This window comes from Lepidochelys kempii, chromosome 2, assembly GCF_965140285.1.
Source record: "Lepidochelys kempii isolate rLepKem1 chromosome 2, rLepKem1.hap1, whole genome shotgun sequence".
Classification (NCBI taxonomy): domain Eukaryota; kingdom Metazoa; phylum Chordata; order Testudines; family Cheloniidae; genus Lepidochelys; species Lepidochelys kempii.
Genome location: NC_136381.1, coordinates 77711024 through 77783112, shown reverse-complemented (window position 1 = coordinate 77783112; position 72089 = coordinate 77711024).

Below are 72089 nucleotides of genomic sequence, written 5' to 3'. Positions count from 1 at the left end.
CACCCCCAAACTAGGCCCCATCCTGTAGTTCCCAGCGTTCTGCTCTGACTGGCCTGCCCGCTGCAGGGACTCAGGGTGGCTGGTGCTGCACTGCCCGGGTAGTGATCAATGGCTTCATGTCTAGTTGGCAGCCGGTATCAAGCGGAGTTCCCCAAGGGTCAGTCCTGGGGCCGGTTTTGTTCAATATCTTCATTAATTATCTGGAATATGGCGTGGATTTCACCCTCAGCAAGTTTGCAGATGACACTAAACTGGAAGGAGTGGTAGATATGCTGGAGGGTAGGGATAGGATACAGAGGGCCCTAGACAAATCAGAAGATTGGGCCAAAAGAAATCTGATGAGGTTCAACAAGGACAAGTGCAGAATCCTGCACTTAGGACGGAAGAATCCCATGTACCGCTACAGACTAGGGACCGAATGGCTAGGCAGAAGTTCTGCAGAAAAGGACCTAGGCTTTACAGTGAACGAGAAGCTGAATATGAGTCAACAGTGTGCCCTTGTTGCCAAGAAGGCTAACGGCATTTTGGGCTGTATAGGTAGGAGCACTGCCAGCAAATCGAGGGACGGGATCGTTCCCTTCTATTCGGCATTGGTGAGTTCTCATCTGGAGTACTGTGTCCAGTTTTGGGCCTCACACTACAAGAAGGATGTGGAAAAATTGGAAAAAGTCCAGCGCAGGGCAACAAAAATTATTAGGGGGCTGGAGCACATGATTTATGAGGAGAGGCTGAGGGATCTGGGATTATTTAGTCTGCAGAAGAGAAGAATGAGGGGGGATTTGATAGCTGCTTTCAACTACCTGAAAGGGGGTTCCAAAGAGGATGGATGTAGACTGTTCTTAGTGGTAGCTGATGACAGAACAAGGAATAATGGTCTCAAGTTGCAGTGGGGGAGGTTTAGGTTGGATATTAGGAAAAACATTTTTACTAGGAGGGTGGTGAAGTCCTGGAATGGGTTACCTAGGGAGGTGGTGGAATCTCCTTCTTTAGAAGTTTTTAAGGTCAGGCTTGACAAAGCCTTGGCTGGGATGATTTAGTTGGGGATTGGTCCTGCTTTGAGCAGGGGGTTGGACTAGATGACCTCCTGAGGTCCCTTCCAACCCTGATATTCTATGATTGTATGAGAAGAGGAGGGTACAAGGCGAGGAGCCGGGGGCTAGCTTCCCACAAGGGCCAGGGCACCAGCCACCCATGATGTCTTCTGTCTAGTTTATCCTGCAAACTAGCTAGTGGGAGATGAGAATTCCATTGCAACATTGTTTCATAGACAACTGCTCTATAGGTTTATGTTGCTTAGTAAGCCAAAAAGTCCCTAAAACATTGTCTGATGGTTTCTGACAGGTGAACTTGAATTTTCTTCATATGGTTACATTTAGCCTGATGTATAAAATTGAATCTGTGAAATGGTTGTTACTTAGCCATCTAGCAACCTGCAGCTAGGCTGAAATGATCCAATGTAGAGTGAACTCAGTCAGATGGGAATGAAACAAAATATGCTATATAAGAAGGCAGCATTTGTATCTGTTAATTGATGAGCTGTTTGTATGGCTTTAAACTACTCTGCAGCTAAATGGCAAACTGTAGTGTTTGGATGAGTGCATGTAATATAGTGATATTTAAAGGGTCATCATTCATTTAAAGTTTTACTTTTATCTGATATTTTTTTACCAGCTTTTGCTACAATTAACACTTAAGATTACTACAGCTAAAAGAGATTAGAAAAAAATAGTTGTCTGAAATTTTGGTGCTTGCGTACTTTGCTCTTTAACAGCAGAGTGAGTTTTGCCTTTTTCCCTGTAAAATCAATTAGGGGCTGAGCCAGCTGCCATAGAAGTCAATGGAAAAAGTCTAATTAATTTCAATAAGAGTTGAAAATTCCCTTTTCTAGCTTCACTGTATATTTGTGTCGGTCTTTCACACAAGCAACAGGGGAGAGAAAAAAATAAAATAGGAAAATGTAATCTGAATACTTAAAAACCCAGCCCAGTGATCTAGGGATAGGTGCTGGGAATTACTTTTAACTTTTTGTTTTTAAATGACTATATTTCAAGTCAGTAGTGTCCCTTTAATTCTCTATTTTGTGTCATCTATCTAAGGTATGTACTTATATGGTCTCCCTTACTATAGTATGTGAACAGTCTTTAATGTATTTATATTCACAACAGCCTGTGAGGTAGTGAAGTGCTATCATCCATATTTTACAGATGGGGAAGTGTGACACAGAGAGGCTAAGTGACTTGCCCAAGGTTACACAGGAGGTCTGTGACAGAGCAGTGACTGAACCTGGGTCTCCAGAATCAGAGGCTACAGCTATAACCACTGGGGCTGCCTTCCTTTGTACAATACTGTGTGTGCTTCACCACATGGATACATTATGATCATCATCCTGCTTCACATATTTGTTTTATGACATTGAGAAACTGAATGAACAATTACCTGTATTACCTATTCCAAAGGCTGGGGGGAAAATGCAATCCCACAGATAATACTTTTTAAACAGTCTTCATTGGATATGTATTTAGGATACACCTATGATAATTATAATGAAATCTTGTATTGTGAGTGAGACTGACAGGAACCTACTTGCTGTGGGATAATGCTTGAATGAAGGACGATCGACAAAACAGGAATTCTGATCCTTCTCCCATTGGAGTCAGTGGGACTTTTGTCACTGAGTGTAGTGACAGCATGAATGGACTCAAAAAGTCGTAATGTACTGTATACCTAGTGGAAGTCCCAAGTTTGGGGATGTCAGAATTTCTCCTGAGCCATTCAGTATATTTCCAGTCCCACCAGCATGGATTAACTGGTGGCAAAGAAACTAAAACATATAATTAATTCAAGATGATTCATTTCTTCAATTTGCAGTTTTTTGATAGAATGTCTCACCCAAATGGAAGTTTCATTCTTTGAAGTGAAATGTTTAAAGATGTCTTCACAACTGCAATAAAAATATTCAAGGTGATGAAAGCCCAGAAATATGATGAGGTTATTGTAATTATTGCAGAGCTTGCAGGGACAAACCATCTGGCAGAACTGTTAATTTCATAGCAGCATATTCTCTGACTGTGCTAACTTTGTGAAAAGCTTTGAAAGTCAGTACCCATTTATATTCTGAGCCACTGTTCGCAAAGGTCACTCTCTAAAGTGTGCACACAATGGGACAAAGAATTGACAAAATCTGGATGCTGATTCATATTAGTCATACATGAAAGGCAATTCAGAATATCATGGGGGGAAATGTAGCCTCTACTCAGTAATCCATTAAGAGACACTGAGCTCTAGCTCTTGAGGATTCCTTTAAATGAGAATCAAGTAACATTTCATCTTGGAATTATTGACATCTTTCATTATTCAGTACAGAACATTATTTTTCAGTTACAAATATTGGGTCTGATTCGCCAGTGCCTAGCACCTTACATAGTCATTTATTCCAGTGCAAAATGGATGTAAAACACTACCAGATCAAATCAATACTATTTTATACAAATTTTACATTGCTGTGACTACACAACCAGAACTAGTGCAAAGTTGATTTTTTGCCCTTCACAATTCATCAAAACCAAAAGACATGGTATCTTCACAAATCCTTTTCTTTTCTCATAAGTACCTCTCTCTTCAGTTTCAGTTGAAATATTGTCATTCATTTTCATAGGCAAACACTTTCTTCTGTGACACAAATTAAACAAATTTCAAATGTGCATAAAATTTGATAAAAACTCTTGATCTGCAGGCATACATTCATGTGTGAAATTCCTAATTTTCACCTCAGCTACATTCATAGGGTGGTTGTTATTTCTGCTAACAGATGGAGGCAGAGAAGTAAAATCTTTGTAGTGTTTCTGTAGATTTTATATCTATGGCCCTTATACTTCATGTCCACTTGTGATGATCCATTTACAGGACTGAGGCCTCGGTATATACAGGGAATAGGTTTTACAAAAGTAGATGGAAAAGGTCATGGAGAAGTTTGCGCACATATAGTATTCAACAGCACTTTTCTTCAAATTCGCATGAAAATAGGCATACTTAATCAAAAGGGATAAATTTCTATTTATAGGAGTCAGAGTAGCAGTTGTGTTAGTCTGTATTCACAAAAAGAAAAGGAGGACTTGTGGCACCTTAGAGACTAACAAATTTATTTGAGCATAAGCTTTCGTGAGCTACAGCTCACTTCATCGCGTGCATTCAGTGGAAAATACAGTGGGGAGATTTATATACATAGAGAACATGAAACAATGGGTGTTACTATATACACTGTAATGAGAGTGATCACTTAAGATGAGCTATTACCGGGGAGGGGAGGAACTTTTGTATAATAAAACTTATATAAAACTAATATAACTTTTGTATAATAGTCATAATCAAGGTGGGGCATTTCCAGCAGTTGACAAGAATGTGTGAGGAACAGTGCGGGGTGGGGAGGCAATAAACATGGGGAAATAGTTTTACTTTGTGTAATGATTCACACAAAGATGGACTACAAGCCATCAGGAACAGTATCCCCAATAATGTGATGGCAAACCAGGTGGCTGAACTTTGTGACCTTGTCCTCACCCATAACTATTTTACATTTGGGGACAATGTATACCTTCAAACCAGCGGCACTGCTATGGGTACCCGCATGGCCCCACAGTATGCCAACAGTTTTATGGCTGACTTAGAACAACGCTTCCTCAGCTCTCATCCCCTAACACCCCTACTCTACTTGCACTACACTGATGACATCTTCATCATCTGGACCCATGGAAAAGAAGCCCTTGAGGAATTCCACCATGATTACAACAATTTCCATCCCACCATCAACTTCAGCCTGACCAGTCCACACAAGAGATCCACTTCCTGGACACTACGGTGCTAATAAGCGATGGTCACATAAACACCACCCTATACCGGAAACCTACTGACCGCTATTCCTACCTACATGCCTACAGCTTTCACCCAGACCACACCACACGATCCATTTTCTACAGCCAAGCTCTACGATACAACCGCATTTGCTCCAACCCCTCAGGCAGAGACAAACACCTACAAGATCTCTATCAAGCATTCTTACAACTACATTACCCACCTGCTGAAGTGAAGAAACAGATTGACAGAGCCACAAGAGTACCCAGAAGTCACCTACTACAGGACAGGTCCAACAAAGAAAATAACAGAACGCCACTAGCCATCACCTTCAGCCCCCAACTAAAACCTCTCCAATGCATCATCAAGGATCTACAACCTATCCTGAAGAACGACCCATCACTCTCACAGAACTTGGGAGACAGGCCAGTCCTTGCTTACAGACAGCCCTCCAACCTGAAGCAAATACTCACCAGCAACCACACACCACACAACAGAACCACTAACCCAGGAACCTATCCTTGCAACAAAGCCCGTTGCCAACTGTGTCCACATATCTATTCAGGGGACACCATCACAGGGCCTAATCACATCAGCCACACTATCAGAGGCTCATTCACCTGCACATCTACCAATGTGATATATGCCATCATGTGCCAGCAATGCCCCTCTGCCATGTACATTGGTCAAACTGGACAGTCTCTACGTAAAAGAATAAATGGACACAAATCAGACATCAAGAATTAAAACACTCAAAAACCAGTCGGAGAACACTTCAATCTCTTTGGTCACTCGATTACAGACCTAAAAGTGGCAATTCTTCAACAAAAAGACTTCAAAAACAGGCTCCAATGAGAGACTGCTGAATTGGAATTAATTTGCAAACTGGATACAATTAACTTAGGCTTGAATAAAGACTGGGAGTGGATGGGTCATTACACAAAGTAAAACTATTTCCCCATGTTTATTCCCCCCACCGTTCCTCAGATATTCTTGTCAACTGCTGGAAATAGCCCACCTTGATTATCACTACAAAAGGTTTTCCCCCCCGCACCTCCTTCCGCTCTCCTGCTGGTAATAGCTCACCTTTAGTGATCACTCTGGTTACAGTGTGTATGGTAACACCCATTGTTTCATGTTCTCTGTATATATATAAATCTCCCCACTGTATTTTCCACTGAATGCATCCGATGAAATGAGCTGTAGCTCACGAAAGCTTATGCTCAAATAAATTTGTTAGTCTCTAAGGTGCCACAAGTACTCCTGTTCTATGTATAGGAGTGTTTCATTTAAAACCTGCAGGGATAAAAGTTTAGAGAAAATACTGACTGAAGTATCATATTTTTACCCTTCGGTTTTATGTATGTGATTCCAGTATGGTGCTTTTGAGTGCACACACAAATACAAAGTGCATAAATATTTTTACTCTATGTTCTATTTCCAGTTGTATGGAGTTTACAGCAATTACTTATAGACAGAGTGATATCTCCAGTTCTTATCTATCACATCAAGTGTTTCTGATATTGATTGAGTAAATGTAATGTTTGTGAGAGATGCTGGATTGACAGCTCTAGAGATTGAAAGGCTCCTTTTAATTCACAAAATAGGTCCAATATGTGCAGTAGCAAAGTCAGCAACATTACACAGACTTACAAATGGGCCTGACCTAACCTGTGTCTGCACTCAGTGAGTCAGAGGGGGAAGTGGGCAGGATAAGGGGGAGTACGCATCATCTCCCCTCTGGCATAATGAGAATTTGCCAAAATGGACAAGGCAGCCTGGGGCTATATTATTGTAGTGGTGGAGTGACCCACCACTGGGCAGTTGGAATCAAGAGGCAGCTCTGGTACCATGGTTCCAATGGAACCCCATTTCCAGGGAGTGAAGAGGATGCTGGAGGGACTGCTGGGGGTCCAAGCTGATGTAGAGACAGAGGTAGGTAATTACACTAATCAGATGACAAATTAAGAGGATTTAGTGTTTAAATATCCCATGTCTTCCATGTTTTTAATAAATAACAGTTTAAGATATTTAGCATTGCCATCATTTCTAATACAGTTAAGTTTCTGCATGGATTTATCCATAATTTATCAAAGCACTTATTAATAGGGCTATTTCTACTCACTAGCTAATAATAAATGTTATAAGAAGGAGCAAGAGGAACCATTGTGTGAGCCATCTTCACAACCTAAATTTTCTAATCCTAATGTTAAATGAATTCAAGAATGGCGAATACTAGAATAATGACACAATGCTTGTTTTCAATACCCTTTCACTGTGGTACACCACCACCACACCTAGTAAAAACTACTGCTAAAATCGTATCTTCATCCATGTAAGTTTGCGTCAAGCAATTTAAAGTGTAAAAACAATAATTGTTACATATATATTATATGCAATTTAATATTGCATAGGGAAATAGGAGATATATCTATATATGCCATATTTATGTTGTACTTTAATTGCTCAATCAAACAAAATTTGGAACTAAACATTTGTCATTTATTGATATAATTATTCTGTGTCTTTGGAGAATCAGTGATCAATAGAATTTAGAGGTTAATCGGTATTTTACTACTTGACACTAGTCAAATTTAGTTCAGTTAAACAGAAATGATGCTAATTACTGTCTTGATTAAGCAGTGGTTATTTCCATATTACCATTCACTATCAGTAGGCTAAATTGGTTTCCCAGGAGACAGCCGACTAAAGCAGCTGTATTGACACAGCATGCCCCAATTAAATAGTGTATACATATTTACATAAAACCCTCAATGCTGATACAAATGACTTCACCACACCTTTAAACGGGGGGATGTTGTCCGGCTGGCCGAGGGAAAGGGAAGAGTGCTCTACAGGGGAAAACGGGGGCAGAGAGGTTAGAAGCTGCTGCAAAAGGGGGGAACGGGTCAGTGTGGTGACGATGACTCATCCCCTGGGAACAGAAGGGTTGAGAAGGAGCAAGCCTGGGTGGGAGAAACCCCCTTCCATGGAGCTGGTGCGGAAGCTCCCATCCTCTCTCCCCTTTAGATGGCAAAATATCAGGTTTGGTCAGGATCTGCTGTGGGCATTGCACTAGGCAGCCCTTTTAAAAGGGGCTGGTAAGGAATTATTCCCTCACCACCAGATTGGCCGAGGCAGAGTAGTGGCTTTTCCCCTTTGCCACAGCAGGTTCAGGGAGAGCTTTGTTGATGTGAGGCATGAAGGGAGGTAGGCTATATGTGCAACTTATTATGTAAGTGCGGGGCAGATGTCTACTGCAGGTACTCCATAGGGAAGCTATACAGTGACCAGATAAATGGCCTGGTAAAGGACTTAAAGAGGAGGTGTAGATAAAGGAATAGGAGGAGGATTCAGGACTCCTATGAATGATATGGCAAGGCAGACAACCCCCCTTTCTTATAGCCCACCTTAACCCTCCTATCATGGGGGACAGATGGTAAAGTCCCAGCAGTGGGTTACATTGGGGACCTGGATGGAAAAAGAGGGGGACTGGCAGAAGTCCCCTGGGTAGTTATTGAATGAACATGGAGTTACCTGCACTGTCCACTTTATCTGCTGGGTAGTACCAGACATCTAATAATAAAGTTGTGGCCTGATTAAAACCATACCAAGGGTCTCCTGTCTTTCTTTTGGTATTGCCAGACAATTACATACATGTAGCAGTCCCTAGGGTGCACTACTCTTATTAAATATACCCTGGGCTCTCCACATAAGCAAAAGGACTTTCAGTTTTTAAGATCTTGTCTGAATAATCTACAACATAACTCCTGCATGGAACTCAATCTATCTACCTTGAGGAGAAGCAACCATGTGTAAACCTGAACCTATGACTCCAAGGAGACTAAAGATTTAAAAACCCTGATGCTTAGTTCAGTAAGCTAATCCTTCCACTAGAGTCTAAAAGCATCATTGCTCTTGTATATCATGCCTTATCTCTCATTTTTTTTCCTGTTTGTTTCTCTCTTTCTAGAAAATGCCTTTCCTATAATCTCTGAATATTTTTTCTTAAAGAATATAGAGACAGCATATCCCACCCAACTCTGGGGTCTGTAAATCGTACTACTACTTGGATACAGGGATGGATTTTTGTGCTCCAATCTGCTCGTAATAGAGCAGGTTAAAAAAACCAACAACAACACATTTCCACACATTTTAATAATGGGAAGATTTTTTTCGAGTTTTAATTTAAAAGTTTTCCCACAAAATTATATAGCTGGCCAGAAAACAGAAAAATAACCACATCAGATCAGTTTTCTTGAATAATGCATTCAATTTTTCCACAAACAATATTTTAAAAGAAAACATTCAGCTGTAGCACCTCTTGATAATAAAGAGGCAACACCTTACATATTAAAAGCAGGGTCCAAATATGAACTAATTAATCCTCACAACATTTGTCCTCCCCCATTAAATTAAAGGACTATTATAATTCAGTGTGTTTTACATCCTTTAGAGTCTGACAGTCTTATGAATAAAACTTCACCTCACCCAATGTAAGTGGAATAGGGTGAAATTCAGCCCTGTACAGTCAACAAAAATCTTGTGCATAAGCAGATCATACATAAAGGTTTTACTAGGCCAGTCCTGGGACTTTGGATGATGCCTCTGTGTTCTAAGAACTTCATTCTTTGTGTTTTTGTGTTAAAAAAATGCTTTATTTTGTTTGTTTTAAACCTGATGCCTATTAATTTCATTTGGTGAACCCTAGTTCTTGTGTTATGAGAAGGATTAAATAACACTTCCTTATTTACTTTCTCCACACCAGTCATGATTTTATAGACTTCAATCATATCCCCCTTTAGTCGTCTCTTTTTCAAGTTGAAAAGTCCCAGTCTTATTAATCTCTCCTCATATGGAAGCCATTCCATATCTCTAAGCCATTTTGTTGCCCTTCTGTTTTCAGAGAACTATCCACAATGACTCCAAATCTCTTTCTTGAGTGGTAACACCTCATTTAGACCCCATCATTTTATATGTATAGTTGCAATTATGTTTTCCAATGCTCATTACTTTGCATTTATCAACATTGAATTTCATCTGCCATTTTGTTGCCCAGTCACCCAGTTTTGAGAGATCCTTTTGTAGCTCTTTGCAGTCTGCATGGGACTTAACTATCTTGGAACACTCACACCTTCTCCAGTCTAACAAGGTTGTTACAAAGCTATTTTTTAATTTTGAAAATACAGCACTACGGAAGTATCCCTTAAGCCCTATTCTGAGAGTTTAAGTGAGGCATAAGGCCGCTGGTGCTATCCCTCTGCACAGGTTGGCGATGTCACCCTAATTGTGTAAACAGAGGTAGAAATGCAAAGAAAGCAAATGGTTGGGTTTTATTCAGATACATATAAGTTTCTCTCTCTCTCTCTCTCTCTCTGTATTCACCCAGCTCTATTCACCACACATGAATAATTTTTGCACATTACTGATGTTGCTTTAAAAGTTTCTTGTTGGTTTGGAATTTGCTACTGTGTCAGAATATAGAGACCTCCTTTATGGTAATATTGGGGTACCTAAAGGAATGAAGCAAGATCACATTGTCAGACAATTCAAAAAATCACAGTTTCAATTCCCCTCTGTGTCAAAGCACACACACTTGCATTACAGCTAATAGAAGAGGGAAAGCTCATTACATTATGAACAGATGACCTGGCCCCATAAAGAATCCAGGATCTTGTGGAAGGCAGAAACCCTCACTCTCATAAACACAAATATATGTGTTTGCGCTTTTTCTTGAAGTCAGCATCACACTAAAAAGTATTGTTTGCAATATTTTCTCTCTACTCCAGGTTGGCTTGTGAGGAGGGGACGATGGGGGACTGGGAAGTGAGAAGCTGACCCATCATTTTGTCCATAAATAAGCAAAAACTGGGAGGGCAAGGATGAGCCAGCCACCCTTCATGAGGCATAGAGTTACAGGGCTCGTGATGGCCACCCTTTGTATGGGTGACGGATGCTGGAGGTCATTCAAAGGGAAATAGCACCAGAGAGTAGGTCCTCAAGAATGCCTCCAGACTAGTCGTGGAGATGCCAACCCCTCAGTTGATTTTGCTGTGGTTCGATGCAGGTCTAGGCCTCCTTCTGAACATATTGGATTGACTACGAGTTTCTGTGACACTTTCTTGGGGTGCCCAGGAAAGGGAGTCACCTTATTAACCTCCTGCCTCCAGCCAAAGGAAGAATTGCTTGTGCTTTACTAGGTATCAGCTCCCTGACACCAACTGCCTGTTAGCCACCCAATCAATCTCCTCAGGGCAATGCTAGCCCACACTCTGATTTGCAGGTTAATAATAGGTGCACCCCATTCCCCAAACCCCTTTGAGGCGTTCCCTTGTGATATCCAGCCCCTGCCACAGGCTACTCTCAGAAATACTAGGTTTGCTATCCCCAAGGGGACAGTGTTCACACTAGTGTTTTTGATTCAGCTGGGGATCAGCTCCTATATAACAGCAGGGATATATTATAGTGAAAATAATCATAAATTTACTATCAAAGATTAAAATGTAAGAGATACTGAGTACAGCCAGTAAGGGAACTAGAAAGTTTACATATAAAACAAAATCATAACAGACTTTCGGGAGATTAAACTTTTAATTGAACTGGCTAATCTCCTGTCTAAAACAGGCTTAATCTAAGACTAAAGCTCAAAGTCTTCCTGCATCATGGACTGGGGTGCACCTAGTGGTACTTTGCACAGTCTATTGAGGGCTAGCTTTACCCTGAGGAGATTTTTTCGGTGGCTAACAGACTGGTGGCATCATGGAGTTGACACCCAGTTAAGCCCAAGCAATTCTTCCTCTTAGACAAAGTGGGGTTGGGGGAACAAGGTAATTCAAGGCCCTGGACACCTTGAGAAAGTGTCTCGGTGGGTAGGGAAGAAAGAATCATGGTGCCTTCCTCAGAGAAGGAATTTGTGTTGAGGAACCAGCTATTCAAGACTTACTGAGAAGAATGAGGAAGAGTGCATGAACCCTCGAAACATTTTGATAATTCAGATAAGTTCATAATAAGCACTAATACTTTTCTGAACCATAACCAACCTGTGCCCCTTTAGAGTTCAGTGAGCATTAGTTATAGTCATTTTTCTGCTTTGATTTTTAAGTGTTTAAATTAATTTTTATAAAACTGCTGTAGTTTGATAGATTTATAACAAAATTATGGGATTTCTAATGTAGTACTTATCCCCCTGTGGGGTTTTACTTGTAAATATGTGTTTTTCTTGGCAAAATTTACTTACCTTGTGCAAATGGAATGATTTGTTAGCTTCTAAATTAGTTTTCCCTCCTACTGACACTCACTTTGCATGTTTACAGCATGGCTTATCTCTTTACTGAAGCTAAAATACACTGGTGGTCGCTAAAATCAATTGTTAAAATATTACTACTTCGTGTGGGCTCTGTAAAAGGTAGCCACAGACTGTATAGCACAGGTATGGATTGTGATAGATCTTGCAACCATGTGCAGTATCTTTGGGGGAAGATGTTGTATTATATTTATGTATCACTGTGGGCCAGGAGCAGTATGTATGATTGTATTCTACTCCAAAGGGGAGGGTTACCACAGCTCCTTCAGAAACTAAAATGGTAGGGAAAGGAGAGATTAAGGTGTATCTCCTGGGTTTTAAACATCTCCAGAGAGGTACCACCACCTCGAGAGGTTGCATATACTACTTAAACAGGATTTTCCAGAGAACAACAGGCAAAGAAAGGGATTTGGGCTGAAAAAGGCTTGGTTTAAACTGACAGGACCTTCTTTCTGATCCAGCAAATGGACAGGACCTTTTGTTCAAGGGTCTTGATCTTTGCAAAAGGGTTGAAATAATTGACCTACTAAGGCTCCATGAGACTGATGGGTAACCCCTAGAAAGCTTTTAGCATGTATATAGGAACTTCTATTATTTTTACATGTGTTCTCTGTTCTCTGTAATGCTTTCACCTTCAGAATAAATATGACTGCTTACAAAGAGCTGTGTGGCAACTTGTAACTAACTGCTGGCAATACACTGTTCATAGCCATTGTAATGAAAGCAAGGCACAGGCATTGGCCTTTAGGCAGACTGGCTTGCTGCAGAATCACAGTGTAAGGCAGGGAGCTGTGCAGCTTTAAAACCTTGCTCAGGAGGGAGAGATACAGGTCTCTTTCCAAAGCTGGAAACCTTAAGCGGTGCTCTCAAAGAACCATGGAGAAGGAATGTTGGTTCAGTTACCTTGAAACTGTGATGGGATAATTACAAAAAAGTGTCTTGAATCCTTGTGTTATTGTGGAACTACAGTTCCTATACCATTGTGCCTTGTAAGAAATTTTTCTACAGCATCATGAATAAGAGCTAATAAAATATTAGGGGAAATATATACATTTGAACAGACTTGCAAATTATATGGAGTTACTATAAAGGATCTGCAATGACCCATGGAGAAATTCCCCTTATACAGGAGCAAGCTAAGTGGCAGAGTGCTCTGCAATCCTGCAATTTTGAACGGCAGAGCAGCCAATAGGCAGCCATTTGGAGGTTACCATACATTCGACTAACTCTGGGGCCAATGTGGAGCTTGGAGCTGCCCAGAATTCACAAGTCCCAAAGGTGGTGAAGCACAGAACCTAGTCGCTGATTTTTCCTTTAATATCGTACTAGTCCAAGACATCCTGTTAAAAGAATTTTAAATCTTGTGTATAGAAAATGAACATAAGTCATTGATCAATTTTACAGGTCATTGGTATTCCACCGCAATATATGTCCTTGCAAACACTTATGCACATGCTCAGCTTTCCACATGAGTAGTCAAAGAGACTCCTCATGCATAAAGTTAAGTATAGCTGTACGTATTTACAGGATCAGGGCTTTAGTTAATGTCTTCAGGATAATGAGAATCATTACTCTCCCAACTACAGCTCTGGTTCAGGAAAGTGTTCATATTCACGAAGATCATTCATAAAGCACATTCATAAATTCTATTGAAGTCAATAAGACATAAGCCCACATTTAAAATTAAGCTTACCTGAATCAGCCCTAGTTTTTCATGATATTTAGAGGGCTTGATCCAAAGCCCACTGAAGTCAGTAGGAGCCTTTACATTGACTGATCAGGTCCATATTTATCTGCATTAAGAAACAATGTCTCAACGTGAGTATAAAAAAAGCAGATGTTCTGCCTTAATTACTCTTACTCATGCCTACACCATCCAACTATCAGTCACTCATGAGCCAGTCACTCATGAACAACAATGATCTGATCCTTCAGACTGCTCCGAGAAGAGGAGAAATTACTATTCTGAGTCATGTGTGCTTTGGCGAGTCAGCATGCTCACTCTGTCTTTAGCATTAGATCTTTTTGGGTAACAGGTGGAGACAGTGATTTTGAATTTATCACTCTGGCTAATGTTGTCTGACATGGCTTTATAAACTTGAAGACTACTTGGGAAAAAAATGTACTCAAGTGCCAAGTTTGGGGAACAATAAAAAGCAATTCTCCCTTAATAGTTCTGTTCTTCTATTGCAAAGGCAACTTTTTTCATAATAGCTTCAGTGGAAAGAAAAGAAATCTTGTCCTTACTTTCCTGCATTATCCTGAAAACAATTTAGACAATTTTGAACCCACTGTAGAATGCTCTGAAGAATGTCTGTCAACGGAATCACGAGCACAATCAGCTTCACCCCCTCCATCGGTATTAAAGCACAAAACCACCATAAAAATGGCACTTGTTGATTTGTGACTCTCCTGCCTGAAGGTGTAAATATGTGTTCATGCATTTCGAGACTATGCTGGTTCCAGTTATATAGTCAAACTGCTGAAAATATTCTGGCAAGTAAATAGGAGAAAATAATGCAAGTGTTTATAAAGCAGATGCACGTAGAAACAGTTCTTCATGAGGCTGGGCCTGTTCTTTACAGACTTGCACATTTTGTAGTCCTTTTCAGCTGTGCAAAATGAATACAAAGTGAGTCTCTCAGAAAGGTACCTTTTACATCCACTTTGCACAGGTGTAAATGAGTGCACAAGATGCAAACCAGTGAAGAATCAGGCTCTACCTTTCCTGTTTTCCCATATCATTTAAGTTTGTGAAGAAATAGGTGGCAGAGGTTCTGTCTTCCCTGTATATTCATAGTGTGTCACCAGAGAAAATATTTTCTAGACAGGGATGCTGTGCAACATGCAGTGTATAATCAGAACCTTGATATTGTGTTAGGTAGCAAAGTTAGCTAGTTCCTCCCTAATTGCGTGTTTGCTTAAGACATTTTCACCTCCCCTAAAATGGTAGTAAATGACACAGCAACCTTATTTGAGTGAGTGTGAGTGTGAGTGTGAGTGTGAGTGTGAGTGTGAGTGTGAGTGTGAGTGTGAGTGTGAGTGTGAGTGTGAGTGTGAGTGTGAGTGTGAGTGTGAGTGTGAGTGTGAGTGTGAGTGTGAGTGTGAGTGTGAGTGTGAGTGTGAGTGTGAGTGTGAGTGTGAGTGTGAGTGTGAGTGTGAGTGTGAGTGTGAGTGTGAGTGTGAGTGTGAGTGTGAGTGTGAGTGTGAGTTACAGGAGAGCCAGGGAGCAGTGGGAGAGTGCTAGAGGGGAAATATATAAGCTCAAAGCTAATTAAGGTGTGGTTCCCTGTAGACTAGGGAAGGTGGCTGCAGGTTAATTGGAGCACCTGCAGTCAATTAAGGCCCTATTAGGAACCTAATAAAAACCCCCTGCTTCAGGCAGACAAGGCAAAGGCTGGAGTTGGGAGGTGCACTGAGAGACTTGGAAGACCTGAAGTAAGGGAGATGCCTTTCCCCTGGACTCTAAGGACTCAGGGTAACCCCACCTAAGGGGGATGAGGGTAAGAAATTGAGAGGGCCTGGGACTCAGAGCAAGGAGCAAACCCAGACCACTTCCCTTCACTACCACCTTCCTGGGCTAGTGGCAGGGCCCTTGGCACCCAAAAGCAAGGGGAAAGGGTGGTATCTTAGCTCCCTACCAAGAAAAGTGCAGGACCCACCAAACTAAAATTGGCCATCTTGCCACAATATATAAGACTAGCATGATGAATGAACTGGATAAAGGTTCCTGCAGATAGCCTGCCTGGTGAGTAAAGAATAATTAAAGTTGAGAAGAATGTTACAGAACTTTAAATTATCCTTCAGCTACCTCTTATCTTATGTTGTTGGGACTGGTGCTGGACTCACCTTCCTAGCTGTGTTATCAGCTGACAGTGGTCTGCAGGCATTGTGACAGCAGTAAGTTTTAAGGAGAGGTTTGAATTTGAAAGAGGGTAATGTAGTGGATTTACAAGATTTTTGAGAGGTGGTTATGCCACATATAGAAGGTGGTATACAAGAAAGTATGGAAGTGATTGTGGGTGAGCTGGACTAATCAGCAGTGAAGGCTGGAGGCACAAATTGATCACATGATAGGGTAAGATTTGTGCTTGATTACAGTTGCTGGGTTCTGGATACTTTTTCTTCATAGTAATTGAGGCACCTATCTTTATAATCCATACTCTATGCTGAGAAATAATATTGAAGTATTTTACCTGTTACAGGAAGTGTATTGGGTAAATAGATATTCTCATCACAGTGATTAAACAATATGCCTACAAACACAGACAGATGATGTGGGACAGATCTTTGTTGTAATATTAATATCTTACACTTAAATGCTGTGAAGTGGTGTCTTTGATCTAGAAGGATTTCAAGCATTTTTCAGCTTCCAATGGGGTTGATTTATCCACCAAAGAAATGCAGCAATTTCTGAGATGGAAGATAGCTACTGTTAAAACAGCATCAACAGTGAACAATAGGAAATAAAGGAGAATATTGTAAGTAGAGCTAGTCAGGAAAACTTGAATGGAAGCATTTTCAAGCCCATTTTGACATTTTCAGAATGAAGTGTTGATTTATCATTGTAAAATGACTTTTTGTTTCAAAAATTTATTATTTTATTATCAATATATTATACTATAATATAAAAGTGAAATAGAAAAAAATATTTTGTCAAAATGAAACATTTCAATCAACCAAAACAATAGGGGGGCGATTTCTTTCATAGAGAATTTTGAAATTTGTGGTTTTGATTCTTAATTAGATTGAACACAAATATTGAAATTTCAAAATCCCTTATCAAACAAAATTTCTGTCCTCTGCACAGCTTTAATTGTAACTCATCTGTTGAAAAATAAATAGGGGGTCATGAGTAAATTCATAATAATTAATAAAATAATGTTAATAATAACCAAACCCAAAATTTAGTGAAGACACTAGGGTTAATGTTATCACACTGAAGAAAAACATCAGTTATAGTTGTACATCCCATCCTAATGATTGCCCTTTCAATAACATAGTACTAAAGATGGGTGAAATTTTTTTGACAAACTTTTTTGACATTTTCAGAATGAAACGTTTCTGATTTTTTTGGTTTCCACAGATTTTGCTTCCAAATTTCCTTTGATTTTTAATCAAAATCATTTCAAATGGTCAAAATTAAAACAAAATATTTCCATTTTGTCAAAACAATGTTTCATTCAGTATGAAACAAAATTTTAATGTATATATTTTGCTTCACAAAAATTTTCAAAAATATTGTTTGTGGTTTGACTCAATTTTTTTCAGGTTTTTTTCAGATTTGCAAGCAAAAAGAAAAATCTGTTATTTGCACAGCACCCAATATCACTTGCAGGGGCACTGTTATAATACTGACTCATCAGAGTACCAAAATGGCTTTTTGCATTATCTAATTCCTTGAAGCTCTCCCGTTAAAATACGGTACAAGCTCAATCCTGTTTACTCCATGAGTTCTGACAAGGTCAAAAGTGAGGCTGGTATGTTTATAATTTTCCTATTCCCATTACTTACTGAAAAGATAATGTGACAAGTAATCTAGGATACCATGAATGCTGCCTTACAGATATTATGAGTGTGTCCTCACTTCTTAATGGTTTCAGCAAACAATCTGTAGGACCCATCAATGTACTAGATGAATGCATCATAAGTATTTGTGGATTTATTCTCACAACACCCCTGTGAAAGAATGAACAACTAGTATTCCATTTTATAGGTGCAGTTGCAGGGGACCGAAATTAAGTGATTTGCCCAAGGTCACAACAGGAAATCTGTAGGAGAGCTGGGAATTGAACTCAGGTCTCCTGAGTCAGTCTAGCTCCTTAACCAGAGGTTGCTGACTTTTCCAAGTACTTTTGTGTAGTACATAACTGCAAAGAGATTGTTGGTCAGGGAATTCCTCAAAGACTATTTTTCAAAGGAAAAGTTGTCTGTAATCAAGTCTCCTGCACACTTTTGAAAAGATGCAGTGCACTCAAATCTACACAGATTAACCTATTAGGAGGATGCAACTTTGTAAAATTATAAAGCTATTTTGGAGCACTGAGACTGTCTAAACTTTGACAGTTTGATGTGAACTGCATTTGTTTTTAAAATTATAGCAATTTAAGATTGTCTAAAAAGATATGTTAACTGACAATTTAGAATGAAAAAGCAGTTCCTGGGATGATGGGAACCATTAACATCGTAATATACCTTCCTCTCAAGAGGAGGTTTAGTCAGATCTCAAGGAGAAGGAAATTAAGCCTAAGAAATACTTTTTAAAAGAGGATGTTTACTCAGGGCTGGTCTACACTGAAAAGCAACATTGGCATAGCTACATTTCTCAGCAGTGTGACAAATCCACATCTCTTAGAGGAAGTTAAGTCAACCTAACCCTCGGGGTGGACAGAAATAGGTCAATGGAAGAATTCTTCTTTTAACCTAGCTACCACTTTTCTGAGAAGTGAATTACCTACAGCAACAAGGGAACCCCTCCCATCGCTGTAGTAAGTGTCTACATTGAAGCACTAAAAACCATACAACTGCAGCCTGCAACTGTGCTGCTGTAGCATTTTAAAGGTAGACATAGCCTCAGACAGAAGGGTAAGGAGGAAGATCCTTTGTAAGAAACAAACAGGACTATGATAACAAACATGCCTTTTACTTTATGCCATCAAGTCTAAACATGGCAGTTGGGGCACAACCCATAAAAGCAGTCCACAGTTCACACCCCTCTAATTTGCACTGTGGCACCATGTAGACAAGCCCCTAGTTAGGTAAGCCTATCACAGTCTGAGAGGAGTTATGGTTTTGTTACATTTAGATAACTCTCTGACCTGTTATAGCCTCTTATATAATGGAAGAGGGATATAGGGATTATTAGTGCTGGACAATAGTGGAACTAGAGGGAACATGGGTGAAGATTATCAAAAGTGACTAGTGATTTTTGATGCCTCCTTTTCTGAAGAAACCAGGAAGGGGCCTGATATCCATAAATTGGGTGCTGTGAACCTCTGAATTTACACTCCTTTATTTATAGGAACCTAAAAGTAGCTTTACGTTGCTAACACCAAAGTATTGGCCAACTAGGGAGGATAATTTCAATTGGATTCTGCAAGCCAGTGCTTCATTGGACCTTGAATAGAGGGCCTAGAGAAGGAGTATAGCAGATAGGTCCAGGAAAAGGAGAAGAAAATGTACCAGCTTATAATGGGTCTTCTCAGGCAGCAAACACAAATGGTATAGACTGTTGATAATCTGCAGGTCCATTTACCTCCCTTTGCAGTCAATGGAGAACTCAGTTTCTTCAGCTCCCTACACTCTTCAAAGTTCTACATGGCATTGTGGACCACATTCCTATCCCTACCACTCCACACTGGGGGATAGCCTAGAAAAATCAGATTTACATGCATTGAGCTCTGAGATCCATGGTTGATGGATGTTTGGCAGAAATGGACTACAATGGACACAATCATTTTCTACTGTTCTAATTTTGAAGTTCTGTTCCAGTAATTTACTTTATAATTTTGCATTGTATTTTTTAATTGCACATAACTGTTTTTAGTACACAAATCTTTTATATCCTGGAAATTCATCTTTATTACTTCATAACACATACTGTACTGCAGGATGCCTAGTTCTACTCCAATCACACATTGTAGAAGAACAGGACCACAGAACTCATAGATTCAGTGAAAACCACAGCATAGTTACAAATGTACATATGCATGGCATAATTCATAGGCTTGTTAAAACCCAGTGTGATATTCATAAATGCACCCCAAGTATTACACAATTCTTAACAACCCCCAAAACTCCAGGGCCAGTGGAGCACCTATTCAGCACATCACATTACTTTCTCTTTCAAGGCCTCCGTCAGCCGCATAGTTGTGCATTGAGCTCTTCTAATGGCCCTGGTCATCGGCTGGTCAAAGTCAGCAGACAGCCGTTCCACCTTTTCCCTCCACCCTGGCAGCAACCTTTCCCTCTTTGCTTCACAGATATTATTCAGAACACAACAGCAACTATAACCAGTGGGATATTTTTCTCACTGAGACCCAATCTAGTGCGTAAACAATGCCAGCACCCCTTCAATCTACCAAAAACACATTCAACTAACATTCTGCACCTCCTGAGCCAGTAGCTGAATCTTTTAGCAATGTCAAGGTGGCTAGTGTATGGCTTCATGAGGAAAGAGTGGGCTAGATCCCCCTGGATCATTATTGGCATTTCAACTTTGCCAGTGATAACCCACAAGCTGGAAAAGAATGTCCCTGCCTGTAGCTTTCTGTACAGTCATGCATTCTTAAAGAAACTGATATCAGTGAAGCATCGATGGGGATGCACCAATGCTTGCATAACCATAGAAAAGTAGCCAATTCTCTATGGCAAGGAGGGTTGGGGCCAAAATAGAGATGTGCATGCCATCTATCACCCCACCACAGTTCAGGACCCCATAGCTGCAAATTCATCCATGATCTCATGCATGTTGCTGAGAGTTAGTCCTGCATAGCAGGATATGATTAATGACCTACATACGTGCATGACATTGGCCCCCACTGTGGAGTTTCTAACTGCAAACCGCTTTCCCACTGAGCGGTTGCAGTCTGGTGTTGCAAGCTTCTACAGTGCGATTCCCCACTCTCTTATCTGTCAGTGCAGACGTCATTCTGGTGTCAGTGTGCTGAAGGGCTGAGCAAGCTTGGCATACAGATCTAGGAATGTGGCCCTTCATCTCCAAATATTCTGCAGCCACTATTGATTGTCCCAAACATGTATTACAATGTGATCCCACCAGGCAGTGCTCATTTCTCAGGCCCAGAAGTCATATTCCACAATCTGCAACTGTTCCTTGCCACCAACAACCCTGCGTTCTTTTTTGCCATATCCCTTAGCAATCAGTCCTCAAAGAAATCACCATATCCCCCATTACTGTAGTATTCTCATGACTCTGCAAATAACAAAGGATAGTTTCTTGTGTGTTTCCAGTGCTCACGACAACAGGGCAGAGCTGTGCAGGCACCATACGTCTGTCACAGATCGCGGACAGCCACAAGTGTTGCACAGCTTTGTAGGATTTTAAAAACAGATGCAAAAATGTTGGGATAGGAATGGCATCCCAAGATGGCAGAAGATGCATTACTTCACCACTTGCTCCCAGCCCCCCTATCCCATATGCCGCATAGCACATTGTGAAAATCCCCCAATAGGCATTGTGCTGGTTGGTAGCACCTGGCACACACATGCATGATGCACTGCACTTTGCATCAGCACAAGAACTACTTGTGAGTATGCACTGTGCCAACTCAAGCAGTCAAGTATGCACACACAAGCGATATATTAACTGTGGCACCTTTACACCAACGTAACTTGTGTCAACCAAAGTTTGTAGTCTAGACATGGCCTGACATAAATATAAAGGGAAGGATAAACTCCTTTAAAATCCCTCCTAACCAGAGGAAAAGCCCTTTCACTGGTAAAGGGTTAAGAAGCTAGGATAACCTCGCTGCCACCTGACCAACATGACCAATGAGGAGACAAGATACTTTCAAAGCTGGAGGGTGGGGGAGAAACAAAGGTTCTCTGTGTGATGCTTTTGCTGGGGACAGAATAGGAATGGAGTCTTAGAACTTAGTAAATCTAGCTAGATATGCGTTAGATTCTGTTTTGTTTAAATGGCTGGTAAAATACACTGTGCTGGGTGGAATGTATATTCCTGTTTTTGTCTTTTTGTAACTAAGGTTTTGCCTAGAGAGATTCTCTATGTTTTGAATCTGATTACCCTGTAAGGTATTTACCATCCTGATTTTACAGAGGTGATTCTTTTACTTCAACTACAATTCTTCTTTTAAGAACCTGATTGCTTTTTCATTGTTCTTAAGATCCAAGGGTTTCGGTCTGTGTTCACCTATGCACATTGGTGAGGATTTTTATCAAGCCTTCCCCAGGAAAGCGGGTGTAGGGTTTGGGGAGGATTTTTGGGGGAAAGACATTTCCAAGCAGGCTCTTTCCCAGTTATATATCTGTTTATTGCTGCCACCACCAAGCATCTAAGTCCAAGGGAAAAAGAAATAGTTTGTACCTTGGGGAAGTTTTAACCTAAGCTGGTAAAAATAAGCATAGGGGGTTTTCATGCAGGTCCCCACATCTGCACCCTAGAGTTCAGAGTGGGGAAGGAACCTTGACATGCCCCCATAGTAGATGTTATGCTACTATAAATCACACCCAGGAATGGTTCATCCCCCATCAAAGAAAGGATCACAGAAGCATAAAAGAAGCTAACAGCAACCTTCATAGCTCACACCTGCTCCTGTGCAGCTCTGCCCCTGCTCTTTGGATTCAATCCAGTCTATTTAATATATAGTGACCCATAGCAAATAAATATATGCATCAAAGAGACTACAGTGTAACTATAGTCTAATTAATGTACATCATGTGAACAACAAACTTGAATGAGTTTTGTGAACAAGTTGAAGCTCAAGAAATAATTTGAGATACTCACAAAACATCAGCCTTCACAGACTTTAGCCATTCTTCCTACTAAGTAGAACTGGGCGGAGAAAGGTAATTACATTTTGAAGAGAATTTATATATTTCAAAACCTGGTTTCATTCCAATAAAGAATGAGAACCAAAAGTTTTGAAAGTCTCCATGAAAGGAAAAGGAGTTCTGGCTTCAAGAAAGCCCACCTGATGGGCTTTCCTAAAGCCATGGACCCTGAAGAATCTGGGCCCCCAGCATCTGGCCCTGTGGGTTGCCAAGGAGCCAGGTGAGAGAACTGGCAGGAAACTTTGTGTCAGAACTTTGGCAAAATCAAGCCATCTCTGCAAAATGGTTTGATTTCACTGACCTGGCAAAAATTTTTGCTGGAATTTTTCCAAACTTCTAATTGTTTAATCTCAATAAATTATTTGATGGAAGACACCCCAAAACATTAATTGAATTTGGGAAAGAAATACTATGTTGCCTCACTGCCCTGATATAAATGTGACCTAAAATATACATGAAGCATATGATTTGCCAAAAATAAATGTTTGTTCAAGAAAATAGGTGCAAGCAACAAGGAAACATGCCTAATGTGGCAGCTAAGCTTTCATCCTAATGCAATGAATTGTGTTTTCTGCAGCATTTGTGCCCTTTACATAATTTAAATCCATTCAGAAGGCTTTAACATCTCTTTTCTTACCAATGTCAAGTATATAATTTGAAATTATGACTATTCAGCTACTGTGGGGGAGATGTGTTTGCAGTGGTGATGTACTCAATCTATTAAAGGTTTTTAGGGTGACCATATTTTCCAAAGAGAAAACGGGACACCCCCAGCTGCTTGCCCGAGGGCCTCCCACCATGCAGTTGCCGGTCGCTGGAATCCTGCACAGGTCCCGCATGCTGGAATGCTCTCCCCCCCGCATTCTATCCCTTTGCGGGGGGCCTGGCATCTCTGCTTACCCCCTCCACACCCCATCCCACTTTGTTGACAAAAGTGAGCATTTGTCCTGTTTGCTCTTGCCATCTGATCGAGTCATCAAGAGCAAATGGGACAAATGCCTCCTTCTGGAAAAAAGTCAGGACAGGGCTTAAAAAGGGACCGTTTTGGCCAAAACAGGATTTATGGTCACCCTAAAGATTTTCCTTCTCGGATTTCTGACATAGAGCTTCTCCTCCCTCTGCCCTCCCCCACGAGGTTGGTATACCAGACCCACAATAATTCTCACTTTGCCAAATCACATACCTCATGTTTTGCACACACAAATGGCCTCTTTCTCAACTTCTCAGCAATGATTTAATGGGAGAGTGTGGTAGTGAATTTTTGAATTACTAAGACTTTATTAAGCAGGGTGCTGCGTATACTATGAAGTATTTTCTGTGCTAATTAAAATCAGCACATGCTTGCCAAGTGACTAAAGTGCATTTAGTGATGCAGTACCCTTGCTTCTTTTATTGTTTGCTTGATTAAATCACAAAGTGAGATCTAAAGCCGATTAAAGACTTCCATTGACTTCAAAGGGCTTTGGAGCAGGCCTTAATGACTCAATCTAACACCACGAAAATTAATGGAAGTATTTCCATTGACTTTAATGGGCTTTGGATCAAGTCGTATTCTGCAATTGATTTACCAGTCATTAGTATGAATTCCCAATAGTATGAATTGGGAATTTTCTACTATATATGAATTTTTTTGTTACATTTGCAACTTTGGCATCTGTAAATTAATACAACTGGTCTTTCCCTGTCTCTGTATATAGGAGGCAGAATATCAACTTTGAAATAAATTAGATGAAAGAGCTGTGTTCGGTACCCCTGTGTAATTTCCATTCAAATTACACAATGTCAGATTTCCGTGGAATATATGTCTGGTGAGACTAAAGCCCCCAATTTTCAATGTTAGGATGGAAAGTCCAACAAATTTCTGGGTGATTCATTACAAAGCTGGATGTGGTCTTTAATATAAAAACTGTGATAATTTATTATTAGGAATCATTAGTTTTTTTCCACATATATCAAGAGAAAAGAAGCCTGCTAATCTATACTGATGTTCTAGATAAATACTATAGCGGCAGCATACATAATTGGTCAATTTATTCTTGTTGGGATTCTAGTAGAACAACTACAAACTAATGACGTTTTCCACCTAATCCTTTATTTCATCCAGAGGATGATGCTATGGGGTTTGGGTTTTACTTTGTTTTGTTTTGTTTTTTTTTCAGAGGAGATTATTAGCTTCATCCATCACTTACCTGATCATTCAGCAAGAGTTGAAACTGCCAGTGCATGGCAGTATATAAACAAAATGGACACAGTGGTAGAAAAACTAGCTTTACCATTTTGTGAAGCTTCATGCTGCACTAGAAGTATAAGTAAATATAATTTTGGTGTCCTTATCTCCATATTACACACACAAGTTGAGGGTTTGTCAATATTCGCCTAAACTCTTTTGAACACTTATCAGTCAGCATTGGCAGCTGTGACAGGATGACTGCTTGCTGCATACCAAATGTAGCAACACAAAGCTGTCATTCTTCAGCAGGTTATTACTTTGAAATGATTATTATTTAAGATGGACCTTCCTCCTAAGACTTCCAGCAGGATGTGAAGTACTTTGATGTAAATTGTATCTGTGAGTGTACATGTAATATTAATGCTTTATATAAGTGGATCTTTGTATTGAAAGGACATTTTATTATTCCATGTACACAAAGCTCTGAGAGATGCTACTGTTTATACTAATGCCCATTATTAAAAAAAAAAAGCTCTGAAAACATTTTGATTGGAAATTTCTACAGTACATAACAGCATTTTTGGATTAATATATAGTTCTCCAGCCTCTTTTTTAATCCAGATTTTGCTTTTATTACACTGAAAGGTCTGCACCATTCTGAATGCATTGAATGTCAAGGTTAGAGGTGAATAATTCCTTCAGAACCAGGATATGCTTACTTCACAATAACTTATGAGGGTTGAATGGGGGTTGGAAGAGGAAAACTCCTTACACTGCAGATGCACATATAGCATAGGATTATTTCTGTGCCAGTATACATTTATGTATCTGATGTGACCTTTGTGTGAAGCTCTGCATTTCTGAGAAAATGAATGAAAACAAACTCAAGAGCCAGAGATAAGCAGTGTCTGCCTAAAAGAAAATCCTGTAACTCATTAAAAGATTTGCTAATTAATTCAATGTGAATAAAATGATGATGGCATCTATGTAGTACAGAAAGTTGTTTCCGACCAACAGTTCAGACTAGAATAAAAATAGACCAGTTTTGCTGATTTCAAGATACACTTTTAAAAAGTGTATCTCTGAGGCAAAACCATTTCAACCAGATTCAAAGGAGCAGATTAATTAAATGTTAAAACGGCACTGGAATGAAGCTGAAGATATTGCTGGTACTTCATCACTCACCCTTTACTCACCATTCTGTAGCTATACCTGTTGAATATGGCGTGCTCTGTGATGAATAATAGCAGATATATTCTGACAGCTTTGCTTACGCAATGCAATGCCATAATTATTTGTTTAGCCTCTGAGAGAAGACGCTATTACCCAAAAGTTACCCTACTGACTTGTAATCCTGTATCAGGTAACAGATACACAAACAGTAGTATTTCATTGTCTTTTAACTGAGTACTAGTTAATGGATCTGAATTAGTCTATGGTAATTGGAATATTTCCCTTTTTTCTTATTGGTGAAATTTCAAATTATTAAATTTTTTTCATACATGTTGCTTATTCTCTGGTCTGTAATGTAATAACAAAGTTAAACTGTTTTGGTTGTGATTGATCACAGAAACAAATGGTATTGTTTCTATCTCTTGGTGCAATTAAATGTTGATTTTTTATGTCAAGGTACTCCAGCTTTTTGGCATACATATTCAGAATGTGAATTTAAAAATTGCTTTCTGCAAGTATTTGAGTGGGTGAACTAACAATTTGCTTTCTATTTGCATGCATGCTAGTGAACCTCAATCTCAGGAATGTGTGAGGAAAGTGAACACAAAAGGGATGCAAATACATCCAAAAATGTGAATAGTCAGACATTTTTATAGAATTTGCCCAACTCTAGTCTTTTTAATTACTCCTTAGAAACTGTAAACTCAAATCTGTTCCCTCACTAAATTAACCTCTTTCCTTTGAAGCAGCTTGCTATTTTATTGGTTATTTCCAAACATCCATTGTTAAAATAGCAGAATTTTAACTGCTTCCTGATTTGTATGCAAAAGCATGATCATTAATTACATTACAAAAGCAAGACAGCTTCATTTTCAGAGTAACAAAGGTCCTGTGAACTAATCCTTTTAAAAATAATTTAGCATTCTCTGTTATATCCTCTTTAGAATATTTGTGCCTCTCTTCCTAGGTGAAGTGCTCTTTTTATACATTAAAAATTAAGAAGGAAAGTTAAGATCACTGCAAAAATGGATTTGTGAATAAGAACACTGTTCACTGCGACTTGTGTGCCCCAATTATTTATTCACAATTATTCAGGGAACAGATGGCTATTCATGGAAATAACTGCAAGTCTCAAGAGTTTGGCAAATTTTAGCCTGAATCATTACTTGTGTTAAAATTCCTGTCTGAGATTCACTATTCAATATTCACTGTTCCTTGGTTTACAAATGTTGAGACGTGATCAGAAACTATTTGATGTAGATGGCCAATAGCAGACCACTAATAATGAATGGCTAAAAAACAGCTGAGTGAAATTCAGAGATTCTGTTCCGTGGGAAATTCTAACATTTCAACTTTTGTTTTTACCCCATTTCAGGAAATTCAGAAATGTCAACATGTTGGACAGTTCTGATTGAAATGCATTATGACATTCTTAAAATAAAAATGTTTTGTTTAATGTAAGGCTTCTTTTCAAGTCATATCAGCATCAACTGCATTGCCCTACCGCAGCTGAATCTGCATTGCATTGTTGGAGATGTAGTCCTTCAGAGAACCCAGCTCATAGAAGTCATTGGGGGTCCAAACTACTACTATCATAAGTCAATGTGCTAGGGAAATGCAGTTTAATTTATTTTTAATTAATTTGAACATAAACATTTTAGGTCAGTTCAATAAAACAAAATATTCTGAATTGGGATGAACCAACTCAATACAAAATATTTCATTTCAATTAAAAATTGGCAAAACTGATATTTTTCCTACTAAAACTTTTGATTTTTCAGACACTGAATTTTCCATTGGAAAAACAGTCCAGTGGAAAATTCCCAAGCAGTGCTATACTGCAGTGAGCAATTTGTGAACAACCCATAGTCTGAAAAGTATTACTCCAAAATATTCAGTGAATATGTGAACAATAAGTACATTTGAAGAAAATCAGGATTGGTTTATAAACCAAAAAATGCTTAAACTATATAAGGAATGATTCAATCCGCTTTCAGGAAAATGTTCCTGGGCCTGATCATTATATCATTTGACAACTACACAAGGAAATGAGAGAGAGAACCAATTTTCAGAATGGTGAGTAACTTGGACCAAAGTAAGCATTACATTCTGTCTCCTCAACCCCACATCCTTCCCTGCTGGTAGAACATAGTCAGGCATCACAGCACACCACCTGCACTCAAACTAAGGTTAACTCCAAGAAACAGAAAAGAAGGCCAGGCCAGGGGGAATTATCACTGTACTGTCTGCCCTAATCATAAGTCATATTTTCAGAGTGCAAGAACAGCTCAATTTAAAACTACCCTTGGCTTCTTTAGAAAATGCATGTAACAGAGGTCATACTGGTAATGACTCCTCTGGCTAGCACTGTCAGTGCAAGAAGGGATGCTAGACTGAGGTCACTCTTACCTTGCTTTCCCTCTATCAGATATTTTGGCTACATAGTACTGCAGTACTTTCTAATAGGACTACTACCCATTATTCAAAGAGTCATAACTTACATTGGATGGGAGGATCAGACTCTGGGTTCCCAACATTTTGCACTATACGTTACCAAACAATTTATGATACACCATGTCCTCTGTGGTGTTTCTGGGCCTTCTGGATCAGGTCCGAGGGTATATTATTTTTCAGGGCACTGCCACTTCCTAAGTGGCTATTTTGTCCACCTTTTGAGCTGGCTCCTGCTATCTATTCGGCACACATGATTGTGGATTTCAGTTTCCTTTGTCCTGCCAATCTGTCACTTTCTAACCTTGGTAACTTCTCCTTTCAAGGATGATTGCTTTCCTGCTCTGTGATTATTGCTTCCTTTGAGAGGTCTAGCCACTGCATACACAGAGGCAGCATGAGACATTGTTTGTAACATCTTTTTTTCCTGTGTATTCTTTCTTCTGAATTTTGTGATGTGTTTGAGACATATCAAGACACAGACCTCTATTGTACCACCTTCATGACAAAGACACCAGTTTAACAAATATCTGCTCATCAAAACAAAGACTTATTCTTTCTAGGCAAAATGATCATTTTACAATCAGTCCTTAGCAAGGGCAGCGTGTAGCTGAGTTGCCTGAAGAGCAGTCAGGGAGCATACTGCAATTCAGGGTCACAATCAGCACTCTGGTCACTCCAGTGCTACAGAAAGGAAGTATAAGAGGTCAGTGCTTACACCCCATCCCATATTGCAACCCGTGGTATCAATATACTCTAACAGAATAGGTGGGTATGTCCTTTTGTCCCTTGCATGACCATATTTAGCCAGTGATCATCTAGTGCTCTGATGATGGTCTATTTAAGACCCACAAAGGTAGCAATGTCCCTTCACCTTCACAGGTTATTACTGTCTATACCATGATGAGAAAGGTACCATCTAATCATCATGGAGGGCCAGCATGAAGAAATTACTCTAGAGGAATATTAAAAACCAAATACAAAGACATACATTTAAAATGTCCACTATTTATGTACATTAATATTGGTCACGTTTTCACTCATGTTTATAAGTGAATGGATTTTGTGCTTAATTTATATTAGCACATGTGAACCACAGCTTTTATTGGTGCCTGTTCAGATCCATTACAAGAGACACTGATGCATAGCCTCTCTCACATGGTTGGGTGCTCAGTTCAAGAGGTGAAGCCTGAAGCAACACTGTACCATAGAGTTATATTATGTGAAGACACCCAAAGCAGTGCATATCCTGCTGTATCTTGAGACTAAATTGTCTCATGAATATGCAAAATATGGAGACTGGAGAATTATTTACAATTCAAATACTGTCACCCAAATGCACATTAAAATTAATGACTTTTGGATAATGCTAATGAATAGGAAATAATTCTGTTAAGAAAACCCTAAAGTCTGGAATATTCATGTCAATAATTAATGAATTTTGTTTTTCAAACTCAGTAGCTCCATTTCCAGTTAAGATGCAGACACTAGTTGTCTGTAGTAAATTGCCTTTTATTATGACTGATACATCTATGCATGCAAACAGCCACATGTCAATCTTCTTCTCAGCATGGACCTAATCAGAATTATTTTATGTTTATGTGCGGATCTTCACGTTGGAACAAACTTACCATGGCTTGATGGGGGGTATTGTCTGTCACTAATTAAAAAAACAAGATCTACAAACGTTAATTGGCATCTATGCTGTTTGGTTATTGTGTGACAGAATTAATACTTGAGGGGACTAGCTTTACTCTCTACTTATTAATAGTAATCCTCAAATGCAAAATGTTCTTTATATCATAATTGTCTCTATAAAAATAGTTCCCCCCAACAGTATTTTGCATCTAGGCAAAGTTTGAGCAGCATTATGCAAGAGCAATTAGCAGACATTACTTTTCATGATGCTCTTGCTAATAATACCATTTTGCTACTCAAGGATTGTGGTTGTCTCAGCATACAATGCGTTTGCTTTTGTGGTGGGTAGAGGACACATCATTGGATAGCATTGTACTGAATGCTTAATGAATCTAACAGTACAGTCAAGATAAGCTAATATGCAATTTAGGTCACTAGGGAGAGATCTTGTGCCAGAAAGACCGTGAAAGAAATAAACAATATGGCAGCTGCTTACAAAACAAGGCCCCAATTTTGCAAGCACTAAACTACATTTCTCTAAAAAGGGCAAAAGGGATCCTCACTGCTTAATGTATTATGTTTGGGCTTAATAAAACAAAGGTTAAAATGGATTGAAACTGTATCTTTTAAATCTTAGACTCATGTCTTTTAATTTTGCATTAGTGTTATAGGATTGGGGCCCAAGTGAATTGAATGAATCCTACTTTTGGTGCATCTTAACTTTTACTTTACTGAGCTTGAACACAGAGCCAGATTTTGAAGAGAGCTTAGCTCCTATTCAGATTGATTAAGATTGAGCCTTTCAAAGAGGCAGAGTACTCAGAAGTTCCCATTGTGATACTCTGATGGCCGGCTTTTTAAAGAAGCCCAGCCGCAGTGAGTAGAACTCTTTTGAAAATCGGGCCATTTACTGTGGTAGCTAAATGGGAGCTGAGCTTTCTTCAAAATCTGGACCTCATTGTGGGTGCTGAACTCTTCTCAAAATCTGGCCCATGATGGGCCAAATCCTCAGCTGATGTAGAAATAGTTCCATTGTTTCTGTTGAGGTCAATTTTCACCAGGATCAAAACCAATATTATAATACATCATATATCTTTTCATCTGTAGATCTCAAAGCACTTGACAAAGGAGGAATAAATGTCAGTAGCCCCATTTTAGAAATTGGGAAACTGAGCCACATGGTCACCCAGCAGGCCATTGGCAAAGCCAGTAATAGAACCCAGGTCTTCTGCACCCCAGTCCAATGCTCAGTCCTCCAGCCAATGAGGATCATTGCTTCCTTTCTTTGCCCAAATTAGAAATCAGCTATGACTCGGGTGTTGCCATATCCATTCTTTACTGCATATATGGATGAAACTTCCTCTGGTCTCAAAGTAGAGAGGGTTATTAAATAAATGTCATAAAAACATAAGAATGGCCATACTGGGTCAGACCAAAAGTCCATCTAGTCCAATATCCTGTCCTCTGTCGGTGGCCAATGCCAGGTGCCCCAGAGGAATGAACAGAACAGGTAATCAAGTGATCCATCCCCTGTCACCCATTCCCAGCTGCTGGCAAACAGGGGCTAGGGACACCAGCCCTGCCCATCCTGGTTATTAGCCATTGATGGAATTGATCTAGTTCTTTTTTGAATGCTGTTATAGTCTTGGCCTTCACAAAATCCTCTGGCAAAGTGTTCCACAGGTTGACTGTGCATTGTGTGAAGAAATACTTCCTTTTGTTTGTTTTTAAACCTGATGCCTATTAATTTTTATTTGGTGACCCCTAATTTTTGTGTTATGAGAAGGATAACACTTCCTTATTTACTTTCTCCACACCAGTCATGATTTTATAGACCTCTATCATATCCCACTTTAGTCGTCTCTTTTCCAAGCTGAAAAGTCTGTCTTAGTAATCTCTCCTCATACGGAAGCTGTTCCATCATCATCAATGGTGTCCTCAATAGTGTTAAGTGTTCTAGAGATCAGTAGAGAAATTCTTCGTTATTTAGTGCATGGAGACAAAAGGTACTTTGCAATGACCAGTGGTAACATCCTCCTGCTCTGTTTGTTTGTGTTGCATATTTGTTTTGGAGCTGGTGGTTGGCTCTTGGTTGTTTACAGTCTGATAAAGCAAGTCCTGATGGACACTTTTATCCAATTATAATTGTTGTTGCAAAAAACATTATGCCCACCAGAGAGGTCAGAACCTTGCTGTCAGGTATGTAACTGTTACGTGAATGTTTTCTAACTGTCTGGGTTTTTTAGCCTAGTAGAAAAAATGAGCTAAGAGCAAATAATGGAAAAAATATAAATAATCCTGAAGTCTGACAACAGTTACTAAAGCAGTGATGTTGTCATCCAAATGGGAATGGCCATCTTAGAGCCTGCAGTTCTATCCACTAGCATGACCATCAGAGGAGTGAAGTTCTGGAACAATAGAACTAGTGGGGGCAAACAACCTACTAATTTTAAGATGATCCTTGATAAATTTATAAATAGGATTCTCTGGTGGGACTTGACCCAGCAGGTCTCTTCCAGTCATATGTCTCATGTTCCTATGATTCCCTGCAGCTCATGCAGAGTTCCACTGAAGTACATCCAAGGACCAAGGCTCAATATACTGCAGCTGGTGCCAAAGTGTCATTGAAATGAAATATTGGTGGATTCAGGATCCATCTTCCATGTGATACAGCAGTAATCTATATTCAGCTAGGGTAGATGAAAAATATTGTCCAGAGACCTGCATTTTGACATATCATTCTACAGACAGGCTTAAACTGGAATCTCACAGCTGACCTTCCCCAACATGAATTTCAGGGAGATGAATCAGATTCGTATTTTACAGAATTGTGTCCATGTGGATTCAAAATCGGAAGATGCTCCTTATGGCACCTTATTCACCTGCAAGAGTGCACAGCAGAGCTCAACATTGAGCCCTAAATGATTTGTGTGGTTCATAGCCATAACTTCAAAATTTCCCAAGCAAGGTTTACTAATTTTTTTTGTAGAAATACTGTCAAACTTTAAACCATACTTTTTTACATAAATCTTCTCTTTTGTTCTACAGATTATGAAACTGAAAACTTTTACAATCCATTTAAGCTGTTTTGTTTACTCTTTGCACATCACTTAGCATGGACTGTGAAACTAGACTTCTCTATAGATAGTCATTTTCATGTCCCGCTTCTCATGCGTTTGCACAATTCTGCTGTGTTTTGGGTTATAAATGATAGAGGATTGTTTAAATCCCCAACCCACTCTTTCCATTAAAGTTTAATTCATAAAAATATTTCTATTAATAAGTCTTGTGGTGTATGACTCCTTGTCAGTGTCCCTTTAAAATGTAGAAATATGTTCAAAATCTCAGCTGTTAATAACAAATAATTGCATAAATGATGAACAGATTTCTCAGAGTCAAATGAAAGCACAGAAGGTACAAGCAATATATTGAAAGGAAACATAGCACTAGAGCTCAATTCTTTAAAGAAATAAAGTGATTAAAAATTCTATTTCGTGCACAGAAAGGACACTTTCGATAATCCAAATCTATGATCAGCCAGAAACCAACTGAGGACCATGCAACCCTTGAAGATAGAAATAAATGAAATGTCTCTAAACAGCTGAAAACCAACTTACTAACTTATGAGAGTGATAACCCAGCTTTGAATTTGATTTAGTTAGTGATAAAGTACTCTGGTAATCTTGAAAAGAATATCGCAGAACATAGAGAAAACTGAAGTTCTCAGTAGGACATAAAAAAACCCAACAGGCATAAATATGACAGATTGTGAGGCTGAATGATTATGCGACTCGGAGAATTTGCTGCAGTCAGAACTCTGTGATACAATAAACTGATATATAAGTGGTTACTTTCAAATTGTTCATTTCCCTGATCAGTCTAACATCAGTTTTATATACAAATGTGAACTGTGTGTATTGCACTTCCTAGCTAGGTCTCTGCTTGCAATTTGTATCCTTTTTAAGAGTGGAACTATGTCAAATCTAATTCTAAATGGATATCAAGTAGTTCAATCAGTATATGTCAGTGTGATTTAGGACACTACAGGGAATAAATAAGGGAATTAAATGAAGAGATATTATGGCTACTCCTTATGGTGTAATGTGAAGTTAATAGAATGAAGAATCAGTTTAAATATTTTTTATTTCTTCTGTTTAGTGAGTCCTAAATACACTTTTTATTCCCACGACATGCTGGGAAAGAAAAGGAATGTGGAAATTGTGCCATTATAGCCTTCAACAGTAACACATCAAAAGTTGCCACAGGAAGTCTGGTACGTACCCATAGAACCCTAGGGAACCATGGGTATAGAACAAAGGGATGTGCTGGGTATATTTACCCATGATCCTCATATTATGAGACTCCTGCTGTCTCAAAAAATCTGGTCACACAAAGAACAGCAGCTCATGATCCTTGCCTAGAGGCAGAACCAGTCTGAGCTGAACATCTCCCTGCAAGCTTATTGGTTCACCAAAGCCAATCTATAGACTGAATTTACTGGGGCACAAACTGTGGTTTATCAGTCCTCATATTTTACTGGTTAAATGTTGCTAACAGTGGTATTGCTAATTTGGCCAACATTCACCTGCACTGAAAATCCATTTGGAACCAAATAACTGAATGTTTGATACAGAGCGGGTTCTCAAACTCCTTCTGACTTTCCATCCTGACTGTCCGTGCATAGCCCCATTCCCATACTGTCTTCTACAGAAACTGCTACCCTACTGCAGAATATATGCATGATGGGGCATCCTACTTTGGGGCATGCAAGGAGTTTTCTGTGCTTTTTCTGTTTTGGTAACAACAATAGTAACTCATTGCAGCCTTCTGTCTGCCCTGTGTAGAAACTTTTAACCCTGTGAAGTACCTTTTGGGGTCTCTATAATTGTAATTTGGAAAAACAAAGAGTGGGACTCTGTTTGCATTTTCCATAAGTGAGTTTGTCAAGGTCAGTGGAGGGTGAAAAAAGACAGGTATGCCACCCTTTTGAAGAAAGCATCTGTGCTTTCACGCAAGTCTGTTTTGGTGCAACAACATGTAAGTGACCAAAACCATCAGGCATTGCGTGGTTTTCATTTTCATGGGGGAATTTTGGTTGTGCAGTATTTCTGGCACTTTTTTTTTTTTAGAGTCCCAATATTTTTCCCTTGCAACTATTAGCCCAGGGATCAGCAACCTTTGGCATGCGGCCCGCCAGGGTAAGCCCCCTGGCGGGCCAGCCCGGTTTGTTTACCAGTCACATCCACAGGTTGGGCCGATCACAGCTCCCACTGGCCACAGTTGACCACTCCAGGCCAACGGGGGCTGTGGCAAGCGGCGGCCAGCACATCCCTCAGCCTGCACTGCTTCCTGCAGCCCCCATTGGCCTGGAGCGGCAAACTGCGGCCAGCGGGAGCTGCGATCGGCCCAACCTCTGGACAAGGCAGGTAAACAAACCAGCCCAGCCCACCAGGGGACTTCCCCTGGCAGGCCACGTGCCAAAGGTTGCCAATCCTTGTATTAGACTTTAGCCATATTGTAGATTAGTCTTTTCCACAAACTATGCTATTCATGTAGTCATGAGAGCTGTGCGATTAATTGATTTTTCTGTTCACTGGCAATTCCAAAAAAAAGTTTTAGGTGATCTGACACTGAAATTTTTCCAAAATTTTTGGTGAATCAAAAAGTTAAAAAAAATAAATTTCAGACTAAACAAAACATTTTGAGCTTATTTCTTTTAAAAATCTCAAAATGAAAGGTCATTTTGAATCAAAAAGTTTAAGTGTTTTGTTTAGAAAGTGTCCAAATGAAACATTTTGATTGGGGGGAAGGGGCGGCTAGAGTTTTGTTCTACTGAAACCACTTGCCAAAATCCACATGAATTTGTGAAATCTTTCAGTTGACCTGAATCTGCATTTTTTTTACCCAAAATTATTTTAGTCAAAAAATTTTGCATCCGTTTTTGTTTGTGTAACTTACAGAATAATGGAGGCTACAGCTCATGGTTTTTATAATCGGACCTCTTATTGTTGGGCACAGGTCTAGCTGCACCTCTGACTCCTCTCTGGGCTCCCTGAGTGCATCCCCTTCAGACATCAGAAATTATGCATGATTCCACCCCAGGACAGGTAAAGGCAATTTCCCCAATTTTAAACTGGGTCCTGAGGTACAGTACCCTGTGGATGAACTGAGCTTACTTAGATCCATTCTCTGTGAATGAAACACCTAGAAAGGTCTACCTTCTTCAAACACTCTTGAAGGCATTTGTGGGTGCCAGCTTATTCCTTCCAAACAGTATCACAGTCACAGCATCCCTCTGCCTCCCCATCCTCCACACTTCAGAAAGTCCTTTTAAAACTAGTTAGGGTCTTTGTTCTCCTCATTTGCTCCAGGAGTGGATCCTACTGCTTACAACCAGTTTGGTGATCTCTAGGGTATCACAGATAGGATATCAAAACAAATGTCTTCTGAATTGTCCCATAAGTGTTTGGCAGATAGGTGGCTGTCTCGAATCACTGTCCCATTTGTTTTTCCAAAAGCCCGATATTAAACTAACCCAACAAATTCAAACAGTATATATTCATGAAGGAAACACCCCAATATCCAGCTTAACAGTACAGTACTCATAAATTATTACAGAGCTGCCCCATTTCCACCATACTTATCTCTTCAAGCCCTCTGCTTTGACTAACACTTCGGTAAAGCCAGTGCATGAAAACTAAAGAGTCTTTGGGGTGCTTCCCCACTAATGAATCTATGCTATGAGTAAAGAAGGGTCAGTACTGAAGTGCTATACCCTAGTGGCTTCAGACATTTCCAAAATACGCTATCTCTCAAAGCCTCTGTAGGAAATAACATATTTCCTAAACATCACTGACAGACATTGGGGCCCAATCCTGCAGTCCTTTTTTCTGTGGGATTTTGTGATGGATGGTACAGAGCCTTGGGACCCCAGATGCCTCCATATTCCAATTTACCTTATGAAAGGAAACTGGGAACTCATGCATGAGCCTGTGGATCCAAACTTCATTTGTTGGAGGCAAGGAAGGGAGATAGTTGGACCAGATTTCCGGAAAAGGAAAATATAATAGTGGCAACTGTGCCTTCTGGGAGGAAATTGTTTTTTGTTTCCTGAGGGCTTGATTGGTGACTGAGTCAATACTACAAACCCATGCAATGTACAGTTTGTTTTCTGGTTTCTGTGTTTGAAATTGTTTGAGTAAGCAATCTAGGGTCACTGAGGGCCTCTGTAAAAGGACTCTGAATTGAGCTGGTAGACAGAACAAAGAATTATGGCCTCTTTCCAAAACCAGGTAATTTTCTTCTCACTTCAAAAGGTTAGTCGTTGCCCTGTGGGAAGTATCTGGGAAGCTGGCACCAATGGAAGTTTCAAGTCGAAACTCTCAACTTATGCACAGGGCATGAAATACACCTTTCTGTACATGTGTGTGGGGAAGGTGAATGTTATAGATACATGCACAGAACCCTTTTATGTATTGATTGGTTTTTCTATGGTGTTGCTATCCGTAACATCCAAGTGCTAGGACAGCTCAAATCTAGCTGAAAACAGCTGTCTCTCTCCTTTTTTGAGACAATCATCCCAGTGCAGAAGGTCTGGACAAGCTCTGATGCCCCATTTATTACTAGGAAACTCTCATACAGTGCTGTTCCTCCACAGATCTCAAGAGAAGAATCATGACCCCCATTTTACCAATGAGCATACTGAGGCATAAAAAGGTCAAGTGACTTGCCGAGGTACACACCAGGTAGCTGGCAGAGATGGGACTATCCCTCAGATCTCCTGACTCCCAGTCCAGTGCATTGTCTACTGTACCACATGCCCTGCTTACTCCATCTCCAGTTATGCCCTTAACATGTGGTTAAAGCTCGCATGGAGCTTTGTGTGCGTTCCTAGCCCAGAGTGAATTTCACCCAGTATGAAAAGAAGTTTGTCAAACATCCCCAAATGCCCGGAAATGAAAGCTGTGCATAATAACAATTGAAATTCGTGATCCATGAGCCTAGAAATAATTGTTCGTGGTAAGCCATAAACCACAAAACCAAGAAATAATAGAAACGGTGAGGCATCAGCTGTGAACAAAAGGGGAAAAAAAAGAACATGAGTTGTCACAGTATTGCTAGCTTGCAGGTAAGTAAATGTTTGTCTTGGGGATCCATTGAAAATGTGTGTCCCAAATTACCCAATGAAGCTCTGGTAATGAACTGAAACTCATTCAACTTTATCATTTAATTGGAGGGTGCACAGTTTATGGAATAATGCCAAACCAAAGAACATTGTTTCACTTATGTCTATGTTCAGCCTCTCAAATCCAGGAACAGGAGAGGAGAAAAGGAATGTGCACTCCGGCCCTGCTCCAAAGTCCACGGAGATTAATGGGGGGGTCTTTCCAATGATGTTAATGGGAGCTGCATTGAGCCTTTAAGGGGATAAAATCCTGAAGTCCTGGCTCAGGCAAAACTCTCATATAGTCATCTATTTTTTTTTAAAAAAAAATGCAACCATGGGTCAGTTTTAAAAAGAATTGGGCAGGATCCTCAGAGCTGGCTGAAATTTTTGTAACACTCCCATCCTTTCTCCTATTCTCTCCCCTTGGTCTGTTTGTTCCCACTCAGTGTGTCTTGTCTTAACTCTGGCTCTTGGAGGCTTGTCTGTTTTACATGTCCTGATGGCATCTGGGACACCTTTGGGTACTTGTTGAATAAATAATAATATAGATTATTTTAATATAATTAGTTTCACTGGGATATTAAGATGACTAGGAAGGAGGACGTGACACAGAGACCCATTGGTGCCAGCTAGCAAAGGGTTCACTGTTCTGCAACAGTAACGCCTAACATGCCTGACAAACTCACTACACCCAACACATAGTGCTTTCATAGCTCTTCTACAAAGAGGGTCAAGTGAGGTATCTAATAGAAGCTTATGTCATACTGATCTTCATATAGCTGTGAGTTGTATATATGGTTGATATTTAAGGAGTTGTGTATAAATATACTGGAACATATGTTTTACAGTCAGAATCAAAGCTGGGTTGACAAGCCAGTTTTAACAAACCAAAGCATGTATATTCCCCAGTCTGCCTTGTTTCACATGTAAAATAAGTATTCTAAGGCAACACAATGGAAGTCCACTTCCATACACTGTGTGCAGTTCTGGTCACCCCATCTCAAAAAAGATATATTAGAATTGGAAAAGGTACAGAAAAGGGCAACAAAAGTGATTTTAGGGGATGGAACAGCTGCCATATAAGTACAGATTACAAAGACTGGCTTTTCAGCTTGTAAAAGAGACAACTAAGGGGAAATATGATAGAGGTCTGTAAAATCACTACCAGTATGGAGAAAGTGAATAAGGAAGTGTTATTTACTTCTTCACATAGCACAAGAACCAGGGGTCACTCAATGAAATTAATGGGCAGCAAATTTAAAACAAACAAAAGGAAGTACTTCACACAATGCACAGTCATTCTGTGGAACTTATTGGCAGGAGATGTTGTGATGGCCAAAACTATAATGGGGTTCAAAAAAGAACTAGATGAGTTCATGAAGGATAGCTCCATCAATGGCTATTAGCCAAGATGGTCAGGGACGCAACCCCATGCTCTCAGTATCCCTAGCCTCTGATTGCCAGAAGCTGGGAGTGGACAACAGGGGATAGATCACTTGATGATTACTTGTGTTCATTCCCTCTGAAGCACCTGGCATTGGCCACTGCCAGAAGACAGGATATTGGGTCAGATGGACCATTAATCTAATCCAGTATGGCCCTGGGCACCCTGAGAAAGCATCACAAAGACCTTCAGGACTGAAACCACAGGGAATTTTGTGTGTGTTGATTACTTTAGTTGTCCACAGTTGTTGATAGGTACAGAAGTGTTGTGAAGGACCATGGAGATTAGGAATAGAAGGTTGAATGTGATTTGGTGATAAAAGGAGAAAGCAATGGAGTGATTAAAAGAGGCAGATGATATGGTCTGAGTGAGAGACAAGGCTGTATTTTGTTTTGATTGGAGGAGGACAATGTGTGTGAGAGACAGACCAGAGAGTAGGAGGTTGCGGTAATAAAACAGTAGATGATGAGAGCCTGGACAGGAGTTTAAGATGTCTGGAAGGAAAAAGAAAGTCATATCTAAGACATGTTATGGAGGAAAAAATCTGCAAGATATTGAGACAACCTAGGTGAGCAGGATGACAGAGAAATTGAAGATGACTCCCAGGTTATGGCTCTGATTGACAGGAAGGAGTGCAAAGATAGCTTTGTGAGTCATTGGTGTACTGATGCCAGTTGATGCCACATGAGCAGACGAGATCTCTCAGACAGAGGGTGCAAGGTAGGGAGCTAAGGATGGAGCCCTTTGAAACTTTAATGGTAGATGGGTGAAGGATGAGGGGGGGCCTGCCTAATGAGATGCTCAAGAAACTATCAATAGAGACAGGAGTACAACCAGGAAAGCACAGACTCCTGAAAGCTAAGGAGGGTGTGATTAGCAGTGTAAAAAGCATTGGAGAGGTTAAGCAGGGTGAGGATGGAATATGGGCCTTAGGATGTGTCCAAGAATGTTTGAAACTTTGGTGAGAACAGTGTCAGATTAGGGACAGGGCAGAAGACAGAGTAGAGAGGGGATGGGGTTGGATGATAGGAATGTGAGTCAATGGTGTAAACAGTGTTTCAATTATTTTAGCAATGCAAAGAAGGGAGATGGGAATGGTGGTTGGAGAGAAACTGGCACCAAGGATGGCTTTTTGAGGATGTGGGAGAGTTGAATATAGATGTTTTTTGAGTGAAACAGGCCAGACAGAGGGCAGCAGCTAAAAAGGGCAGCATTTGGGAGAGGATGATCTCGAGGGGAGTAGAGTATAGAGGAAACAAGAAACCTCAGTGTTAGTGAGAAGGAGCAGGGTGCGGGCCAAAGGGGGGTTGGGGACTCGGATACACTCAATGAAGCCACACCAGGTGCATAAGTATAACCAGTTTTATTGCCAAAGTATAATAAGCTTCCCAACCTTCACGCGTTACTAAATACATGCTTTCCAGTAACCAAGCAAGCAAGCAAGAATCAGTGCTTACGCCCCTTCTGCTACAGACAGTCCTGGACCCTCCAGCCTTGTCCTTGAGGGCTCATAGCAGGTGCTGCTCCAGTTTGGGGAATTCCTGGGCACACACAAGGTCTAGGTCCGCAGGTGAGACTGTACATCTAAAGCAATTCTCATAGCCATTTTTTATCATCATCTCTTTCTAAGGGGGGGGCATATACATCCACAAGCAGGCTCTGGCAGGAAACACTACTATTTTCTATTCCCACACTGAACACTCTCAGGCCCTCCTTATCTCTTTACTTGTTTATCCAAACGAGTGGCTGCAAGCCAGCCCCGGCCGGTCAAAGCCAGTTCACTACTAGCTCCCCCTGAACCATTCTGTAACAACAGGCCAAGGTAACGTGGGGTCAGCCCCAACACAAGTGTGCATAACCTCTTTGTTGAGACTACCTAGAGCCACCTTAGATTGTGGCTTCTGTACATAGACCTCACCAGATCATGGTAATAAGTTTTAATCACTATTAATCTGTTCCACAGTTGAATAAGTGACCCATATGGGAAAAGCTTCCCATTCCAACTTGCAGTTCAAACCTATTAGATTTTTAGATGAGAATTTACTCCTGGTGATCCTTCTGAGATATTTGGGACCATATTTCAGATGCAACAGAGTAGGACTTAGTTTTTCTTCCTTGTCCTAATTTCTGTTACAGATGCAACCACAAAGAAAAAGAAAAAACAAGTTTATATACAGTAATTTTCAAGCATAACACAACTGTTGCTATATACTGTATTGACAATAATAAAAATAGTAAAAATGAGCCCCACTTTCAAGAGTAATTACGATTGCAAAGAATTAAGATTTTAAAAAGTAACCAAATATAGGAAAAGAAAAAAGATCTTATCAACTATAAACAGGAGGTGGAGAATGGTCTTGAGGCTTTAACACAGTACTGGAATCAAGAGATTTGCATTCTGCTTCTGCCACTGACTTTGTGAGATCTTGGGCAAGTCACTTGGCTGCTCTGTACCATCATTTCCCTATCTAATAATAGTTCCCTATTCCAGAGTTATTCTGAGCTTTGAATGTTGGTAAAAACTGTTGAGACCCTTCCATGGAAAATGCTACATAAATGCAATTATATTATTCTTATAATTATTAAGCACTTATTTTCCTAATTGAAATCCTATGTTATGAGATTCTCATCATAGCATGTTTATACAAAAGTGTGTGTGTTCAACTACCCTGTAATCTAACAGAAGAAAATAATATTTATATTGGAGCTCGTTGGAAAAATTCCAATGAACCAGTGTTTCACCAGAATTTAATGATCTGGCACAATCAGGACACTTTGGAGATGGTACAAATTGGTACAAATTGCAGCACCCTGGGCTTCCAGAGTCCACTGCTCCAAAGAAACCAGCCATATGGACTGTCCCGTAGCCCCCATGCTTGTAAGGTCCAGGACTCCATAGCCATCAGTCATGAGGAATGTCCCTAAGTGAGGGACAGCAGGGCTTCCAGGTTCTGTGGCTCTGGAGCAGTGATCATGAACAATTCAGCCTGAGGCATACACCCAATATGGACAATTTCATCCAAATGTTTAAAGTTTGGTCCAATTATCAGTAACTAAAGACAGGGTCTTATAAGGGGAAGGGCCGGGCAAACATAACTATAGGTATCACTACCATTTGAGATATCTAGTCCCCTTCCTGACCTTGTAATAAAGAAATAGGCAAGAGAGATCTTCAAAGGCACAAATGGGAGTAAGATAACCAACACTCTTCGACGATCAGTGAGAGCTGAATGCCTCGCTGCCCTTTGTGCCTTAGAAAAACTCCCCCTTATGCTGTTTTTGTAACTGAAAGGGTTAGAAACAAGGATTTTTAATTGGTTTTTTTGGAAAACAAACTGTGGAGGTTTCAGGGTGCCAAATGGCAGTGATAGAATGCAAAAATAAAACACAATGCCAGTACTAAACTGGGTATTTCCATATGTTCTTTACAAGTGCAGTCACTACGATGGTGTTAAATCCTCACACCAGCATTGTGTAGACTTCTCCACTTGGATGTGCACATTTTGTTATGAGCTAGTTTGATCATGTTGCAAAATGAGATATTTGTCTGATAAGTTATTACCTAAAACATATGGGGATAAACTTCATTAAATCCATGGAAAATGCCATCACTAGCACTGCCAGAGTTAGCAACTAAACAAAGGGAAAGTCATAATGTTGCTGATAATTTCCCTCTTGTTTTGTATACAAGGAGCGTGACAATAGGAGTACTCAATGGCTCAAAATGAGGGGTTTTTGCCCCACACAACCGGGCCCAAGCCAAAGTCCCACTGATGTGAATAAGAAGTTTTTCAATCAACATTATTGGGTGCTAGATCAAGCCCTAAGTGATTCCTTTCCACGGGCTGCCAAATTATGTAGGGTTATGACACAAATGAGCATGAGTCCGAAGGATCTTTTTCATCCACAATCTGTGTTAGGATTCTCTGGAACTTTACATGTTCTGAATACATTCTGACATGAAGCAATATATATATATAGGCCAAATTCTGCAGTCTGGGATGCCTTGCATTTAAATACTTTTTATATCAATGGATGGGAAGAAATTCATATAAAAATATGTACCAAGAAAGAACAAAGTGATCACATCAAAGTGAAACCATTTGACCACGGGATAAAACCCCAGAAAGCTCACATATTCTCAAGTCTGGCAAAAGCAAGAAATAGTTTGGTTTTGGCTCACATTTTTGGATGTTTCCCATAAAAGAAAAATCTTATTTGGAGACAGGGGAGTTGTATAAACAGCTAAATGCCTTTGATGAGAATGCTAAGAAAAAATTATTTGATTCAGAGTTGTTTTTTATTATTATTTGCTATAAAATAAACACATAAATAAGCAGAAGTTTACTTTAATCCTTTGCACACCCAGATTTCCCAGCGAAATCAATAGGCAGCCAGTAAGTGCCAGATCATGCCCCAGATTTGTAATCTTTGTAAAAACATGAGAAATCTCCAATTTCACATGAAAAAAATGTCAATTAAAAATTAGAGCTTGAGAGAAGGAGAACGATTAAAATGCACACATTAAATGGGTTAAGCGCTGAATAACGGACAGGTCTCAAAATGTAACTATAACAGAGGATCATGATTGAGCAGGTGTGTTTCTATTCTATTCAATCCTTCAGGAATTGGTTCTTGGCCGTACGCTATTTAACATTTTTATTTAATGACCGGGAAGAAAACATAAAATGATCACCGATAAAGTTTGCAGATGATGCAAATATTGGGGAGTGGTAAATAATGAAGAGGACAGGTCCACCAGTTCAGAGCGATCTGGATCTCTTAGTAAGCTGGATGTAAGCAAACAATATGCATTTTAATATGGCTAAATATTAATGTATACATCCAGAAACAAAGAATGTAGGCCATACTTGCATGATGGGGGACTCTGTCCATCAGCAGTGACTCTGAAAAAGATTTGGGGGTCATGGTGGCTAATCAGCTGAACATCAGCTCCCAGTGTGTTGCCGTGGCCAAAAGGGCTAATGTGATCCTTGGATGTATAAACAGGGCAATCTTGAGTAGGAGTAGAGAGATTATTTTACCACTGTATTTCGCACTGGTGCAACTTCTGCTGGAATGCTGTGTCCAGGTCTGGTGTCCACAATTCAAGAAGGATGTTGCTAAATTGCAGGGGATTCAGCAAAAGCCACAAGAATGATTAAAACATTAGGAAACATGCCTTATGCTGTTAGACTCAAGGAAGTCAATCGATTTTGCTTCATGATAAAAAAGTTAAGGGATGACTTGATTATGGTCCATAAGTATCTATGTGGGGAACAAATATTTAATAATGGGTTCTTCAATCTAGTAGAGAAAGATATAACAAGTCCAGTGAGTGAAAGTTGAAGCTAGACAAATTCTTACTGGAAAAAAGTCATATTTTTTTAATTCTGAGAGTAATTAACCACTGGAATAATTTACCAAAGGTTGTGGTAGGTTTTCCATCATTGGTGATTTTTAAATCAAGAGAGGATGTTTTTCTAAAAGATATACTCTAGGAATAATTTTGTGGAAGGTCTATAACCCGTGTTATACAAAGGTCAGACTAGATGATCATGATGGTCCCTTCTGGCTTTGGAATTTGTGAATCTATGAGAGTGATAGATGAGAGCAAAACCCACTATATGAAGGTTTAAGTGCAGGTTGAAAAGTGTTGTTGGGTCACTCTCAGTTTTTACATAAAGAGAAAAAAATCATGCCAAAGTGACACAAGTATGAATGGAATACTATTGCAAGGTCCTAAATTGTAAACTATTTTACCCAAACTGGCTAGACACTCAGAATGAGCATGTACAGCCAAAATAATCGAACTGGTTAGTGCAAAAAGTAAAGAAAAAAGCTCAAGTAAAACAGAGGACACGTCAAAAAAACATGAAATACAGACTACAGAATCCTGGACTTAACACAGAAAACATGTCAGGTGAAAAGTAAGACTACTGTATCCAGAAGAACAATCATAAGGCGGGTGGGAGGGAAATATCTCCTATATCCCCTGCTAATTCTTATAGATCTCAGCTCGCATGGAAACAAAGATATAAAACCTGCTAACCTCAGGAATATGAAAAAACATCAGAAGTGGAAAAGGTCAAACCAAGTTCTAGGAGAAACTTGAGACTCATGTTAACAAAAGAAAAACTCAGAGAGCCCAATTCTTCCACAGCACTGTCTTGGAATTGAGCTTTCAAAACCATCCTAAAACCCTTGAAAGAAGAGTTTCAAAGGCAAGATTTCAGTCTGTTAAAAATCAGATTGAAACAATATTATTAATTAAAAGAGACACTAATTAAAAATAGCATGGGGGGAATAGTACAGCTGGAGCCTGAATGAAAGAAAAAAATATGCATATCTACAAAAGTTTTTTTTAAAAAGTTGGAGAGAGAAAAAGAAAAGAAACTTCTCTGTAGATGTTGACATCAAACATTAAAAAATGTGGATTTGGAAAATAATTTCATAAAGATGTGGGGCTAAAATTTGAACAGCAAAAATTATATTAAGTATAGACACAAGAACAATAAAAAGCTCATTATCAAAGAGTAGCTTTGAAGTATGGGACTGTGACAAAGGTACTATAGTGGATGAAAGACAATTACATCCAAGGCTTAATAATTCAGCATTTCACTGCAAAGCACTCTATAAACTGTATCGAACAAAATAAAATGTGTTTATAAAATTGGTGCACAGGCATAGCAAGAGACCATGAAAGCAGCCTGCACATGGCAAAGTTCAGAAAACTCCAGACAACTCTCCCAGATTATAAAACTAAATATTTGGTAAGTGTTTAAAAAAAGTTTTATGTGAGGAGCAAAACTAACAAAAATATCAAATCTTTCTGTTAAACCAGAAGAAAACTGGCAAGCTGATGCCTATGTTTTATTTATTTATTTATCTGTTTATTTTTAGGCAGGCAATGTTATGTGGGAATGGAAAGGACTTGAGTGGTGGCAAGGTTTCTGTCTAAAGGAGTCTTTTCACTGATTTTAGTGGGCTTTGTATCAGGCCCTAACTGCAGAACAAGCAAGGGTAGAGCACAATTGTTGCTACTCATCTTATGCTTGATTCTATTGGAAAGAATGTCTGAAATTTTCCCTCTCTTCCTCTAGGTATTTCAACTTAATCATGGGAATAAGAATATCAAAAGGTTCTGATAATGGAGTGTTATGCCCGTACTGCAGCATACATCACACTACTGATAATTTTCATATGAGGATCTCAAAGCATTTTCCAAACAATAATTTAGCACCATTAAGAGACAGGTATATTAGTGAGTTGCAAAAAAGGGACTAATGGGGTATGGGGAAAGACCAACCTTTCAAACCTAAATTAATATTTAGACATATAAATAAGTTAACAGGTCAATTATCAGGTCATTTATTTAGGTGCCTAAATAGGGATTTAATTACCTAACCATAAGGACCCAACTTGAAAATGTTGGCCCAATAACAGAGTTAAGAGAACTCAAGAAAATCCATAATCTAGCCACTAGACATGCTCCCTCCCTGCAATCCACTTACTGGAACAGATCCTCAGCTGGTGTAAATTGTCATAACTCCACTGAAGTTAAAGGTATGTGTGACGGAGTATATGAACTCCTTACTAGGCAGGAGCCCCTTGCACCCGCTCCCAATCACAGGGTTAAGGAACAGTTATGGACTAAAGAGGCTCTTCCCCCATGCCCTTGTCGAGCATGCTCAGATTAGAGGCAGGGTTTAAAAGCCAGGCAGGTAGCTCAGTCAAGGGCTGGCAAGCCAGGGAGCAGGATGCAGGAGCTCTCAGGGAGGATCAGAGCAGAGCCAGCATTGAGTTGGTATGCAGAGAGCGCCAGAGCAACCAACGGTGGAGACACAGACCAGGCACTCAGAGAGATGTCCCATGGAGCCATACAACAGCAGGAGGAGAGGTGGATGGGAGTAGGAAGTGACCCAGGGGAGCCGACAGAACGCTGAACGCCACCTGAAGGTGGGTGAGCAGCTGAGTCAGGCTCATAGGGCTCTGGGTCGAAACCTGGTGGAGTAGGGAGGGCCCAGGTTCCCCAGCTCTCTCCCATCTGGCTGCCATTGGGTGGGACTGCCGTCACTGAGCTATTGCCACTTGGCGGGATTGCTGCCACTGAACAATTGCCATTCACTGGGATTTCTGCCAGTGAACTGTTGCCACTAGATGGGACTGCTGCCACTATGAACTATCGCCACTTGGCCTGATGGCTGCACATTGAGCTGTGACCACTACACAGGAGCCCCCAGCAACTTAGAAAGGTTTCACAGTAGCAGCCGTGTTAGTCTGTATCCACAAAAAGAAAAGAAGGACTTGTGGCATCTCAGAGACTAGCAAATTTGTTTGAGCATAAGCTTTCATGAGCTGTAGCTCACGAAGGCTTTTGCTCAAATAGATTTGTTGGTCTCTGGGGTGCCACAAGTCCTCCTTTTCTTTTTATAAATAGAAAAGTTTCCTTTGAAAATCCAAAAGGAAGAAGTGTGTAACCTATGAAGAGAAAGATCTCTAGGGCTGCTTAATTAGGAGACATTATTAACCAAAGAAAATCACCCCGCCAGATAGTCACAGTTATCTATCAAAAATATAAATAGAGTTTTCTTCATCCATAAACAAGGTTTCTCATCTGCTTACATTAATATCAAAACTGTAAAATGGACAAAAAGCATCTCCAGACTCACTCAAATTATTATTTAAGCTCAGTACCAATATGAACACAAGAACAAATGGATATAAACTGGCCACTAGGAAATTTAGACTAGAAATTGGACGAAGGTTTTTAACCATCAGAGGAGTGAAGTTTTGGAACAGCCTTCCAAGGGAAGCAGTGGGGGCAAAAGATCTATCTGGCTTTAAGATTAAACTCGATAAGTTTATGGAGGAGATGGTATGATGGAATAACATGGTTTTGGTAATTAAATATTAATGGTAAATAGGCCCAATGGCCTGTGATGGGCTATTAGATGGGGTGTGATCCGAGTTACCCAGGAAAGAATTTTCTGGCTGATGAATCTTGCCCATATGCTCAGGGTTTAGCTGATCGCCATATTTGGGGTCGGGAAGGAATTTTCCTCCAGGGCAGATTGGAAGAGGCCCTGGAGGTTTTTCGCCTTCCTCTGTAGCATGGGGCACGGGTCACTTGCTGGAGGATTCTCTGCTCCTTGAAGTCTTTAAACTACGATTTGAGGACTTCAATAGCACAGATATAGGTGTGAAGTTTTGTTTTTTGTTTTTTTTTTGTAGGAGTGGTGGGTGAAATTCTGTGGCCTGCGTTCTGCAGGAGGTCAGACTAGATGATCATAATGGTCCCTTCTGACCTAAATATCTATGTATCTATGTAACTGCCCCCAATCACAGTATGGCACTCTGCCTTCCTATTCACAACTCCAGCCTCACAATCAAATACATTCTATTTACCAAAAGAATCATAGTCTAGTAGTCCCTTGACCATCCTCTGGGATGCAATCAGTGGGTATAACGGGCAAGTTCTGGTTTTATTTACACCAGTGTGAACATGGAGTAAATCATGCACTGGGAAACATCAGTGAAATATTTGGCATATGTATAAAAGGTAATACGGAGTGGTGGTTTTCTGGACATGCATCAAACATTGTTAGTTTTCTGTACATACATCAAACACTGCACTGGATAAGGAAAAGCAAAGTGAAGTAGTAAGCCTTTTTCTTTTACTTGGTTGGTAACAAATTGATATGAATAGCATGGCCCGGATTATGATCTCACTTACACCACTGAAACGAGTCAGGTTATGCCAGATTTACAACTGGGTAACGAAGAACAGAATTTTGAACCATGTCAGAAATCAAAAACTTTATCAGCATCTCATGCAGCAGTAGCATTTTTTGGATGAAAAGAGGAGGAGAAAAAATGAAGTAAAGAAAACTGTGGTTTTATTTTGGACTGTTCAGTTGACTCCCTTCCAGTCCACCCTAAGTTTAACAAATGCTTGTGCCTTTCCAATCCCTGCAACGGGGACTACACATCCATAGCTGAGCTGCTGCTACACAGTTTTTAAGAAAAAAGAACAGGAGGACTTGTGGCACCTTAGAGACTAACAAATTTATTTGAGCATAAGTTTTGTGAGCTACAGCTTACTTCATCGGATGCATTCAGTGGAAAATACAGTGGGGAGATTGATATACACAGAGAACATAAAACAATGGGTGTTACCATACACACTGTAACAAGAGAGTGATCACTTAAGGTGAGCTATTACCAGCAGGAGAGCGGGGGACAGGGAGGGAACCTTTTGTAGTGATAATCAAGGTGGGCCATTTCCAGCAGTTGATGAGAATGTCTGAGGAACAGTGAGGGGGGAGGGGATAAACATGGGGAAATAGTTTTATTTTGTGTAATGACCCATCCACTCCCAGTCTCTATTCAAGACTAAGTCAATTGTATCCAGTTTGCAAATTAATTCCAATTCAGCAGTCTCTCGTTGGAGTCTGTTTTTGAAGTTTTTTTTGTTGACATATTGCCACTTTTAGGTCTGTAATTGAGTGACCAGAGAGATTGAAGTGTTCTCCGACTGTTGTATGAATGTTATGTTATAATTCTTGATGTCTGATTTGTGTCCATTTATTCTTTTACGTAGAGACTGTCCAGTTTGGCCAATGTACATGGCAGGGGGGCATTGCTGGCACATGATGGCATATATCACATTGGTAGATGTGCAAGTGAACGAGCCTCTGATATTGCGGCTGATTTAATAGGATATGTCCCAGGCTTGCCACAGATCACTGCTCTGTCAAAGCTACAACAAATACCACATCTCTGCAAACTGAAGGTTACAAAAGTGTCCGATAACGTTTTGGCACCACAACTTGCCTTTAGACAGTCAGGGAAAAACAGTGTTGGTGCTGATGGGTCTGTTTAATAGTGCTATGGTTTTCTAAAGCTAGCATTCAGCACCATCCTTCAGGTGTTCGTTTGTTTCATATTCTCCAATGATGACTGAAAAAGCAGAAATAGCAGCAGTGGAAGTATGCATGTGCTACTAAGGGCTATGGTCCATATTCTTTAGACAAGAAAAACTTCTGCTGAAGTCAGAGCTGCCTCTGGCACCATTATCTATCCCTGGTGTAGCTTCTTTGCGGATAGCAATGATGCAGAGACAGGCTGCAAGTATTTCTCTCATCTAACCTTGCTCAGAGACGGCCTGCACTATGGCTATGGCTACACTAAAGAGCTTACAGCGGTGCCACTGTAAGTCTAGTGTTGCCGTTCTAAGCCAAAGGGCGAGTTCTCCCACAAGCTTAATCACTCCAGCCCTCATAAGCGGCGGTGAATATGTCGGTGGTAGAAGCTTTCCCGCCGACATAATGCTGTCCACACAGGTGCTCAAGTCAGCATAAGTTATGTCACTCGGGGAATGGCTAATTCACACCCCTAAGCGACATCTCTTTATGTCAACTTAAGACGTAGTATAACCCTAGCCTGAGTCTACACGCCAGCACCTATGCTGGCATAGCCCCCCCAGCATAGATGAAGTTTTTCTGTTGATGTAAGAATACCACCACCACCACCCCCCAAACATTAGCTATGCCAACAAGAGCACTCGTATCTCAGTATAGCAGCATCTACCCCAGGTTTTTTGTCAGCATAGCTATGTCACTAGTGAAGCTAGTATAAATTTTAAATATAGACCAAGCCCTAGGCAACCCAGTGGTTCTGGATTATCAATTTCAATCTTCCTAGTGTCTGTGGAGCTGCATCAATTGTTGGGCTGTTCCCTAAAACTCTCAGTGTACAGGAAAGTTCCCGGGGTTCTATTTGCACAAGGAGTAGACGGATCTGATTTTTTTCTGGGCCTGTGAGAAGCAGGACCCAGAGCAAGTGATGACCAACATTTGCTTTTATGATTTGCTGCTTTTACATTTTTTTCGTAATATCCTCTTAACTAGTCAAGAACAAAATGCTTTTCTTTTCCAGACTTGTCCCATCATGTCACATGTAAGCAAACTGAGGTCTAAAGCGGGATTTGAGTGAAGAGGTGGGAGATTTAGTAACCACAGCACTCCTACAAAGTGGTGTGGGAAAAGGCATTAAGAAGATTGCAAGAGTAATAGACCAATGGTATATTGAGGCTGGCATCATTATTAGGTAGCTTTCCCCTGGGATATTTTGGGTTTTTGAACCAGAATCTCCAGCCAAATGTGCACGGTGGACTGGACGGCCATCTATCCTTCAGGCTTGTTTGCAAACCCCACACAATACAAATCCTACATGGTTTGCCCAGCTCTCGCTCACTCCTGTCCCTAGTCACTATTTCGGATACATTGTGTTCTAATTCTGGTCCCTTAACCTAGCAGCCCCACACTAGAAAGCAGGTGCATTGCAGGGCAAGATAGAAATGCAGAGGTAGAGCGGCTCGGTAGAGCTTTCACTGGCTCAAACCAATGCAGATAGCCCAGCTCTTTAACTGGCACTCTTTTTTCTGAAGTGGGAGGTGAGTACTGCTCGTATTTGTGAAGGCCGTGTTGCAAAATAAATAAATACGTAAAAGCAGTGGCTGACGTTCAGTTAGAAAAAAAAATGCTGCTCCTGTTTTTTGGCAACACAGAGTGCTTTAGAATTATTCCTAGGTGCTTAATCTACATTCAGATGCCCAATTCATCTCAATGCATTTAAAATTCGTACTAACAGATTATCCTTAAGAAGATTGGATGCCTTAGGTTTTGAAGGTAAATTTATCTCAGAGTTTGCTAATGCTACTGGAAAGTTTGGCTATCTCCTTTATGTGACAGGCAAACTTGCTTTGAGAGCTTAGCCTCAGTGTGTGTGCGGGGGAGGGGGCGCAGGGGAAATATGCAGCACAATCCGTGTATGCAAATCCATTCACGGGAACCGTGCTAGATGTCACACCTTCTGAAGCTGTCTTGATGATTGGTGATGGAAGACAATGGGAAAAGTCTGAGCCATTTAAACTTTTTCTTGAGCAGCATGTGGCATGGCAGGTAACGAGTTCCATCTGTGTGTCACCAACCTTTCTACAGAGAACAGGCATTCTGATGTTTGAGACAAGAAATGATTTCTGAGAAGTCAAAGTTTTCAGCTGAAAAGAAGCATCTTTTACTTTTGAGTGCTGCAGACCTTCCCGTATTCCTATCACTGCACCTTTGTTCATTATTAAATAACGCCCTTAACAAAAATGTTACCAGGTGATGTAGCTAATTAATTAATCTAACTAAAATGAATCATTCATAACCAGCAGTCATTTTCTTTAGTTCTTTGGATTCTTGGGTTTGCAAGTTCAACCATGAAATAAAGGGCTAACCTAACTCAATTTGATAATATTTTTCTGTGGCAGGTATTCACTATTACAATGAAGAAAGCAGGTAGCAATCTGAAAATGAATCACTGCCCAATGTATGGTGAGTTTGGGACATGAGAGCTGTTTGTTTCTACTTTAAAGGTAAAGTACCTATAAGACCTGGAGTAAGGCTAAATGAATGGCTCAGTTAACTACATTAATTCATTTATACAGCCAGGCTAAATCCAAACATTGTGTATCTGAATGCAATAGTCTCTAATTGGTGATAGCACCATGAAGATCTTCGTATTATCCAGAAGAACTATCCCAAAGTGTAGGGGAAAGGTCATTGCTTTCTTATGTGGCTGGCTTTCACATGCCACTCATTCTATCCCTGTATGCTGTTCAGGAGGGGTCACAAAGTAACAGTTGTGTGTTGTCAACTTTATTGGCTTGCATTTTGCTGAAGTTTACAGCCTAATGCAGAACTTGAACTCAAACTCAGACATATCCGAGTGTTCATCGATGTCTAATCTTCCAAATTGTACATGTCTAATTTTCCAAATTGTGTCAGATTCCCATTTACACAAAGGCAGTTTGACACTATGCTGGCAGTGTAAAGAGGCCTTAAAGTGGGTGTAACTCTTAATTTGTGCTGACTTGAAAGCCCTTTACATTTCTCCCAGGGTCCAGTAAAGGGGCAGTAAAATGAAGAAGAATCTGGCCTCTTGAGTCCTAAAAGCAGCACAAATCAGTAGCCAGTTTGTTTGGGTCACCCCAATTCCTTTTATTCAGGCAAAACACCCATTGACTTGAAATAGAAATTTGCACTGAGCAAGGACTACAGTATTTGGTCCCTCTGTGGCATAGTAGAATGGTGTTTGTCGTTTAACGTATTAGGCTTCCTCTGGCACTGAACCAGGGCTGGCAATGTATGTTTTTGATGGCCTCTGATATCACCAGGTTATATATTTCCACCCTGGTCTTTTCTTTTCTGGTTTTTCTCATCAGTGATTCTTGATCAAGCTTGCATAATAGAATGTCACGCTTTATGAACTGTACTGAATATTCTGATACCTTTCATTTAAAGAGGCTCAGTATTTCATGCCCAACAAGCTTTGAGGTCCTTCTGAGATAATCAAGTAGTTATTGACACATTTCATGTTACAGCTGCTACTGCATGGAGAGTCCATAAATTCAGTCCTCTGATCAAGAACTACTGGATACAGAATTCCTGCAGCTTGTTTCAGCAAGCTGTCTATTTAGATAGCTTGGGCAGAACCAGATAAGTCAGTGAATAGATAACTATTTGAATATAAAATCTTAGCAACATAGATGTAAATATTAATAATGTCTGTTTTAAAGTGACATCTCACACTAGACATTCAGCATATGGTATTTAGACAGTGTTACAGAAGGCTCTCAAATTATTTACATTTGCAATCTTAGCAACCTAAGAAATTGTCACTTTTTCTCTCTTAGTGTGATAATATCACTTACACCAAATACTCAATCATGTCTATCACCTACAAAGTAACTGTGTTACCTGCTGTACTGATGTGTATCTTTGACAAGGTGCAAGTTAGAGTTAAACCTAACTAATATAGATCACACCTTGTTTTAGTCACAGATATCAGCCCCAGTGACTTTGTTCAACTTGTAATTGAAGATTGCACATCATTTCCAGAAAAGAGCTGTTAGATTTTCAAGTTCTTCAGTTACTATGAAACATTATCTTTATAAATCTTGCCCTGAAGCTTGTAATATTTTTTTTCAAAAATGCTTGAGCTAGAAACATCATTTCTTGTATTTTCACTGTCATCATAGTTACTGCATCTCTGCTTATCAGCACTGAAACACAGCTAAAAAATAAAATAAAATAACCCACACATAACACAGATAACCCCTTCCTCTCCATCTTTTCTGTGGTGATAAGAAAAGGAAGCAATGCTACCAGAATTTAGATACAAACACACTGGGAAGGCCAATAGGAGACAATGAAAACAAAGCCTCATTAATATAGCACATAACTATGAAGACAGTATTCCCAAGATCATTTCTGAATGTGAAGGGACACATGTGAAGACTGTCCTTTCCCATGTTGGGTGAGTTTGGGGTTTCTCTTAAAAAGGAAGACACATGGTTAACAGTTGTCAGATGGAAAATGGATTCTAATCTAGATTAAAATATTGACTTATTTTGTGCCCATGGGTACAGTACTTGAACAACTTTTGATGCAAACACTGACTATTATATATATATATATATATTTCTCTCTCTATCTACATCTATAGATATATATATCAGGAGGAGCTGACAGTACAGCTTATTATTAAGATTGCCTGACCCTTCCCATTATAAGACTTCGTTTTTCTTTGCCAAACGTTGTGTTTGCACTGAAATTTTCACTACCAGACATCTGCCTCAGGCATGAATTTTTTATTCATTTTATTTTATTTTTGAAAACTTCAGACAAAACTGTTCAGATAGTTCTGAACATGAAGTTAAGGAAAACTGTGTTGTTTTGCTATGTTAAAAAATTCTTAACACCATTTCATTGAGAAACTTCCATGCTCCGTACTCTGGAACAGGACTTTAAATTTGATAGAAGATAGCCTTTACAAGAGGGAGGTGCCTTTTGCTGGTCTCTTAAAAATCCATCTGAAATTTGACCAAGTTATTTACCTTTGGAAAATATCAATTTGCACATGCTCAATAGATACTTGTTAGCAATTTGCAGCTAAAATCTCCAAAGATTCTGGTCTCATTGAGCATACTAACTCACTAAGCATTTCCTAAATTTTCAGTGCTTGATTTTCCCCCTTTCAGCCCCGAGACCTGCTCTGTCTCCAGCCTAGCTCTGCCTCCAGGACAGTTCCGCCCCCAGTCCCAGTTCCACTCTGCCCCCTGCTCTGTCCCCAGCCCAGCTCTGCCCTCATTCCCTCTCTGTCCCCAGACCAACTCTGCCTCAAGCCCCAGTCCCTCCTCCACCACCACTTCCACCCTCATCTCTGCTCCTGAGGAAGCCTTGGCTGTGCAATAATGGGGGGAAGGGGGGAGCTGAGGGCACAAACAGATTCCATTAATGATGCAGGCGGGGGGCACAACTGGAAAAGTTTACACCCCATTGGTCTACATAAAATACAAGTAGTACATCATTGGCCATGTGCATGTGCAAATACCTGTTTTATACATACTATCATATCTGGATCTACATGTGGCAATATGACACAAGCTCACATATGCAATAGTCGAGGCTAAATTATTCCTTCTGATATGTATTACATCGGGGTAGTCAATAGGCGGACTGCAGGCCAAATCTAGACTGCCAGATACTTTTGAATGGAGCACAACATCTTTGTATTTAGTTACTATCATTATTGATATTTTTTATTATTTTAAGCCTCTCGTTCTCTCTCAGTATGATCTCCAACACAGTGTACTGTAAAGTAATGATCGACTGGTTCTCCTTAATTCCTTATTTGCTTAATTTGAGCTATCATCTCTTTTGGAGGTTATTTTTAGGTTATACAGTGGCTTGATTTTATTTTTTATTTAATGCACTAAAAATATAAGCAATGGGGCATACTACTTATGCCCAGCATTGTATGTGTTTGTTGAACAGGGGAACTTGCAGTGTGAAAAATGTTTCTCTGGAGCCTGTACCTAGATTATACCTTGAACAAGAAATTTGGACTTTGACAAAAAATAATTGACTACTCCTGTAATGACTCCGCTGGGAGATACAAAACATAGACTTACATCTGAAGGGAAAATTTGGCCCTTTATAGAGCAGAAGCTACCCAACTGATACACTCCCATGAAACAGAAATGTGCTATTCAAAGATCAAGCCTTTTACCAGCATGCCCCAGGAATACATACTACTGCTAGTTAATCACTTTTATTTCATGAATTACAGTTACCCTTTTTGACCAGAGCAATTAGCTAGTTTTCGGGCCTTGCAGGTATTTTCTATTAGGAGGAAAAAATGAGGATGTGCGTTTTGCACCAAGCTCTGAGTAATAGGCATAAATGCACCTTCACTACCCCAGGGAGTTACTATTCCTCCTGTGTTCCCCTCTTGCTCTATATGGGAGGGGGGAGTAATTTGCTGCAGTAGTTCTGCCTTTCCATCCTACCCATCCTACTCACTTGCTCCCAGAAGGGGAACATCTTGAGAACAACTAGTATGATTTGTATAGGACTTGGACCCATGCTCTGGGTAGCCCTAACTTCGCTGTGCATGAGGTGTGCTTGGCAATCTAGCACCTGGTGATCAGTCAGGTACCTGTGTGGGATTTTTTGATCCAGACATTTATGTACCTGTACAGTTTAAAATTCTGTAGTATTCAGGTATGTAAAACATGGGCTGATTCACCCAAATGACATAAGTCAACTATAAATTCAATGGGCCAAATTCAGACTTTGCTTACAGACACTGCAGTGCTCCTCCAAAAATCAAAGGGATTGCACAGAGGGAAAGTGAAGGTAGAATTTGGCTCCGTATGGTTACCCCATAAAAACTTTGTGCTACAGAACTGTGTGGGCAAGACTTAAAAGCACATTCCTACACAGAAGTTCTGCTATCCTTCTCTTACATCCCCAATGGTTCTGTAATATAACACATTTTAACAAAATTCTGGGAAATGTTCTCCAAGTGCATGTCTGAAAATTCAAACAGGCTGGCGCTGCCATCTGCTACTTCTGATAAGAGACTCATCTGTCTGTTGAGCAGGTAGTGGAAAGGCTGACTGGAAAAAAAGACGATAATGAAACATTGAAAACATGCTGTATCTAATGGTTACTTGTGGACACGCATCACCTAATTGGGGGTCAAACCAATGTTGTTAACTATTTAGAATGCATTTTGGTTTCAATTTGAATTAAATATGAATATATGCAGAACATTACAAAGTAAACCTATTGATGTAATTTGGACACTGAACTTGACTCACGCTCTGTTTCAGTGACAAGACTAACAAACGTGTGTGTGATTGTGAGAGAACACTTATCTCAGCCATGTCATTCATTGCACAATAACAACATCCTCTTACTGGGATGGGGGCATGCAATTGAAATTACACATAAGAGCTAGACTGAACAATTACAATCTGCCCTGAGTAAGGGGCAGCACACACCTACACTATTCCAGGAGCAAACCAGGGAATGATTTATTCCCTGGCTTTTCACTCGCATCAAGGCATAACAAACATGGTTGTGATCTATACCAAGAGCTGATTATTTCACTGACCTGCATGGAGGAGACAGAGCCTAGACTTGACAAACTCCCTGTTACTGACAGCCTGGTCCTCACCTGTTTGACTTCATGGAGTCTGCCCTCTGACCCACTGTGTGGGTAGCTCTGTCACTGTGTGCGTAACCCTATAACAGGGTTTAAAAAAAAACTAAATAAATTCATGGAGGATAGGTCCGTCAGTGGCTATTAGCCAGGATGGACAGGGATGGTGTCCCTAGCCTGTGTTTGCCAGAAGCTGGGAATGGGCGACAGGGGATGGATCACTTGATGATTACCTGTTCTGTTCATTCCCTCTGGGGCACCTGGCATTTATCATTGTCGGAAGACAGGATACTGGGCTAGATGGACCTTTGGTCTGACCCAGTATGGCCGTTCTTCTGAAATAAAGGCCTTCCATCCCTTTATTTCCCAGCTTACTGTCATAAGGACAAATGCCAGGCCTGCCACAAGTTAATGACAATTAATAATGAAAAGATTCTTTAACCAGATTCTGTAACTGAATGTTGTATTCAAAAGTACGAATGTTGCTGGAGAAAACATTTTTCACTAAAGAAGCTTTAAAAACTCCCTTCTTTAATCTAAATGTACTTAAGCAGCAAATATTATTGCAATATTTTTGAAATTTGTTTTGAAATGTAAAAGATATAAATTTTTGGGAGGCAGACTGCCCTTGATTAAAATTAAATGGCATTTTCTGTATAATACTCTAGTTTGAAATGTCAGGAGCTGTAGTCATCTCTCACTGACTTAGTTTTAGTGTCTATTAAGAATCTGGGAACAGGAGCATTAAATAAATGTCTTTATCTTAATACTCTGGGAGAAAGGAAGTTAAATCAGTGCAGTAATAACTGAAGTGATACCTAAAAAACTGATAAGCACACAGGAACTTGCTCTGGAAGGAAAGAAAAGTTACAAAAGGTTTAGGTTATTGAGCTGTGACTTACTGGATCTTTCTTTATAGTACAGATGAACTGAGGAGTCTGCCATGAATTTGAATAAGGATCTGTTTGCTTGTGTTTGACTAAACAGTCTATTTAACAGGCTCTATATAATGTGCCTACTACAGTCTTCACAGGAGGAGGTCTTTGTCTGGCTAGCTGCAAAAAAAAAGGGGCATTGCCTCTATAACACCTTCTTACAACAGGTGGGGAGAAGAGGGAAAGTTTACAGGAATGGGCAGGAAGCAGATGGGGCCAGGTCAGGACAATGTCACTGCACTGCCCTTCCAACTGACTGGTAGAGTGTGAAGGGTTATTTATACCCCCTAAAATCCCAGAGAGGCCTTCTTTAAAAAGATAGAGAGAGGGAGGAAGGAATCAATGAATATCTGAGAACCCAGTGGGGTTGGGGGCAGGCAACCAAGCATTTTGCTGGCACCTCTGTGTAGCAGATGTCCCATGCAAGTACTCTGTATGGAAGGATACAGTTATTGGATAAAATGGATTGGAAAAGGCATTGAAGGAAAGTATCCCTGATGAGAGCTGAGTAAGGGCAGGAATTGGTGCTCTTACGTCTGGTGCAGCGAGATTGTTGGGAAGGACCTTCTGAGGTGATAGAATGAATGAAATCACTTATGTTGTCAGGAAGCCCCATGGCAGGGGAGCTGTGCAAACAGTACATATCAATAGATGAAAAGCTTCCCATGAAAGGGAGATGGCAGTGAATATGATTTGCTGTGCTGAGGAGGAAATGTTTAGTGCCTGCTCCATCAGAGTTGGTCAGGGATAGTAAGAAAGAGAATCCTATAGAGAACATTGAGATTTTGGAAGGTTTGAACCCAACCGAACCCAACAAAAAGCAAGAGATTTTTACATTCCATTGAAATTATAGGGCCCTACCCTGCCTCTAGCAAAGTATATCATACTGAAGGAGTGATGCAGAAGCAAATTCAGGAGGAAGTGGAAAGCATGCTGGAATTGGGGGGCAATTACTATGTCAAAAAAGCCCTGGGCATCTCCTATTGTGATAATACCTAAAAAGGATAAAACCATGAGGTTTTGAGTTGACTTTAGGAGGTTAAATGCTATCACCCAACCTGACCCATGTCCTACGCTCTGAATAGAGGACTTACTGAATCTATTGGAGGTGTGTGCAAAATTCATAATCACTCTGGACTTGACTTATGGGTATTGGCAAATTGCCTTAGATCAGTGGTGGGCAACCTATAACCCATGGGCTGCACGCAGCCCATTAGGGTAATCCGCTGGCGGGCCGTGAGACAATTTGTTTACATTGACTGTCCGCAGGCATGGTCGCCCACAGCTCCCAGTGGCCGTGGTTTGCAGTTCCCGGCCAATGGGAGCTGTGAGAAGTGGCACGGGCCATAGGGACATGCTGGCCGCCACTTCCCACAGTTCCCATTGTCCGGGAACAGTAAACCGCAGCCACTTGGAGCTGCAGGGGGCCGTGCCTGTGGGTCAATGTAAACAAAATGTCTCATGGCCCGCCAGCAGATTACCCTGATAGGCCATGTGTCAAAGGTTGCCAACCCCTGCCCTAGTTAATAAATCCTTAGTTAATTTACTGTAGGATTGCCTACAAACATTGTCTTTGGTGTGAGATCTGTAGTACAAATTGACCTAAGTAAATGACTGATGTCTTGGTACTGGAAGAAACCTTAATCTTTTGTGATCTTTGGTTTACAGTAATCAGCTGTCACTAAGTCCTGGGTGGCAAGATAGACTGGAATGCCCAAGGGGACTGTCTGTGACTCCATGGTAAGACTGTTATAGCACTTCAGGAGTTCACATTACAGAACATATGACCCGATTGGGGTTTCTACATTGCCTTTTTAACAGTCTGCCCTGAGCTTAGCACTCACAGTAATGAACCCCTCTAGACAGCATGACAGAATGAAAGTTATTATTGGATGTTCATCGCCCTATCAGAAATGAATTGGTGGTCTTCATATATTTCTTAGTGGATTCCTGTTCATATCACAAAAACAACCTCCTAAGTGACTGTAAACTGAACCTTTCATCATGTCTGCAGAGGCCACAGCTTGAAAGGGTACAAAGAATAAAATTCCCTTCGATTTTTACAGGTGCTTCCTTCAGGTCAAGATTAAGGCAGTGTTGGAAAGCTTTCCTACCTCTTCCTGTGCAGTAGACATTCTGTCAGTTGGGAGAGGATTTGAATGGCAAAGTCTGGCTTCTTTCATGAGCACTACATTTAGTTTCAAAATTTGTGTGTCCTTCTATATGCTTAGGGTTACAGAAGAACTTAGGGTGCTGTAATATCACCCTAAAGGTGAGATAGGAAACATTTTCAAACCACTAAGAATATACTTTATAATGGAGGAGATTGTATGCACTGTGAGTTATGGCTGTATTACGGCAATCTGGGGCCGTAACCTCAGTGGCTCATCTTCTATTGCTTCGCCCCTACACCATGATCACACCTGCACCCAGAGGTGGCATCTGACAATTGCCCCCCATCTCAGAGATTCTGGGACCACTGGGGTAAGGGGAAAGAAAGGGCAAATATTTATTACAGCTAGCAGGGTGTATCTGATTGTGTGGGCTGAGCCTGCTGCACTCTTCACCTCCTCCTGCCACATACAGTCCCCTTTTGGGATGGTGGCACGAGAGTCCCCAGAGCAGTGCATCTCAGAGTTAGCATCCCATTGAGATGTATGTTATACCTGACACCTCTTATAGCAATTGTTTCAGACTAGCTGCTGCCTCAGGAAGATATCACCACATTACATATTCTTGGTTCAGGTGTTCAAGCTTTACTTAGTAATCATGGGGGACAGATAAATGAAAGATTTGAGTCTGATGAAATCACATGACTCCAGCAGCTGGAGCCCTAGATAAGGGCTATAATGCCAATACCTTAATGCGGTCCTACTGTGGATGTCCAGTAGTGTCTGCTGATATATGGATTTAGCCCTGTAATTGGCTAGCTTGAAAATAATACATTATCCCTGCCATTTCCTTTATTACTAGATCTTCTTCTGTAGTCCAAGAGGGAGATGGTTGTAGTTTGGGCAAAGACTATAAATTCTATTTATTCCCCATATTCCACATTTGTAGCTAATTGACAAACAACTATGCAGTCAGAGGTCATTACCTATAAGCATATTAGAGGTCTTTTGCCCTTCCTCCTCCCACCTTGTTTAAATGTGTTTAATTATTCCCAAGCATTTGTAGACTATTTGTTTATGTAGCACTGTAGTGGGGCAGCTGCCTCACTCCCACAGAGCAGGAGTAAAAAGCAGCCCTGCAGAGGGCTGCGGCTGGGTAAAAGGGATTAAGCACATCTGGGGAAGCTGACTGTGTAGCTGGCCACAGCTGTGGGAAGTTCAATTAGGGCCCAGCTGGCCCTGATAAGAGGGCTGTGGGCCAGAAGCTGGAGGAGTCTCACTCTAGCCCTGGACTGGGAAAGGCTAGCTGCCTGGGAGCAAGGTACCTGGACTGAAGCAGTGCTGGGAAATAGGGCAAGGGAGCTGGGGAGCTCCAGCCTGGTAAACTCCCAGGCTGCAGGCCTTGGTGAAGGCCTACACAGGTTCTGGGGGATAGGCAGAGGCAGCTTGTCCAACCTTCTTGCCAATGATGAGTGGCCATTATAGACTGCAGTGAAAGGGGCTTGATGATGACTTGCAGTAACCACTGAGGCAAGGTGGGTTTAGAGGGTTAGGGGTTCCCCTGGTAGGGGACACCCAGACCGTAGGTACTGCGGGGGCAGAACCCCGAGGTGAAGGGCCCTGGGGTCTGGGAGGGACCCGGGGCCAGCAGCAGGTGAGACACTGGCCTGCAGAGGGTGTGCCAAAGCTGGAGTTGAGCTAATTCCTTGGACAACCAGCAGGACGTGCACTCTTCATACAGTATAGGAAGCCCATCTTGCAAAGTTTGACATTCTCAGATGCCTACAAAATTTCCAATTTTGATTCACAGAGTTCCAGTAAACGATTTACAATTAGTTCCCCGATTTCTTGTTATGACTGGTCTCCCTCGTATTCACACACAGGCAATTCTGCAACTATGTCCTGCATGAATGTGAGTAAATATAAGGAGTCTTGGATTAAACACCTTTCACGTAGTTTTCACTGTAGAGTTTTCTTGGCAAAAATGTAAAGCATGCCAATCTTGATAATGCAATAAGTCATTCAAACCATACTGCAATGTGATTTTTGAGAGGACACAATTTCACGTATGCAAGCAAGAGAAAGGGGAGTCAGTAAATGATTTCATAACAGCCCTATACAACCTAATCTCACACTGTGGCTATGGGGACATGAGTCAAGACTTTAGCAGATACAGGCTTGATGTAGGGCTGAGGGACAGCCAATTATCTGCAAGACTTCAAAATGATCCTAACCTCACACTAGAGACAGCCACGTACATAGTCCTCCAAAGTTAACACATAAAGAGGCAGACTCTTCTTGGGAATAATTGATAGGAGCAAACCACTATAGAATACATAGCTGTTGGGAGGAAAATCCCTCAGGATGCGTAGAAACTATACCAACCTTGGCCAGTACAAACACAGAGATCTAGAGAGGGCTATGCTAACATGGAGTAAAGAAAAGGAATACATTGAGAGCATGAAAAAATGCCCAGAGTGTAGCTAACCACCTCACAGCAAATGGCTTTCTCTAGCAAGGGACACCACATTCAGGAAATGTCTAAAAATGGGGACTTTATGCTGGTCTGAACACATGGTAGCCACTGTCTTTCAAGAAGACAACCCAAAAGACACTGAAATTGTACACCGTGGAGTCATAGGAGATGACCAATCACCACAGTCACCTTGGGAAAGTATAAAATAGACTTTGAAATAGACACAGTTTCTGGGTGCCACTCTTTAGGAAGGATATAGACAAATTGGAATGAATCCAGAGGAGAGCAATAAAAATAATGCAAGATTTAGACAACGTTACCTATGAGGAAAGTTTAAAAAAAACCTGGGCATGTTTAGTCTTGAGAAAAGAGGTCTGATGGGGAACCTGATAAGTCTTCAAATACGTGAAGGGCCATTACATAGAGGACGGTGATCAGTTGTTCTTCATGTTCACTAAAGGTAGGACAAGAAGTAATGGGCTTAATCTGCAGCAAGGGAGATTGAGGTTAGATATTTGGAAAACCTTTCTAACTACAAGGTAGTTAAGCTGTGGAATAGGCTTCCAAGGGAGGTTATGGAATCCCCGTCACTGGAGGTTCAGAACAGGTTCGGCAAATACCTTCCAGGGATGGGTTATGTTTACTTGGTCCTTCCACAGCACAGGGGGCTGGACTTAATGATTTCAAGGTCCCTTCGAGCCCTACATTTCTATAATTATAATATAAAGGAATGGAGGACAGGACAGGGATGTGCCAGGACATCCTGGTCCTACTTTGTTAGGGTGCCAGCAGGAACCATCTGTCTGGATAGTTGTCATCTTGTTACATAAGGTGAACCTCCCATATACCCTGATTGCCCCCTGAAACAGAAGAACATCCCTCCTGCTCACATAAGAACTGCCATCATGTTCTCCAGATCTCCTTCTTCTTGTCAGGAAGTATCCAGAAAGAGAAAAATGGCCTTGTCCATGACTGGAGGATTACACAAGATCTTGAGAGTTCAAGCACATCAAAGGACTAGCAGACAAATATCTTTAAAAGGTAGAATAAATCCCCAACACAATGCTGAAGGATCAGACCGTTCATCCTATCTGTTTTGTGTTGATAGTTTACTCCTGTTACATGTTGTTGTTTAATGTAATATAAAGCCTAGGTAAGAGTTGTATTGTCCTTCCCTTTGCAGGAAGGAGGATGTGGTGTTATTTGTGAATGTTTACAATGACCACAAGGGGAGCATAGAGCAAGGAGATAAGAGTCTGTATAAACAAGAAATATAGTCAGTCTTGCATTCATCCCAGTCATGGTGTGTTGGGTCTCTGCATTCTCTACACAAGGTCTCTCTCTGCAAGAGGCAGTTAAGATCCCAAGCCTGCACTCACTGAGCTCCCAAAATTCCCACTGATGTCAAAATGAATGAAATGGACCCAAGTGAGAGTAATTCTCTCAAGGAGGTAAACTAAAAGTTAATGCAGTATTTACTTTGTCTCCTTTGCTAAACCTCTCTAGTGATGTGCAAATACATTGTGTACCCTGAACCCAGATGGTCCTAGCCCTATTAATGTCCAATAAGAAACCTAAACACAGGAAAGCAGCACCCCATCCACCCATACTTTAGCAGAAGCAGGAAGACAATTTTGTTGCTGTTACATCAAGCCTAGAGAGGCTGTCTAGCTACCACAATAAAATCTATGGAGCACTATCTGTCACAGTTCAGGGCAATTCCATCTATATTCCCACTTCATGGTCCCTCAAGGGCACTCACTCTAGCCTCCTGGCTCCTCAGCTGTCACCTCTTTTGTCTTGCCTTCCTGACCAGGATGTTAAGGCTGCACAGCTCCTGGATTTACACTGTGAAATTCCCAGCAAGCCAACTGCCTACACAGGGCAGCATCTGCACTTGGCTTTCTCTCCAAAGTCTAAGAAGAGTGTAATTGCCCGCAGTTACAGGTTACCACCCAGCTCTTTCTAAGCAAGCAAATTTAATCTTAAGCCTTGCACAGAAAACTTTAAAAAACAAGAAGAGAACCTACACATGTTAAAAAGCTTATCAGAGATCACCCCAACTCCACCCTCAGGCACCGGTAGGTGTCAGTCCTTCAAAACCCACAACTGGGCTTTTCCTGTTATTACAAGTATGTGACTGTCTCAGATTCTGAACCAGAACCCAGACTGTGCAGATCCACCTGTTTCTATACAGCTCAGCCCTTTGATCTCCAACCTCCTGGAACAGGTAATCAGCAGACAATTACCCTCTCCTCAGTTTATAGCTTCAAAAAGGCTGTATTTGCATAACCAAATGTGGGAAATTCGTATTAACCTCTCCTTAGGTATTCCCCAGGAAATCCACTTCACACTTATTGTTCCAAAAGTCCATTCTTGTTTGGCCCAGTTTCAATATAGTCCTTTGAACTCCCAGGCCTCACATCACATCCCCCAAACTCCACACCCGAGAGGATACATACAATCCCAGCACACAATAATACATAAACTTTGCATTTAATACAGTAAGGTTTTCAAGGATGCTGCAGGAAATTGACATATCTGTCACACTATCTGTCTCTGTAGTGCAACTGCTGGAGTCCCCAGAGACGGCAGAAGCTCTAGGCCAACCCAGGGTAAAATTAATGGGAGTTTTGCCATTGACTTCAGTAGAATTAGCATTTCATCCCACGAGTCCACCTGGATCAGTATGGGGTACAGCGACCTGTAGAAAAGCTATTAGCAAGGGCCAAAGTACTGCCCTTATTCATGTGCAAACCTTATTGAAACTAAGTGTGCATTATTGGAAATCAAGTAGGAAATCAATGAGAGCTGCAGTGGAAATCAGTGGTTCCCAACACCATAATTAAAGTTGGCTTACAAATTCCAGGTTATTTAAATAGACCCCCTTATAATGTCAGAAAAATATTACCTCCCTGTGGCAGAAAATGCAGATTGGTGCCAGACATCTTTCCTACCAAGCTCACTGTGGAGTTGACACAATATGTAGAAACAGTGTATCTGCAAAATGGAAAAACACAATCATTATGAAAGTTTGTGAATGCAAAATAGAAAGGTTGCATTTCATTTTACTCTGGAGGCAGTTATAAAAATATATGGGTTATGAATACAGCCCTCATGACAAGAGCATCTCTATCACAAAGGAGTCTACACATTGAAATAAAAACCAGAGGCACCTTAGTATCTAAACGCAAACAAAGGCACATCTCAGTTGATCATTAGACTAGTGAGCAATGTCATTTCAAACAAAATAAGCAAAAGTGAAAATGAGACACTTACTTTGTGGATGGTTGATTAAACCTTTAGCGGACACAGTCAAAGGTAAGAGCACAGGTGGTAAATCATCTTGCTCTAGGGTCAAATCAGAGAAAAGATACAATTGGAAAGACAAGCATGCTGCAGCCAAGATGATTCAGAGAGTGGAAAATTAAATGCCTGTTAGCAGATCCCTGACAGGCATTAACAATAAGCATACATTAAATAATTGCTGATTTGTTATTAAAATCGTTCTATGCAAATCTGTTGAGACAACATGAAAGTTCTCTTTGCATATATATGCATATATGTCTTGGTTTCTCCCTGTAGTATTTGACCATGACTAATTTAGAAGTCACCAGACCTTTGATTCTTGGGATCATAGAATTATAGAATATCAGGGTTGGAAGGGACTTCAGGAGGTCATCTAGTCCAACCCCCTGCTCAAAGCAGGACTAATCCCCAAGTTTTGCCCCAGATCCCTAAATGGCCCCCTCAAGGATTGAACTCACAACCCTGGGCTTAGCAGGCCAATGCTCAAACCACTGAGCTATCCCTCCCCCCTTATGGATCTTATGCTTCCAGTTCTTGGTTGGATATCTTTTATCTTTTATATCTTGAGTAAATAAAGAATGCCTAGAAGTTACTTATTTTATTCATAATGACTAGTCCTTGTAATTCTTTCCTGACTTAGGCTCATAATTAGGGTGTCTCTTCAGCCCCATACGCATAGGCTGTGTTTTGCTGCTTCTTCCTATGCAACATTCTAAAAATGAAACCTTTTCTTATATTCTGTTCTACGTGCTAGTCTACATAGGTTCCTATGCTGCCCTCATCACCACAGTAGCAGAGCATCTTCCAATAGTGCATTAATTTGTATGCTTTAGTCAAACAAGTTATTGGGCTCACTTTAGGGTTAACAGGATGAAATTTAGAAGCCTGGGATATACAGGAAGTCACGCTGGATGATCTGATGGTCCCTTCTGGCTTTAAGCTATTAATTTGTGAATGAATTAAGCAACATGACTAACATCTGCCATGTGTAGTTCATTCTCTCTCTTATCATCTCCCCCAGGGGGAGAACTCCGTCCCGCATAGTGGGTTCTGTGTTTGCTTCTTTTGTTTTTAATGTTTAGACTGCTGTGTATTTCCATTAGAAAGACAAGATTCATGAAGTGTGCCTTACACTTAGTACAGAAGGTGGTGAGGTTTGTGATGGTCTTTCATTCCTGTGGGAGTTTGTTCCACAGTCTTGGACTGACCCCTCAAGAAAGTTCGGTCTCCTGCAGAGACAAGATTTATCCTTAGAAAGTTTCACTGTCAACTGCAATCCTCATTCTAGAGCTTTAGGAAATGTTTTCGATATCCTGGGCTCAGACCATTTATCCTTTCCAGTTAAGGATTGAGACCTTGAACTTGATTTAATAGTCTATGGGAATCCACCATAGAGAATGGAGAACAGGTCGGATGTGCTATAGCATTCTATTTCTGTACTAGTTGGAGATTCCTAAAGGCTGATGGCTTCATGCCCAGCTATATGGCACTGCAGTAGTCCAGACAATTGGTAACAGAGGCTTGTATAACTGAGATCAAGTCATGGCTCACCAGGTTGAGAATCTCCTAGCCATCTGGAGATGGTAGAAAGCGTTACTCACCAATGCTGTGATGTGAGAGCTTAGCAGCAACAAGGAATTCCAGGATCCCTCCTAAATTATAGACTGACTAGAACAATTGTGGGACTTCAATCCAAGGAGACTGCAAACTATTCAAAGTGCTTTCCTCTGTCCACCAACATAACCTTGTCTTGCTTGAGTTTAGTTTCTCAAGTTTCTTCATTCATGAGCTGATCTCATTGAAGAAGTAGACCATCTTCATCTCTACACAGGCTGCCAGGGCTTGCTTAGGCCTTTATCATCTCACACTTCAAACACTGTAATCCCCCTCTTGCCTTGACACTTTCAACTTCAAACCTCTCAAGTTCATTCACTATGCTTCTGTTAGTATCATCTGTTTTTGATTTTTAATTATGACCTCTGTCTTCACCATTTACTTGTGCTCCTACCCCATCAGAGCTAGATTCTGTCAGAAGCTATGATGGGGATGGTCAGGCATAGTGGTCAGAGCCACAACAGTCAGGCCTAGGGATTGGAGTCATGGGCCAGAGCTAGAATCAGGAGTCCAGAGCAGGGCTGGAGCAAGGCTGGAGCAGGACTATGAACAGAGCTAGAATGGGAGCAAGGCTAGAACAGGCTAAGGCTTGGGGAGTCTGTTACTGCCATCGGACAAGAGAGAGTTCCAAGCCCTGGAGTGCCACGGAGCTGCTGTTTCTCCTGTGGGGTTTATATACCTGCCGTGGGAATCACCAGAGCAGTTCCTGGTTTGCAGATTGTCTGGAACCCAGCACAGGAGTGACTTATCATCTTACAGATTCCTGAAGTGATGTTTAGCCAGATCTTCACTCTGTCACTGAAGTCAGCCTTTATCACCCATTAGTCAGCACCCAAGCACCTTTGAGACTTTTTCTATCCTATTTCTGATGTGTCTGGAAAAAATTCCTTTTCAAAATACATAAAGCCACTGTCTTGCTCATCTTCAAATCCCTCCTTAAGTCTTCCCTCTGCCATAATAGCCACAAACTGTCGCTATAACTGCTCAGATTGATAAACTAAACAGTAACAAGTCACCAGGACCAGATGGTATTCACCCAAGGGTTCTGACGGAACTCAAATGTGAAATTGCAGAACTACTAACTGTAGTCTGTAAACTATCATTTAAATCAGCTTCTGTACCAAATGACTGGAGGATAGTTAATGTGACATCATTTTTTTTAAAAAGGGCTCCAGAGGTGATACCAGCAATTACAGGCTGGTAAGCCTGACTTCAGTACAAGTTAAACTGGTTGAAACTATAGTAAAGAATAAAATTGTCAGACACATAGATGAACATAATTTGTTGAGGAAGAATCAACATGGTTTTTGTAAAGAGAACTCATACCTCACCAATCTACTAGAATCCATTGAGGGGGTCAACAAGCATGTGGACAAGGTGGATCCGGTGGATATAGTGTACTTAAATTTTCAGAAAACCTTTGACAAGGTCCCTCACCAAAGGCTCTTAAGCAAAGTAAGCTGTTGTGGGATAAGAGGGAAGGTGCTCTCACTGATTGGTAACTGGTTAAAGGATAGGAAACAAAGGGTAGGAATAAATGGTCAGTTTTCAGAATGGAGAGAGGTAAATAGTGGTGTCCCCCAGGGGTCTGTACTGGGCCCAGTCCTATTCAATATATTCATAAATGACCTGGGAAAAGGGATAAACAGTGTGGTGGCAAAATTTGTGGATGATACAAAACTACTTGTGATAGTTAAGTCCCATGCACACTGCGAAGAGCTACAAAAGGATCTCTCAAAACTGCGTGACTGGGCAAGAAACTGGCATATGAAATTCAATGTTGATAAATGCAAAGTAATGCACAATGAAAAACATAATCCCAACTATACATATAAAATGACGGGGTCTAAATTAGCTGTTACCACTCAAGAAAGAGATCTTGGAGTCATTGTGGATAGTTCTCTGAAAACATTCACTTAATGTGCAGCGGCAGTCAAAAAAGCAAACAGAATGTTAGGAATCCTTAAGAAAGGGACAGATAATAAGACAGAAAATATCATATTGCCTCTATATAAATCCATGGTATGCCCACATCTTGAATACTGTGTGCAAATGTGATCACCCCATCTCAAAAAAGATATATTGGAATTGGAAAAGGTTTAGACAAGGGCAACAAAATTGATTGGGGTATGGAACAGCTTCTGTTTGAGGAGGGATTAATAAAACTGGGACTTTTCAGCTTGGAAAAGAGACAACTAAGGGGGAATATGATAGAGGTCTGTAAAATCATGACTGGTGTTGAAAAAGTAAATAAGCAAGTGTTATTTACTCCTTCTCATAACACAAGAATGAGGGGTCACCAAATGAAATTAATAGGCAGCAGATTTAAAACAAACAAAAGGAAGTATTTTTTCACACAACACACAATCAACCTGTGGAACTCCTTGCCAGAGGATGTTGTGAAAGCCAAGACTATAACAAGTTTCAAAAAATAACTAGATAAATTCATGGAGGATAGGTCCATCAATGACTATTAGTCAGGATGGACAGGGATAGTGTCCCTAGACTCTGTTTGCCAGAAGCTGGGAATGGGAGACAGGGGATGGATCACTTGATGATCACCTGTTCAGTTCATTCCCTCTGGGGCATCTGACACTGCCACTGTTGAAAGACAGGATACTGGGCTAGATGGACTTTTGGTCTGACCCTGTATGGCCGTTCTTATGTTCTTACGTTTTTATATGACAATAATAAGTCAGGTGAAAAGTTGAGACTACCAATTATGCAAACTGTGCTTATTTTACTGTTTCCACCCCTTCTCAACCCATCATTTTGTCTGTTTCTTCCACATGTTGCTTTTCGCCATAATCCTAGGTTACAAGGAAATGTATTTTTCATAACTGGTTTGCACATTTCCTGGCAAAAGGGGTGGTGGGGATCCTAGTCCCCACTGTATAAAATAAAATATCATCATCTAGGAAAATTAATTTTCGGTTGAGAATAGCTCTTTGAAATATCCTAACATGATATGAGCCTCTTTCCACAATGTGACCCAAACAAAAGGTTGATATACAATATCAGCACCACCAGAGAATTACGCACTTTACTGTCAGGTTTCAGAGTAGCAGCCATGTTAGTCTGTATCCGCAAAAAGAAAAGGAGTACTTAGAGACTAGGAAATTTATTTGAGGATAAGCTTTCGTGAGCTACAGCTCACTTCATCGTTTGCATTCAGTGAATGAATCCGATGAAGTGAGCTGTAGCTCACGAAAGCTTATGCTCAAATAAATTTCTTAGTCTCTAAGGTGCCACAAGTACTCCTGTTCTTTTTAAACTTTATTGTGTTAACTTTAGAACACGTGTTGTTTCCAGCAGCAGAACTGCAAAGACTGTTTACCACTCATTTTAAAGTTGCCAGC